The 59,693-nt window shown below is 30.1% G+C and overlaps 6 protein-coding genes across 7 annotated transcripts; 2 read left to right on the forward strand and 4 right to left on the reverse strand.

The window, feature by feature from the left end:
• Window positions 1-15,117: 15,117 nt before the first annotated feature.
• Window positions 15,118-16,116, reverse strand: LOC100781117 (ethylene-responsive transcription factor ERF096). The gene has a single exon (XM_006574451.4). The coding sequence runs from the start codon at window positions 15,973-15,975 to the stop codon at window positions 15,469-15,471; it is 507 nt and encodes a 168-aa protein (XP_006574514.1). The 5' UTR covers window positions 15,976-16,116; the 3' UTR covers window positions 15,118-15,468.
• Window positions 16,117-18,352: 2,236 nt separating this feature from the next.
• LOC100798791 (protein COP1 SUPPRESSOR 2) lies at window positions 18,353-20,901 on the reverse strand. 2 transcript variants are annotated; one of them, XM_003518053.5, is made up of 6 exons: window positions 20,435-20,652; window positions 20,132-20,347; window positions 19,936-20,059; window positions 19,690-19,763; window positions 18,994-19,151; window positions 18,353-18,808 (listed from the first exon to the last, which is right to left on the reverse strand). In XM_003518053.5, the coding sequence occupies exons 1-6, from the start codon at window positions 20,554-20,556 to the stop codon at window positions 18,639-18,641; spliced, it is 864 nt and encodes a 287-aa protein (XP_003518101.1). In that variant the 5' UTR covers window positions 20,557-20,652; the 3' UTR covers window positions 18,353-18,638. The 2 variants fall into 2 exon arrangements, with proteins under 2 accessions (XP_003518101.1, XP_014619551.1); XM_014764065.3 differs by having other exon boundaries at window positions 19,936-20,347; window positions 20,435-20,901.
• Window positions 20,902-20,932: 31 nt separating this feature from the next.
• LOC100781663 (protein ABC transporter 1, mitochondrial) lies at window positions 20,933-27,785 on the forward strand. The gene is made up of 8 exons (XM_003519673.5): window positions 20,933-21,468; window positions 21,603-21,828; window positions 23,039-23,191; window positions 23,755-23,913; window positions 24,385-24,544; window positions 25,275-25,384; window positions 26,196-26,312; window positions 27,157-27,785. The coding sequence occupies exons 1-8, from the start codon at window positions 20,933-20,935 to the stop codon at window positions 27,550-27,552; spliced, it is 1,857 nt and encodes a 618-aa protein (XP_003519721.1). The 3' UTR covers window positions 27,553-27,785.
• Window positions 27,786-29,478: 1,693 nt separating this feature from the next.
• On the forward strand, window positions 29,479-34,058 carry LOC100786972 (pectin acetylesterase 6). The gene is made up of 12 exons (XM_003518078.5): window positions 29,479-29,866; window positions 30,497-30,579; window positions 30,756-30,885; window positions 31,029-31,102; window positions 31,682-31,768; window positions 31,851-31,975; window positions 32,067-32,127; window positions 32,388-32,441; window positions 32,528-32,605; window positions 32,955-33,060; window positions 33,237-33,382; window positions 33,842-34,058. Exons 1-12 carry the CDS (start codon window positions 29,665-29,667, stop codon window positions 33,953-33,955), a joined length of 1,260 nt encoding a protein of 419 aa, XP_003518126.1. The 5' UTR covers window positions 29,479-29,664; the 3' UTR covers window positions 33,956-34,058.
• Window positions 34,059-34,718: 660 nt separating this feature from the next.
• Window positions 34,719-35,996, reverse strand: LOC102669807 (uncharacterized). The gene is made up of 2 exons (XM_006574453.4): window positions 35,725-35,996; window positions 34,719-35,424 (listed from the first exon to the last, which is right to left on the reverse strand). The coding sequence occupies exons 1-2, from the start codon at window positions 35,975-35,977 to the stop codon at window positions 35,342-35,344; spliced, it is 336 nt and encodes a 111-aa protein (XP_006574516.1). The 5' UTR covers window positions 35,978-35,996; the 3' UTR covers window positions 34,719-35,341.
• Window positions 35,997-41,739: 5,743 nt separating this feature from the next.
• Window positions 41,740-43,789, reverse strand: LOC100782199 (transcription factor MYB61). Its single transcript, XM_003519674.4, has 3 exons — window positions 43,478-43,789; window positions 43,248-43,377; window positions 41,740-43,105 (listed from the first exon to the last, which is right to left on the reverse strand). The coding sequence occupies exons 1-3, from the start codon at window positions 43,608-43,610 to the stop codon at window positions 42,064-42,066; spliced, it is 1,305 nt and encodes a 434-aa protein (XP_003519722.1). The 5' UTR covers window positions 43,611-43,789; the 3' UTR covers window positions 41,740-42,063.
• Between the last annotated feature and the right edge of the window lie 15,904 nt (window positions 43,790-59,693).

Consider the following 59,693-nt stretch of genomic DNA (forward strand, 5'->3'; position numbering starts at 1 on the left):
AATAATTTTTTTTCTTTATATATGAGTTCAGTAAGAATATTAGTTATTTAAATTCGAATTAACATGTTGGGTTGAGTAATATGAATTACAAATCTCTTTAATAAGCTCTTGAATTTTAATTTTATAGATAAGCTCTTTAATAAGCGTTTTATCCGAAGGCAACCAAATCGGATCGCTTTATACTCTCCCAGGATGTCAGGATTATACTCTCCCAGGATTATTATAAATGTCAAAACTCTTTCTCTGTGAATTTATAACATTTTTTAATTCTCATCCTCACCAGCAGCTTGACACGCATCACAGAAGCAAAAAATTGTTGCTTTTGAGTACTTTTTGACGCAATTATGCTTCATAAGTGGATCAAAGAGGCTTAAACAAAAACGCAATTATTATCGTTATACATGATACAAATTCAAGACCATTAATTAAAATAAAACAATCTCTCGTAGGGATTGATTCACGTGTTTAATGATTAAGCATCAGTTTATTTAAATTTATTTATTGAAAAAGAATATATTTATTTTAATAAGATAAATAACTTTTTTTTTCTTATAACGTTTTTGTCTAAACTATTTTTACTTAAGAAAAAATAATTTTCTACTTATTTTAAGAAGCAAATCTTATCTGCTTATTAAAAAATTACTTTTTAAAAAACATTTATTTTAAAATTATTTTATTTAAGTTTAAACAAAATGATCCTAAGTGTATATAAATAATCACTTATTATATTCAGCCATAATAGAATAAGCACATTTTTTTATGAGCCAATGTGTTAGTTTTATTAGTGTAAAGAATTCGAATCGGTAGCTTCTCTCTCCTTTCTTATCTATTCAGCTACTTAATCAATCTTATAACTGTGGAATAAGCATATATTATGTTCATATATCTTATCTAGCTTTCTTATTTTAACATTCTTCACCTGTATATCATATAGTATCAGTCAAGCATGCATAAAGGTTTACGTTGTATTACTTTGATAATGATACATGAGTTTTCAATTCACTTTATATACATTTGCTTGATGCCCAGGGGTCTGCAGTTGCTATTAAAGCTGACTTGACCAAGATTGATTGTAATGCCACTGTACAGGCATTCACTCAATTGCAGTTGAGGAATTTGTTACCGTGAGGACTCCCACTAAGAAGATTCAAAAGAGTCAATCTCTTGAGGTAAGCCAATGATCCTCAGCTTGTGTCTTTCAATAATATCTTGTGTTGAAAATCTTGCATTCTAGTCAACAACAAAATGAATACTTTGATCATTTAAGCAGTCTTTCATGCATGCAAAGTCTTTGATTAAAAAGGAAAACAATTCCAAATTTTCATTTTTGATTTCTATCTTTCAATTTAAATTTGCTTTTCATCCCCTTGAGAAATACTAGTAAGTTATCCTTTGAACCATATTTATTAATGTCTTCTTTATATTAGTTTATTATCTAAATGTCAACATTCTTTAAAACATAATTTATTTATGAATAATGGATTTTTTTTAAAATAAACTAATCATAATATATTAAAAGTCATATTAAAATGATTTTATACCTTGTTTGGATAATCAAAAGGAAATTAAGCTTTGAACTCAAGTAAGGCACATGGAGCACAGGGAAAGGCATTGTTCTAAGACTAGTCTGCACAATTTGTTTCCCCTTCTCAAAGGGTATAAAGTCCCAGCTTCGTGGCCCAAGAGCAGGGAAAAGGTAAGATTGATAAAAAATGAATAATTTGTAGTACTCTTTAGTCGATTACATTTTTGCATGTTACTAATTTTAATTTCGTAATTTCTTAGAACCCCAGTTTTATGCTGAAGTTCTTATAATTTATATTAATTCTTATATGATCTAAATTGTAATGATTTTTGTTACGAATAATGGAGAGGGGTTGCAGGTAGTAAATGGACAGCAGCGTGAAGAAAGGCCCAAGAGGAAAACGAAAGCTCCAACGTACGTGGAGGATTACGTGGGAATCGGGTAGAGCTATGCATGCAAGTGGGAAGCACATAACAACTTCTGCTGTTAGAGAGTTTAGAATATTCTAGAATCAGTTGGAATATGCTTGTACTCTACTAATTCCGTTAGATCTCAATCTCAGGAGATATAAAAGTTTGTAAAGAATCATACATGAAATAATAAGCAAATATAATTTTCTCTTTTTCTCTCCTTCTTCTCTATGTTAGAGAGGTTTCTTGGTCCTCGAAGTTCAAATTATAATAGTTTTAAAGAACATTATGAATAAGATCTTTTGTGAAGGATAACTAGATATAATTTATTAATATCTTTATGTGTGTCATTATATTTTATAGGACAAATTTCCCAATTTACTTACTATATTTGGTGCACCATTGAAGCCTTTTTGGAGTATTTTGCCTCCCTGTGACATTTTCTTTTTGGCAACTAAAGAAAAACATATTAATGAAGGAAAATAGGGTTAATTAAGAAAAATAGACTAATTAAGAAAGCGGGTTAATTTAGGAAAACAAGACTAATTAAGAAAAGCAAGCTAATTCACAAGCCCACTTAACTAAGCTAATCTGTACCTACAAAAGAAGAATAGAGAAGAAAAAGACATGCAGAAATTTCAAGAAAATATAATTCCTTATAGAAAGCAAAGGTTAGAAGAAGGAGAAACAAACATTCACACTCATTCATCCCCTCAATTCCCTTTCCTATCTTCTTCCTCTTTACTAAATATTTCTCTCTTGCAATTGTAAAGCCTCCATGACAATGAGAGACTAATCCCCCTTTGTTGGAAACTTGACAGTCAACTACTCTTGATGTAATTTATCTTCCTATCTATGTAATAATATTACATTTGCATTATCCTTTCTTGTGCTTAATATTATTGTTTAAGACTTGATCACCCATTTGTATAGTAAGTTTTACAGGTAACATTGGAAAATGTTATTTTCTAATAGAACTGAGAAAGAATATTTAAATAAAGTCATCACTAGGAATATGTTTATTTTTGTTTAGCCCGTTATAAAATAGATAAATTAGGCTCTTTCATGCAGGAGACCAAAGTTAGAGTATATTAGTATATGCAGATGTAAATTGGAATATTTATAAATAGAGAAAAACCCTTAACATTACATCAAAGGGTAACTTTGGTAGGTTAAGTTTCTAGCATTCTCATCTTTTGAATTTACTTCTACAATATTATTGGATTCTCTAATTTTTATGTCTTCAATTAATCAATTTAATTTCTTATTTAATTTCTCATTTTGTTTGATTTAATTTTCTGTCAATTTTAATTTTTTTTTTCATAACCTTTTCAAATCAATTTTCTTTAACCTCTATTATTAATAAAATTCATCTACCTAAGTACAAACAAAATTTATGTGGATTCGACACTCGAACTTTCATTTTAACTTTATTATTTGGGACAAATTGATGCACTTTCCAATTCATCAACAATGACCAAATGCCTTTATCTTTTTTGTAAGAGTTAAAATTGTGAATTATGTAAAATAGGAGACCAAAATATATTTTAACAAAAAAATAATATTAAAATGAGTTCACTTAAAATTTTGTAAATGTAAAATTATACATTGGACATAAAAATACAAAATCATAAAATTGACCTTTTTTGGGTGAACATGTTATCAATGCAAACTATCCACTATTTTGTAGATAATTAATATTTATTGAAAAATTTGTTTAATTCTTTTTTATCGGATATTTTCTTCTAATCATATTTTTTATTCATAATACTTGAATTCAAAATCTTATTTAAATATTTTAAATTCAGTTTTATTCGGACCAACAATATGTTTTAATGATCTTTTAAAATTACTTAAATAAATAATAGTGTGTTGCTTTTTTTCCCCTAAAGTACGTTAGAGTTTGGTCTAAACTTATAATAATTAAAACAAAAATATAACATATTATATTTTAAAAAAAATAATGTATATGTACCTAAAAGGAATTTAGGTAATTTTTGGCAATTGTAGGTAAAATCTGAAAATTTGTGCTAACTAATAATTTTTTTGTTTTTATTTGTCTCTCACTTTCAAAATTAAATATAATATTAATTATTTTTTTATTTATAGTTTAATTTGTATAGTTAATGATAATAAAAATAGAAAAATAATAATATATAAATTATTAAAATTGTAAGTATTTTAATGAAAAATATTAATTATTATAATATTAAATAAAAATATAAAAAAAATGAAAAGAAAGAACACACGGGTCAAGATCACCAGTTCAGAAACGTAGTCCTTGTCAAGCTAAGGACATTCTAGGTGACCTCAATTTATTACGTCATTTACATTTATAAATATATTGTTATGTTTCTGTCAGTGTAAATTCTCAGTTATGATGAACCCTATTAACGCCAAAAATAAAATAGCATCAAACTGGATCCTTCCACGTCGATGCGTTAAAAGATATCTTTCATTTATTTTTTATTTATAAAAAAAATAGTCATTTATGTTCCCAACAGTCTCTAAAAAATGTCATAATCTTACCCAGTATCTATTACTCTGTCAAGTCACAGCGTTCTGTCAAAAAAATAAAAATAAATTGTCACTCCCTCTTGTTAAAAATTTGCTGAAAAAGTGACACATAAATGTTAAATGATTTGCTAGTAAAATTAATCCATCATCGAGTGTATAAAAACTTAAAGATAAAATATGTTAAATTAATTTGTTGGAAATAAATTTTGTTAAAAAATAAAAAATTGAAAGTAAGAAGTGTAATTAAGTATTTATATAAAATATGTAAGTCAACAGATTTTGATATTTTTGTAAAGTAGGTTAAGAAAGAAAAATGAAAGAAATTAAAATAATGTATATCAACAATCCTTTTCAGGAAGAAAATTACGTTAATTAAGTCAATTTTATGTCACTTCACTCTCATTAATGGTTTATTGTAACTTGTAAGGATGATATTATGGTAAGTCATGTATATATGTTAGTTTAATAGTTTTCGTTGCAATTGTTTGAAAGCAGCGTGTCTTTAGCTGTGTTTAGATTTTGGTGGAAAAAATGGTTGAAAAAGCTCAGGCAATGACATCTTGGTGGGTCTGCGGCTTTCTTTTAACAGCCGGAAAGATTTAACTTTATCTAACCAACTTTAAAATATCATGACGTGTGTTATAATCTTTTTTCATTTAAATAAAATCTAATGATTAGTATTTATATTTTTAGAGTTTAATATGTATGCATTCAATAAAATAATTTTACACTATTATTTAATCAAAAAATCATTTAAATAATAACTATTTATTTACATTATTATAATAATTATAATAATCATTAAGGTTAATTAGTACTACAAAATTAGTTGTATTTGTTATTATTATTGTAATGATTAAGATGATAATTAAAATAAAATTATATAAAATTAATTATGTGTTTATTGTTTTATGATAACAGTTAATGTTATTATCATTTAAGATAAAAATTAATTTTAATTTTATGTGTAAAAATAATAAATATTTTATTAAAAAATTATAAGTTAGTAAAAGTGAGATATTTTAATAATTAAAATGAAGATTTTTTTTTAATATCCCTGATCTTGACTCTCATGAATGATTATATGATTCATATTTATTTTTCTCATATAAAAATGATTATCTAAATAGATGTGTGCAAACATATATAAGGAGTGACTCCTATTAGTATATTTGGTCATTGTGAGAACAGTTTTTTGGTCCATTGTTAGAATACTAGAACAAATAATAACAATCCTTATGATGATTAAAAATATTAAATTATCAAAATTAAAACTAAATTATAAATAACATTTTGGGAGACAATCAATGTTATTGCTATGATTTTTATCTCTGTTATTATTATCATCTTTATCATTATTGATATGACATTAATGATGGTAGGAACAATAATAATAAAAGTAACCACATTAGAGACAATAATATTAATAATTTCATAAATGTTTATAATTAGATTTTAATTTTAATTTCTTATTTTTTTATGTGAAAGAAATAAATATCAAATATAGATAGAATGAAGGTGGTTATTTGATATGGCATGAAGGTGGTTATTTGATGTTTAAATTTTGTATTTGGCAAAAAACTAACAGAAGACGTTTGACTACAACAATTGTTGCATCACTATAGGTCGTCGGCATATAGATGTACAATGCTACTTCATGAATTTGTAACTCACTTTCTGATTCCCATCAGCAAAATTAACAGATTTCATCAATAAAATTGTTTAAATTCTTAGGTTCAATGAGAACTGTGGCAAAAGTGAGGTCATGATTAAATGAGAATATGTCAACAACTGTAGGTGTTCAAATCAATTTGAACTTCTATAAACATTGCATAATTCCAGAATTAGATTATAGGGGACCTGATCACAAATTTCTACAATCTTCGAAGGTGTTATCTGCTTGACTTGTTTTCAGTTTACTTCAGGTCGAAAACTTGTCATCAAGAATGATAGCTACCTACACTCCTAGCATCTTGCGCTATTCGTCTAATTGACGCTTGACTTTACTTAAATCTATATGCCTAATCTTCTAAACGATCTGCATTTGTAATGTAGATATGTTGACAAAAAGGTATAATGTGATATATAAATCCTCTTGAAACTATTTTTTTACTAATCATTATAATATTTTTATTAAATGAAATTTGAATGTATTTAAGATTTTATAAATCTAAAATACATTTTTTTCTGTATTTAGTAAGTGAGAAAATTTATAAGAAAATTAGATTTTTTTTTTTCTAGCTGAACCCAGATGATGTAGAGACCCACTGAGAATGTATTTTTCTTTGAGATGAGAATGGGATTTTTTACGAGGGTAAAGGTAGGGGTTTGAAGTAGAAGTACAAGTCAATGTTTAAATGAATAAAGTAAATGGTATATGCAAATGTATATTTATGTCTCATTAATTTAGAGGCAGTAAAATGGATTGGATTAATTTAGGGGTAATGTTTAGTTTTGTAATTTGGACTTAGTCCGATTAATTTTGTTTTTTCTAACATTAGGTTTAGTTTATCCATTGTTCCTTTTTTTTTCTATTACAAAAGAAATTGAGAAAAATTATTGACAAAATTATTCTTTGTTTTGTATGTCCCAGCTGAGATTAGGAAGTAGTGAAGTACGTACCCTTTAGTAGAAGGAAAAAAAGAAGCAAACAAAATGAGAAAAATATAGCATTGAAAATAACTTTTTATCCACATTTTCAAAGCTTTCTGTTTATTATCTTTTCGTTTTAAATCATTTTTCTTCTACCTATACATTTGATAATTAATTTGATCCTTTTAGCCAATTCAATGACAAAATGCACTAAATGCTTACTGAATATGTAAAATTTAAAAGGGGTAATCTTGTGCTTTTGATTTGAATTACGGAAATGCAAATAATATGTACTATATATCTTATATTTATTTTCTTTTTGGTTGTATATGTTTCTTGAACTTATAGTTATTTACATACTTACCCGTAAGTGAATTTCTGGATCTTCTTAGTTTTGGCTGCAAAGGGTTAATGTGAAAGGTTTAATTATAGATCATGCATGGCTACAAATGTAAAGCCAAAATGAAAATGACCCTTTATCTTGGCCCTTATAGGCATGAATGAATTGTCTACCAAATTGTTGTTTGTTTTAGTCTCTGATGAGGAATCATTATCCGTAGAACATAGTAGCATACATAGCTTTCAATAATCACAATTGGAACTGGGTACATTGAATGATCAAGATGCACTCCCCCATTGTCCCAATGTCACCAAACTAAGATTTTAGCTAATCTTTTAATAGTCCTCCGAATAGTATGGATATATACTTTTATTTGATGGATCTTTCAACATCCAACATTAGCCCACCAATCAATTGGCATCTTTGAAATTTAAGACTTTCACATATGCATGCAGCTACGGAGAAAGCCCATTCTGCTATCTTAGTTTCATTAAAAAAATATTAACAAAACAGTTAACAATAAATTAGAGTATTTACTCTTAAAAATAATATATTTTTTATTTTTCAGATAAATATATAATTTCTTTAATATTTTTTATCACTAAATTAACGCAAATTCCTTCACTAAAAACGTGCTTTCTTTTCTGTTTTGAAGTTTCTTTTACATTTAAATTCTCAATTCACTATCGACTCATTTCTAATTCTTTTAGAGTTATAAATAATTTTTTCTTATATAATTATCATATTTTCTTAATTTATATCATATCAAGTCCTTACTAATTTGTTTCATGTTTATGTACTTATCGATTTTTCTCTCATAAAACTTTGTAAATATTAGCTGTATTAAATGTCAGATATTCAATATCAAACAATTTATTTCTCTCTATTAAATTTTTTTATTAATATATATATATATATATATATATATATATATATATATATATATATATATATATATGCAGTTTTTAAAGTGGCTTATAGTATGTTAGGCCTAGCTTTTTTCAACTTTATTTTCTCCTTAAAAGAAGAAGTTGCGCCAAATATTTGGGGGAAAAAACTCTTAAAAAAATAGGCAACTTATTTTTATAAACCATTAATTATAGTTTAGTAAAGAGAGTGTTTTTCTAGCTTAAAATAGGAGTATAAGCAGGTTTTGATTGACCGGCAAACTCCACAAATCCAACCGGACTATATTATAGCGAGTTGAATTGAATCATTAGATTAATTTAGATTTATTTTAACTGACCTAATTATAGTTGAGTTTGGTATGAGTTAATGAGATTCAAAACCAATTAACTTGATCCAATTTGATATACATATAATATTAATAATAAAATAAGAGAAAAGATTAAGTTACTCTAACATCTTAATCATTAATTAATTTTCTTAAAATCTAATAATTTGGATTAATTGTTTATTACAATCATTAGATTTTAAGATAATAAAAAATAGAAATAAAGCGTAATTTTAAAAGAATATATTATTATTCTTAGAATAAATTCACCCTTTCTCATAAAATAATAATTATTCTAATTTTATCAATATGAGGTATGCATTTTTCTTATGATAGTTGGACTTGTAGTTTAGGCATGCATTTGAGTATTTGATAACATGACTAATTTCTGACTGATTAAGTTGAAGTCGTTTACTTGTGAGTCATTTTAAACTTCTTGCATAATATACAGAGTCATTTTGATTGTGGTTAGATTGTCTATGATTATTGTTTAGCTACTTTTCACATATTTAAATGTCTTAATTTTGAATGAGTTAAACTATTTAGGCACGCCATTCTTTTCATTTATTATTATATTTTTGTTTCTAAAATATATTATATTTATTTTAATAAATTAACCCAAACTACCCAACTAGAATCAACATTTTTTTTAAGAGAACTAGAATCAACTTGATTATAGTCGGGTTTACTCGGATTAGATTGCTTAATTAATAAATATCAACAAATTAGTCCAATTATATGTCATTGGCTTCATTATTAAATAAGACTGAATTTGACCTGTTCTACTAGAAATCAATAATCTCTTTGGTTCGGTTAAATTATAAATCATAACGAAAATATAGTTCACCTTAATCAATTTATTGAAATGAGTAAATAATATAATTAAATAAAATTTTGATATTTCAGAATATTTATAATTCTATTTGTTAAATTTAATTTTGGATGTCGTTTTTTAATTCTTAATTACAATGATATATTTACTAAAACTATTTCGATTATTTATAAAATAATTTTTAATATACATTGTCATTATTGAATTTTATTTGGATAAATTATTTTTATATTTTAAAAATGTCATTGAACAATAATATAGGAGCTTTTAAGTATTTAAATTATATAACTAACACTTAAATTTATTTAAATAATATTGTATATAATAAAATATTTATAAAAATTATTTTTATTAATTAAATTATTTTTTATACTCTTAAAGTTAAATTTTTTAACCATATTCACTACATGGAATAAAAGAACATTCCAGAAAAGCAAAGAGTAAATAATATAGTTAAATAATTTTTAATATTTTAAATTATCTATATTTTTTACTCTTTAAATTTAATTTAGATATCATATTTTTAAATTTATAGATATGATTTTTTAATTTAAAATTACAACAACATATTTATACAATACTTTTTTTATTATTATTAAATAATATTTCATATAAACATACATTATCGAAGTATTTAAATATATTATTTTTTGTCTTCTGAAAATACTATTGAAAAATATATAGAATTTTTTAAATATTTTATATTTTATGATTAATAATTAAAAATCCGTTAATTAATAATGAATATTTTTAAGACATGTTTAGCATTACTTACATTTATTAAAATTGTTGTTGACATTTTAAAAAATTTATATATATATATATATATATATATATATATATATAGTAACACTTTTTATATTTTCTTTCATCAAAATAAATTATCTTGATTAAATTAATTTTACATTATTGTAACAAAAAATTAATTTCATTTAAGTATTTTTAATATGTTATTCTATTGTGTGAAATAATTAGTGTTAAATATGTTTTTTAACAAATAAATTTTAACTTGAAAGAAACTTTAAAACTAAAAAGTATAGAAATTGCTAAAAAAATTCCACTTTATTTTCAAAACTCTTATTTGTGCTTTAACTTTAAATTATCTTTTAAGAAAAAATGGAAAAAAATATAACCTTAATATATTTTTTTTCACATATTTCATCCTCAACTTAAATTTAAATTTTTAAATTATAAGTTTTTAAAAATGAACTATACGTGTCTTTTTTACATATATATATTCTAAATTATTTCATATTTTAATATATATTTAAGTTAATTAATTATATATATCTTTTAATAATTTTATTATATCAAATATTTATATATTTAAAAATCAATAATTTAAAATTATATTCCCGTCCAATACTTGACTAGTTTTTGTAGTTTCTTTCAAATTTAGGTTTATCACGCCACTAGCTTTTCTTTTTTTTGGCAACATCATCCATGATACTAGCGCTAATATTTTTATTTCTAGGTTTAACACTCAATTTTACCTTGTTACAACGGTGGCCTTGAGGGTGGTTGCTGAGTCCCTTTTTTAGAAGGACACCATTTTTTTGTCTATACCCTATATAAATATTAAAATAAAAAGTTTATAAAAGTTAAATTATATAAAAATGAAATAATTATCTATAATTTGTTTCAGGGAAACAATGATCAGAAATTAGACAACTAATGAGTGATATTTCAACTTCTCCACAAAAGATCAATTTTAAGAAAATGAATTGATAAATTATGAACAAAACATTGAACAAAAATGATATTTTAAATAATCTTAATTATAAATAAATTATTAATAATTTTACACAAAAAATAAAAAATAATTTTTACATGATTACGAGACATAATTTATTAAATTTACCCAAAACACTAAAAATCTCAGGGCCGAGTTGCCTTGTTATATTCTTTTTCTTTATTTGCATTTCTTCAAGCCAGTGATGGCTTATATGGTAATATATATCATGTAAAGGCAAAGGGTTTTCATAGCCAATGATGTTTGCATAATGTGAAGGAAAATGGAAGGAAGACGCCTTAATTCCCTCTTGCATGGGGACAAGGGTGCAGGTTCCTTTTTCTGTACAATTTCCAAATGACTAACTGAACATTTTGACTATGATCACTGTCGTTTCTGGGTGTTTGATTCTATGGCTAAAGTAATGGCTGTTGATTGATTCCAAAATAACATTTTTGGCACCTATTTTACAAATAATCTCTCACGGATTTATTGGCACTGCGCTTTTTTTCTTGGCAGGAACTAAGTTTGTTGATTTGGAATCACAAAATGAGTAGATGTAACATGTGATGAATTTATTTCTAAATTATATCATTCAATTAAGATTAATTATTTGTTGATATAGATCTAAATGAATAGAATAGAGTGAAACACTAAAAATTTAAGTTTGATTTATGAAAAAAATGAATGACCTAAGTTTAAGTCATTTATTTAAATGCTAATTAAAAGTTTAGATTTGACTTATTTTAAAAAAATTGTCTTGTTTACTTAATTTATAACCTAATATTTTTTAATTTGTAAAAAGAGTTCTTAAATTATTTTTTAATTTTATCAATTTAATATTTATACCCCGATATGTTGTATTCAGAAAATGTTTAATATATGCTATCAGTCCTTATTTTTTAACACTCATAAATTTCAAACATCTAATTAACATACTTATTGGATGTCAAAAAATCCTTTTTTATGTAACTTATGCATATTATTTTTTGGCCAATGATATTTTTTTTGCATACAATGTTTGAAATAAAAAGAAAAATAAAAGAAGAAAAAAATGAAAGATTTAATAGATGTTATAAAAAAATAACAGTCAAATATAAAAAAAACTTAAATATAATTTTCATTATCATATAAGGATAAATGCAAGGACATCAAGGAATTCCATATAGAGTGTTCCCGCGAATGCAAATAGTATAAGGTTAAATACAAGAGGAATACAATTCAGCAATATACACATGTATCCATTGCATTACAATTTTGTTATATTTTTCAAACACACATGTGTGGTTTAACACCTATTTTTTGATTTGGTATGACCGTTAATTAATGTTTTAGGTTCTTCTATGTCTAAAAGTATTCTTATTCTTACAAGTTTTAATTGTTTTGATCAATTATGATACTAATTTTTGGTTGAAATATTAATCACATTTAAAATTTATCACCCTTCCCAAGTACATATTTTGCGAAGATTTAGATTCTCTTCCCCAAACTCATGGTGTGAACTAGACACTTATAAGGCCATGTTAAAATACGGGAGACATTCTCTTCATTCCAATTCACAAGTATATTCAAATAGTTAATATGACACTTGAACAGAGTTACAATTAGACACCTCTAAGATATATTGAAACGAGGGAACCACATTGAACCTCAAATGCACCCAAACAAAATCGATAGTACATGTTATCCTGCCCCTTGACACATTGAACCTGTCCCACAAATAAATTCACCAAATATTCTTGAAATGTAAGGGTTTAAAAGATGACATTTATAACTATAAGAATGTAAAAGGGCTTGGCCTATTTCAAAAGGTAGATTTAAAACGAATTATTTGAAAATAAGACAATTGTTGTCCAAAATTCAGCAACTAGTGCAACAGTTCAATTCTTCATGCTCTATCTATCTTCCTTCAATTCATGTTTCATCTATCTTACTTCTTTAAAATAGACTGTATTTCAATTCTTTAATGCTTTAACTAGTAGATGGAACAAGAGTTTAAAACCTCCATTCACCATGCACTCAAACCCCAAAAATATTTCATGACTCAAGCATCATATCCAACAGTATATATTTAAATTCAATTCCTAACGTTGATCTCACAACCACTTATCCTTTCCAGTAACTAACGCATTGAGAGTTCAATTATGCCATTGAACAACTCAACAATCAGCAACATTGCATTTTCATTTAATGAAAACAATTTTGCACCTGCTTATACAACACATAACCCGAAATCAACTCACAACACAAGTCGCATTTCCATCTCACCATCACAACAATGATGGAACATTACTGTCATAACTAAATATTGACCCGCGCATCGCGCGGGTATACACCATTAAGAGATAGATAAATTGAAATGAACCAAGATATTTAAAACTTGTTTAATTTGTCTAGTTTTTATAGTTTGTGAATTAAGCTATGTATAAGCTAAATCACATGTTAATTAGAATGAAATTCTTCTTTGTTTAGTAAACTCCCTTTGAAGAAAAAGCATGTATAATTATATACAACGAAAAGGAAGATGATTCATGAGAGAGGATAGTAAAGGATTTTGAATTAGTCTATTAATATCAATCTCATGAATAATTCATGGAAGCATCCATTAATTCATGAATATCAATTTTATCATGGAAAACTCCATTTCTTTTTCTGCAGCATGCACGAAAATTTGAACAATCGATCTTATGAGTTTTAATTTCAGCTTTCACACTAATCAATCAAAAAGAATATCAAGAAGTTGAGTCTTGGTGAACTTACAAGTTTAAACTTCCTACTTATTACTTCAATAGCTTAGTGGCAGATTGAAAACACAGAAAAGAAAACTTAACTATAAAATTCGCCTAAGCAGGGACGGAACCAAACAAATTTATTAGGGGGAGAAAATTTGACACATAATAAAGAAAATCAATAATGGCTAATTTTAATTTTTATAATTATTTGAAATTTAGTTTAATAAAAAATAAATCATATATTTTATGAAAGTAAATATAACAAGAAAAATCAAAATTATTGACTTCTTTCTCTTTTCTTAAAAAAAATAAAGAACTCTTTAAATTGTGATGCTTCAACTACATTATAAGAATTAATTTATCATTGTTAAAGTTAATTTATCAACCAAATTTTAAATATTATAAATTCTTAATTAACAATAAATAAAATCATTTATAAAACAGATTAAAAGAAATTCAAAACAAAATGATTGCCTGACGTATATTTCTAATGAGAGAAGGCAATTAAAATCAAATAATCAATCCAAATTCTATAATATATATCTTTGAAAAGCAATTAAAAACAATGCAAATTAAGAGTAAAACTACTGCAGTGTTACCTCGAGAACATTTGGTAAACTAGGGAGGCGACTGCCCCCCTTTCAAAGTTACTAGACACGGCACTGGCCCATTGGTAGATGCAATATATGCGTGGTTTAATTTTGTGAACAGATTTGCATTTGTGAAAGTTACTTTTACTCTTAGCCTTAATTACTAGTTTATGTAGACAAACAAATTATCAATGTTTTTAAGGAAAAATCTTTATCATGTTAATTGTCTAACGTAAGGAACTGAATCTAGCTTAATTTATTGAATTGCTGTAAATCTAACTATTGAGCTGATGCATATTAACTAGTATTTAGCTGTATCACAAGTAATTTGTTCGTGCTATTTAATTAGTTAGAGCAATAGTACGGGTTTGAGTAAAACAGTATGAAAGGAATATACGAGTTAAAGTAAAATCCACTATAGCAGTGTAAGCAAGCTCAAAAAAGACATTTTCTCAGCAGCTTAAGTAGCTTAATTTATTTTGAATAACCTACCATTATATAACTAGCTATCAAACATCTAACATTTCAATGGTACATATTTGAAGCACAAAAAAATTTAAGAAATGGAGCTTTGGAGAAAAAGCAAGAGTCCAACGTAACTCAATTGTTTTGTTGGTCCAAAACATATATCATTGCCCTGTAAATAAAAGAAACTTTCTTAGAAAAGGAGAGGGACAACAAACAAAAAGCATTGAAAATTCTTATTTGATCACTCCTGAATGCTAAAATTTGGAGATGACAGTTTATATAATTAACCAGAAGAAAGCCACCTAGCTCAAGACATGCATGGTTTCATCCACAAAAAAGAAGTGACACATGCATTCTCTCTAGTCATATTAGGGAGAAATTATTGTTGACCGAATCCCGGTCAATCTTTACCTGATATGTTTTTAATTTTCTTGAAAATATGATCACTGTCACGTGGAGATTGACATATTAGGAGTACATTTGCAAACAACATGTTTCACTTGTCAGGTTTATTTTTGTCTTCGTAACCAAGAAGCTCCTCCAACAACTTGTCATCAAAGTACTCAAACTCAATCACTTGGTTTGCTTGCTCACTCCTTCCACTTCCTTCCACATGACTTGAAGAGGGTGAAGCCAAAGCCGAAGCCGAAGAAGCATTGGAGGAAGAAGAAGAAGAAGAAGAAGAAGAAGAAGAAGAAGAAGAAGAAGAAGAAGAAGAAGAAGAAGAAGAAGAGGAAGCACCAATTGCTAAAGGGGGGTATTCATTAGGGAAATTGAGGACTGCAAAGGGACCTCTCATGGCATACGCAGCTCTATCATAGGCTCTAGCTGCTTCCTCTGCAGTGTTGAATGTTCCAAGCCACAACCTTTGACCTTGTCTCATTGAGTCACGAATCTCTGCTGCAAATTTTCCCCATGGCCTCCTACGTACCCCTCTGTACTTAACATGCTCTTGATCTTCATCCTTATTGGCTTTTACTCTTGAACCACCCTCTTCGTCCATGCTAATAATGTTCTCTTTGCTTCTATTGCACGTTTGCTAGATACTCACTTTGAAGTGTATATAATCTCACATAAAAGAGTTTCAAATCATAAGTTAAAGTAACGTGTGCAGAGGAATTGGGGTAGGCCCTGCCTCCCATGGGCCCTCAATTTCTTTAGAGAAGTATGTGGTTCTATATATGTATTTTTTTTTTATATAATTTAACATGAAAACAATAGTATATTTACTGTATAAAAAGTTTTTACATGGTTAATCAATTAATAAAAAAATATCATGAATTATAAATTTATTTATTTTTATAATATATTTTTTAATTCCAACAATTACTACTTAAAATGTTATACCTAACATAATTTCTAATTGGTTGACCTACTTGTAAAAATATGTATACTGACACCTTCTCAAACATTATTTTATTTATTATTGGATGATATTTATATCGGACTTTTTAAATGTTGGACTAACATTGTTGGATGAAATTATCTGAAGTTTCCTTAGTATTTTTGTATGTTCTATAAGTAGATGGTTGAAGAAAATTTCAACTTTTCCACTTCCGAATGTAGCGGTTTTTTTTTTTGTTTACATGAATTTAACTATTACACGTTTCTTTTGACATAAGGGAGGGACAAAAGAATTTTCGTTTTTTTTTTTCATAAAATATATAGTTATAAAAAAAGGCATAAAAATTCAAGTACAAGAATACAGTTGTTAGATGTTGAAAAATTGGGCACAAAAGTGTTTGGCACATGATGGATGAAGGGAGCTTGGCACTTATGCTCCAGGTTGAAAAGTAGAGCGTCCATTGTATCTAGATGGTCAAGGAGGTGGCTCTTGCACGTTTGGACACTCTTTTACTCTTCTCACTTTAATCCTCTTTTTTCCCTTTTGTTGTTTCTGAATTCCATATACAGTTATGAACTCACAAAGAAACAAAGTACTTCATGACCCAGAAAAAAGGAAATGAAAAAAAGATAGAAAATAAAACATTTTTTTGTGTGAAAATGTCAAACACGTGGTGATCTATAGTAGCATTGCCTTCTTGGTATAAGCCATTATTTTTTTAATAATGAAAAGTTTAGATGAATTAGGTTTCCGAAACTCATAAACATCAAAGTTCAACATTGAATAATTACATAAATCCTTATAAATCATTCACTAACAAGGTTTTCACATCACAGTAGCAACAATAGATGCTCAAATCCCCTTATCACTGAATCAACTCTTGTCAATTTACAAAACAAATGCTCAAGTATCATGTAACTAATGATAGTATTCAACCAGAGATTCAATCTATATGATATGAGTTGTAAAAAAAAAAATTAACCTCCTAACTACATCCCCTGACCTTATTCCAATATATACAACAGGCACAAACAAACATTCCACCCAAACTCGGTGCACATCCCTTCCCAAACTCAATAAAAGATCGTTATATGTTTATGCTATTACAGAAATTCCTTAGGAAAAAAAATAAAAAAACACTCACCCAATACATAAGTTAACTGCACTAAAACTATGTCTTGTATACCATATTTCTATTGTAATGCTGCGCCATTGAAGCCACAATTTTCCTTCCTACCCAAATGCACTTCTTTTCTTTCATCTCTTTCTTTTGTTCTATTGTCTGCTTAATTTCTGGGGTGTATATATAATAAAAATACAACCAATACGTGTAATTATTAATTAAAGTATGGAGCTGATATGATTTTTATCAGTTATTATCGCCTTCATATGATTGCAAAGGTTACGGTCTAAAGCACCCATATAAACGTAAATTTAGCAAGACATGGATTCGATTGTTGTACATGATTGAACACCAATGCACCAATAAAAATGTATAAATAAATCAATTGAAATTTATAAATTGATTTGCTTTCAATTTCGTAAATCAGGTAAATGCATAATATTAATGATTGAATTTTTAATGTCCTAAGTTTATCATAATTGACCGCATTTAAGGATTTATAATTGTTTTACTTATAATTTTGTATATCTATTATATTAATGATTCATTTTTTGACTCGGAAAATTTAAAATCAATTGAAATAATTGAAATCAATTAAAATTTTGATTTCCCCAAAAAAAAATTGATTTTCAAATTTTGAACTGATTTACTTATAAATGATTTAATTTTAATTTCGAAATTAATAAAAACCAATTTAGGATTACATAATGGAACAAATATGTTACTTAATGTCATCCAAACCTGTTATGTTTCATCACCATGTGTTATTCAAACCTAATTTTGGATTATCAAGTTGTATATTATAGATTAGTGAAAAATATTTTTATTCAAATTAATTACGAGAATCCAAAATCAAAAACAAACCACAACTAAGTTACTTTACAAAGTGATTTTGGTGGATTCAAATGGCGGTTTATCGTAAACTGTCAGTAAAATATTTTGAATGTCAGTAAAATACATAGAGATCCTGTTACAAGGAACCTGGTGCCGTCAGCGTCACAATTCTTTTGCTGCCTTTTGATTAAAATAAAATATTCTTGATAAATCTTATCAGTTGTTCTTGAAAAAAGTATGAACCAACAAAAATTAACGCTCAAGCAGCCCAATGATCTTCTTGCTAAGTTTGAATAAGCAAGCATATGCACTTGCACCAATCTTTTGATGTCTGGTAAAGTATGCCATATATAGAGCATTCATGTCATCTTCGCATTACACGGTGACGTTCTCGTTTCCTGAAGCGCTCTAACATGAATTCATCAGTTGCAGCCTGCCTCTGTACTGCTCCAGCTGCATCAGTGCTGGAATCATTTTGTTTGGATCCAGAACTATCATCCTGGTGACTTCTATCTTTGTACAACTCTGGATGTTCTGCAAATTGGGGGGGTTTTCCAGTCAGTAATCAGAAATCAGAATGCTTTAAAGTGTCAACCTCTATCTATAATGGCAAATGCCACAAAATTAATTCATTGACAACTAAATCAAGGCTGACAATGACACAGCAAACAAGCAACATACATATGTACTCTGAAATTACAGAATCAAGGAAATGCAACCTCTTCTAAGTTTTTCAGCATAATCCCTGCCACGCTGGAAATAATCAGCACTGTAACTTGATGGAATGCTGAAATCTGATTTTGTTCGACCCATAAGCCTCTTTTCCTGTAGAAGCTTTTTGGCGGCCTCTGTTTCTTCAATATTTTTTAATTTATATCTGCAAACATTGAATCAAACCCCATTAAGACACATCACCATTTTTCTTCCTCAATAAATAGACTCATAAAAGTAAAATTAGACAAAGACAAGCAGGTAATTGCAACTTATAAGAGAAACTATTACAGTTAAAAAGCAAAGAACCAAGGACAAGATGAACCATCTTAAATATAAAAATTGGAAAAAAATATAAGCTTCAGTTGAAAACCCAATATCCTTAAAATCTGGTTGTTTCTTTCCAACTATAGGCACTGAGTTAGAATTTGTTGTGAATTAAAAACTATACCAATCTGTAACTCCATGTCCCACTATGATTTATTTTAAAAATGCACCAAACAGAGAATAAAATTTATATGTTTTGTTCAGTTTAAACCTGTCTACAAAAGGCTACCATAGTAATCATAAAATAAAGATCAATTTATCACCCAGATGAATAACAGATAGCCAAGGATTGACTTGAAAGAAAATGCTGGATTATTAAATGCTTCTCCAACAGATAATTCAATACAGCCCATCACAACAAATATGAGAACGCTTACTCGATTGGAAGCTGAACCTCAGCAATACCAGTAGTCCATTGAGTAGAGCTTTCTTCTGAATTTCGCCTTTTTACCTGACAGGACACCATATATTTAAAAGAAAGATGATATGAATCCAAGAAAAGGGCAATGCGCATTGGAAGAGTAAGATGTATCAGGCACTAACTATAATAAACATAATTCATATCCTTAATAGTAACTATAAACTAGAAAGTAAAGAAAGAACAATAAAGAGGAGACACTCACTTTAAGATGCTCAGGGATCTTATATAGTTCATCTTCAGCACGTTTCAGCTCGTTCTCAACTTGATCTGCTGCATCAATTTTCCTTCCCCTCTTCTTCGCTAACTCGTGCTCAATATATTTCACCCTGTTCAACAAACAAGTTGCAACAACATCAACAACCACAGCCACAAACACAATATTAATATAATTTACACACATATTGGGGTCTTCATCCATAACAGCGGTCTCTTGAGCGAAGGTGTCTTGAAGAACGAGCTCGTCCTTCTCACCGCCATCGCCGTCGTTCTTTTCGGCGGCTTTAGCAGCTAAACCGCCGCCGGTTCCACTCTGCACCTGCAAACTAGGGTTTGCTGGAATTCCAGATTTCCTTTCCCTCTGCTTCTGGAGGAGCTTAATTTCCTCCAATGCCATTCTGTTCAATGTAATTGGCTCAGTGAAATCGGAACCCTGATATAAAATTTTCCCTATTAGAATTGTGGAATTGAAATGAGAGAGAAACCTTCTTTCTCGTTCGTCGTCGGATTCATTGTTGCTTTGAGATTGAGGAAGTTCATCTTTGTCTGTTGGAGCGCTTCTCTTACGGTAGTTTTTCTTTCGTTGCTGCTGTTTTGAATCGTCCATCAGGATCAAATGCCAATGCAGTGCAGAGGTTTAAACGTAACGTTTTACACTTCATGGCTTCAACATTCGTTTTAATGTTAATTATAAACAACTTTTGTCTAAAAATTAGTGAAATTCTTAAGAATAAAGATAAAAAAAAAAGTATATTAGAAACGATAAATGATTAAAAAAGTAATTTGTATAGATAAAGATACAAGATAATAGTTTAAAATGATTTTTGAGATAGTAAATCAAATTAAAATTAAGAAATGTATTTGAAAAAAATAGATTAAAATTTTGTAATTAAGAAGTAAAAGGCATAAAATTTTAAAATGATAATGAATCCTCTTCCCTAGTTTGATGAATTCAAAACGAGCATTGGCTTCTGAAGAAAGCAATGGCCTCCTTCAGGGACCTCACAAGGCTCTTGAACGGCCTCTCCCTAATCGCCAACGAATTCGCGAAACGCTCTTTGCCTGCCACAACCTCTGATTTCGAAACCCTAATCAAGAAAACTCTCGTCTCCGCCACCGACCTCTCCGGCATCACCAGGGGAAAGGTTCGCCACTTCCCCGATACTCCTCCCTCCTCTAACACCACACAACACGACCACGCTGCTGCGTCTAGTTCCGTTGTTTTTTTCGCCGACGACAATCCTTCTTCTCAATCTCATTCCACTCCGGCAACAACAACTGTAACAAACATTGATGATGTTGCCTATTCTTCTTCCGACGCAAATCACCGGCAAGCTTCCGATGCAAATGTTTGTGCTGCGGAGGAGGAGAAAAGTGAGGTTGTGACCTCTGCTGAAACGGTTAATCAAGGTGCGAGTAGGGAATTGGCACCGGCACCGGAACCTCCGCCGTCGCCGTTGAGGAAACGAAGGCCGAGGGAGAGGAAGGTTCCTGCAACTCCTTTTTCTAGGGCTCTTGGGTCAGTGTTATTTATTTTCATTGAAATTTCATCACTGTGATATGTTGCATTGCGTTTGGCTGTTTTGAATTGTGATGAATCTGCATTAACTACTTGTAACTCAATTGCTTGTTGTTGTTATTATGAAATTGTAGGTTTGCTGGGCTAGGAGCAGGTCTTGCGTGGGGGACACTTCAGGAATCTGCCAAGAGGCTTGCCTTTGGTACGCCTACTACGCAAGGCAATCAATCTGCGCTTTCACCGTTTTTGTCCGAAAAAAATGCCGAACGTTTGGCTCTTGCACTATGTAGAATGCGTGGAGCAGCACTTAAAATTGGGCAGATGTTGAGCATACAAGATGAATCTCTTGTTCCTGCTCCGGTAATATGACATGTCTCTTATTCTTGCAGCTTAATTGGTATCAAAATGGCTCCTCTAAAGTGGGATTGTCTCTAGAGTGATTAGTAAGGGTGTGTTTATGAGTTTATCCTTGTAATTTATTTAGTATGTTAAGATTACAATTCACTTTAAATTAAATGAAGGTTGGACACACCATTGCTTGCTTTGATGACAAACATACTTTAGAGGAGCCTTATCCAGTTGGTATGATGCGCACATATTTATCGTTAATATGTATCTTCTTTATGTAGAGGCATGTTGAATGTTACATATATTGTTCTATTATTGTGAATCATGTTCATAGACACCATTGATCTCTAAATCCTTAATGATTTTGCCTGTGTTTTTTGTTGGTCTCTCTCTACCTCAGTACTTCCAGTGATAGAGCTACCTTACATTTTATCTACTCTCTTAGCTTGGACTTTCACTGGTCTTCTCTACATATGCCCAGACAAACCTCCTAAGGTAGAAAAACAGAAATTTAAATGCTGAAAATGTATTAAAGTAAGCTATTTCTGATTATATGGTCAAGGCTATTGTATAGGTCCTATAGAATATTGTTTTCTTTCAACTATTTCAGCAAGAAAAGAATTGCTGCTGAATGCAATGATCTCTCACAATCTCCCATGTTTAGTTTTTAGTTCCCTGGTTAAAATTAATTTTTGGAATGTATCAAACATACTGCTCTAACATTTACAGCACAGAATTGAATTTTAAATAGGCTCTAAGTCTTTGTTTCAGTAAGTGTAATTATATATGATGTACTTGAACATGGATTAGATGTCATCACCAGTCAGGCATGCATCCTTCCTTCAAATGGTCAAGGTTGGACATAGAGTAAAAGTGCAAATTTTGAAAACATATTACTAAAGGCTGCATAATGGATACAGATCCTCTTACTGGACACTTTGCCATGATCATGTGTTCCGTGATTAGAGCTGCTTGTCATCTCCAACTCACTGATTAGGCTGTAAAATCTATATTTTTTTTTTTGTGGTTATAATTTCATATTAGCTGCTAGTATCTGTTGTATTTTTACAAATACTGGGAAGAAAAATTATTCTGTCCTAAAAGGGATATATTTGCTCTTATTGAAAGGTCATGCGTTCAGTTCCATGGAGGAATCTGTAAATTATTTTTGTTTATATTTTTATGTGACTTTAAATGTAAACTCTTAATCCTTTATATGTAGATCCTGGCTGCATTAGAAATTGTTCGTCAAGGTGCAGATGTGATGCCAAAGAGCCAGCTTAATCAAGTTTTAAATGCTGAATTAGGTCCTGGCTGGTCATCAAAATTAATTAGTTTTGATTATGAACCTATAGCTGCTGCAAGTATTGGCCAGGTATGTATGCTTTTTTCTTTTTCTTTTTTTTTGGGGGGGGACATTGCATTTGAAAAAGTATGAGCCTGTGCATTGTCCACACTTCAAATTTGAAATCTTGTGTGTGTGTTAGAAATATATAAAAACTATTATTTAGCCTTCACCTTACAACATAAGCTTTTAGGGAAGTCGGTCTTAGATATTACAATTTTTTTATATCTTAAAAGATTTACAAGAGTTATATATAGTTCTTCAATCTGTGGTAGTCACGTCGATATCAGTCACAAATAAACATATGTTAATGCTTTGAAAACTCAGTCCCACTATCCATACTTTTCATAAAGCCAGACTGAGGTGGCTTTGGACTGTGTAATTCACTTTGGATTCATCCTACGATAAAAGTCATTCTTATAAGAATGCCAAATTTTGCCATAGTTCCTTTCCTCATGTATGAAATCTTATGTTCAATAATTCTTAGCAAGACAATTTTTTTACATGTGTCCTAACAGCAATATCATGCAACTTTATATCAGGAAATTCTTAGTATAATAGTATTGCCTAATTAGGTTCCTCATGGAATTTAGGTGCACAAAGCTGTCATGAAGGATGGCATGCAAGTTGCAATGAAAATTCAGTACCCTGGTGTGGGAGATAGCATCAATAGTGACATTGAGAATGTGAAGCTTCTTTTAAACTACACAAATTTAATTCCTAAAGGACTTTATCTTGACAGAGCTATAAAGGTGCGTATTTATTAATATAATTCAATCATTTCATGCATGCTTTCAGTTGTGTGTTTAGATCAATGTTCTCATTTTTTAGTCTTTAAACCTGCAAATTTTGTATCTTGTCTGTAGGGGTTTGGATCCCTTAGCCCCTCTCTTCTTTTCACTGAGTGATATGCCTTCAAATTTATCAGTGAGATCCTAAACCATATTCAATCTGTAATAGTTTAATGTGTGTATATATTTGTGCAACTCTTTTATTACTACCTCTTTGTTTTTGCTTCTTCACCTTTCAACCCATCCATCTAATGTTGCATGTACTCTGCCCTAAATTGGATTATGCAGTATGATATATATCTATGGTGGATATTGATCTGGAGTCTCTTACCTATCATATATAAAACAAATGTCTCCATAATTTGACGAATATATGTCTAATTGTCTATATGTTAAAACCTTGCTTGTTTACGTTCTTCCTGTATTTTCTAGGTGGCCAAAGAAGAATTATCTCGCGAGTGTGATTACAAGTTGGAGGCAGCAAATCAGAAGCGGTTCCGAGATCTTCTTACTGGCACAGACGGATTTTATGTTCCAATAGTTGTGGATAATATTTCAAGCAAAAGAGTATTAACTACTGAGCTTGTTCGTGGTAATTATAACAAATTTCAGCAGTTCTTGTAATGCATTCTTTTGATACATCCTTACTCAAACAGAGCTTTCTAGGACCATAACTTGCATAGCTATTATACACTTAAGTGTATCAAAAGATTTAAAACTTATGTGGTGTTTGATGCAGCTGCAGCTGCATTTGACATCCTGTTTAGATGGCAATGCTCTCAATATGTAGTATTATTTGCATGGAAGATATAGTTTTCCAAATTGGATAGAAATTTTTTTCTGTAGATGTTCCTATTTATCTTACATAATCTCATTTGTTAGTCATTTACTCAATTATCTCATCTTTGCATTTTTTTTACTCATTAAAAGTGATAAGAAAGATGGCCTAACAATAAGAAACATTATCTATTTCATTGTATAATTATGTTTTGAGAAATTCTGTTACCTTTAATTAATCAGATAGTTTTATGAACAAACATTTGTGCATGATGCTTTTATTCATTATTTGCTCAACTATTTCTTAACTATTGGTGAAAATGATGCTATTTATCCTGTTCATTAAACAAGGGATGCTTTTCTTTTCATTACAATTTTCTAATTATTCCATTCAGGGAAAAAGAATATGTAGCAAACAATTCTGGACTTCTTCAGTTTAATGATCAATCTGCTTACATTATTTAGATTAAATAAATAGAATGATATTCTTGGGAATTGAATTTTTAGCTTGTCTTTGAATGTGGGGTGGTTTTCTCTTGCTACAGGAATTACAATTGACAAAGTGGCTTTACTGGACCAGGAAACTCGTAATTATATCGGGAAAAAGTTATTAGAGCTCACGTTGATGGAGTTATTTGTATTCCGGTTTATGCAGGCATGTTATTCTGCCCTGGGTTTATATATGTGCATGTGTAATATATTAAAGGCTATTGTTGACTTACTGACTGTAGTATCAGCCATCAGAGAATTATGGTCCAAGCATATGAAATTTGAAGTGTATCTGATGAATTTTAGTTTAGTTATGTAGCTCAGGTGTTGTTTAAGTCAAGTAAACATATGCTACTGTTAAAAGACTCGAGTGAAATTTTACAAAGGATTAGGTCTGAATGAAATTATCATCCTCACTGACATAGTATCTATAAAAAAATATTCCATGTTAAATGCTTGCAGAGTGGTTAAGATTTAAGAGGAAAAACTTCACTCTATTTTTGCACATAGTTTACTTCCTATACACTGTAAAAGCAAAGCTGATATGATATAGGGATGTTATAAGTGACTAGGGCTGCTATAGAGTTACCAATACCAATAATACTATAGCCTAGGCTATACCATTTTGCAGGGACTGGTTGAATCAGTTGACAAGGCATTATTCAACTTCCGGTCTTCACTTGGTAGCTACACAGTACACTATTAGACTACTGGAGCCTAACACATATTATCACCTTTTTTCTCTCTCCAAATACCAAGTATCTAAAAAATAGATACAACGAAATCATGTGTGTGTGTACACACACGCACAGAGAGAGAGAGAGAGAGATTTTATGTTAATGAATTTCACTTTCTATTGTGTTTTGTTGCTTCATGTCTTTCAATGTTAAGTGTTAACATAAAGTTTTTCTTTAAATCACAATTTCAAATCTTATTTTCTGGTCTCTTCTAACCTTTGAAGGTGTTGTTTAATGCAGACTGATCCTAATTGGGGTAATTTCTTATTTGATGAAGTTACAAAGACAATCAATCTGATTGATTTTGGAGCAGCACGGGATTACCCTAAAAGATTTGTTGATGATTATTTAAGAATGGTTGGTTCTCTTCCTTTCTAATTTATCTCTTTATATCAATAACTAAGCTGAGGTTTGAAATCTTAATTTATAACATCGTGTCAGTTCTTGACTGCTTCCAATTTTTTCTTACAATATTAAAATAAAAACTGACATTAAGCTGACTCTAAACTGGAAGTGACTAGATTCTCAATTGAAAATTGTTAACGTAAGGTAAATTATTGGTTTAATTGAAGTTAATGATAAATAAATATATGGAAGTTGAACACCAAGTTAAAGGTTATGTTTGTCTGATTCTATATGGAATGATCAAAATTTTAAAGAATATACAAAAAGAGAATTGAAATGCCATTACTCATTAGTCATGTCATTGTAATATGATAGAATTTGGTGGTTTTCTTACAATTCATACGATACAGTTAAGGGTTGTTGGCCCAGAGTCTAATGATTCCTAAAGAGATTATTCTGTCAAAACTGACAGAATTACGACACACATAACTCCTGCTTATAACATACTACACATATTTTATAATACATAACTGGTCCTAACTTATATCCAAAACTGCCTACATAGCAGTATATTGCACTTATATATATAATCGTTATTTAGGGTTCCCAATCCCATCTTAGTAACTAAAGTGATCATTAGGCTGTTTCATTTAATATGATTAACAGACTCATTTGGTACCGTTTTCTAATTCAACTTTCTCCTGTATGTTTTCATCTTATGGTTTAATAACACTTGATTGCTTGAACTTTCTACTTCAACTTGGTGGGAGGGTTAGAGCTAGTTGACTATTATACCCTTTTCTTAAGCTGAGCAGCAAATTCTTCGGGATTCTTATTATTGTTCATAATTGATTAGGTTCTAGCATGTGCAAATGGTGATAGTGATGGGGTCATTGAGATGTCCAGAAGACTGGGGTTCCTCACTGGAATGGAATCAGATGTGATGCTAGATGCCCACGTCCAAGCTGGGTTTATTGTGGGCTTGCCATTCTCAAGACCTGGTGGATTTGATTTCCAATCAACCAACATTACTCAAAGCATTTCTCATCTTGGGGCAACAATGCTCAAGCACAGGCTCACTCCTCCACCTGATGAAGCCTATAGTCTACACAGAAAGCTTTCCGGTGCTTTTTTGGCATGCATTAAGATTGGGGCCGTTGTCCCATGTAGGGAACTGCTGCTTGAAGTATACAAGCATCATAAGTTTGGTGAAGAAAATGAGATATTATCCACTGGTTCAGTGTCTGCATAGGTTAATTATTTTTTCTCCAATTAATTTTTGTCAATTATAATAATCTGTGAGAAGCTAATTTTGGTCCAAGCTCCTTAACAGGAATATTTCAATTTGCTCCACAAATGGAGTGTTTTCGGGGGACAATTTGCTCCCTCCCCATTTGTAACTTTAGTTGCCTATAGAGTTTTATTCGGATAGATTATTTGAAAGGTGATTGATTCCTTAAAAGAATGTATTTGGAATTGGATGTGTATTGTAGTGTATTGCGTCGAATTTTTACATCATCATTGTGAATTTTGGCAGTGCTGCTAATAAAAAGTTAAAACCAACTTACTCATGGAAGATTTATCAAATTTTTTAAACGTCATCCTTTTGAAAACAAGGTATCAAGCATACCATTGGGTAGAGTGTCTCATTATAAGTATAAAAGTTGAGCATAGTAAAATGTTGAGCAAAACTTGTGTGATAAATATTACTTAGATATAAATAATTTCTAACGTATATTTATAAACCGTTAATTAATAGTTTAAGCTTGTTAAGCCGTTTAGTCAAAAAATAAATAAATAAAAAAGCTGTAAAGCCGGTTGAATGAATGTTTTTTTTTTTACAAACGGTTGAGTGAATAATTTAAGCTGTTCCGAGTCGTAATGTTGATTAATGTGCCTTATGGTAGAATGCAATCCACTTTTGCGAAGAATCAATTCCCGCAATAAGTGGTGGTGGACTCAGCAAACTTTTGGGGCATTACATTGCTTTTACCCCCGGGTCCACTGAATTCAACACAGAAAAATACAAAGCTAATTATTTTACGCATCACTTGCGCTTGTAGTTATTGATATTGATGTAGGTTATATTTGAGAAAATTAACTTAAGTTAAAAAATTAGTTGTTATTTGAGAGTGTTTAAATTAATTTATTAAATTATAAGTGTCTAATAAAATTAACTATTAAAATAATTAAAAAATATAAAATAATATATTTAAAAAAGATAATAAAAAAGATTGAATAAATATTTTAAAGATAAAAAAGAATAAAATATAAAAAAATTAGAAGCTAAGTAAGTTTAAAAAAATGTTAGATACTACTTAAAAAATTTTGTTTATAAAACAATCAAACAAGTTTTTCATTAAAAAAAAAAGTTAAAAACTAACTAAGAGGATTTGTAAAATATAAGTATAGCTCCATTAAAATAGATGTCAATTGAACAACTTGTGACAAGTAAATTCAAGCAGTGCCTTCCTAATAATTTTAGAAATAAAAGTACTTCATAGGGTTAAAGGTTAAAAGGTATTTATTTACTTTTCAAAAAAATTATATATATTGTAGCGATATTTGATTAATAGAATTGCAAACGAGTATCCATCTGCATGTTTTCGGACAACATAATGAAATATCTAGGATCTTTCCTTTGGGTAACTGAAAACAGGAAGGGGGGAGTGACAGAGGAGGTTCTATATATTTATTTAATTAATATAATGAAGCATGTTTTGTAAAATAAAGCAGAGCAAACCTCAAAGTGAAATGTAATTTATATATCTTATAATAGCCAACAGGAAAGTTTTGATACCCTTTCATAATGGATAAAATTTAACGTGATTAGTGATAACAATCATAGTGTTGTACCTCTTCAGAAAGAGTAGTTAATGGGATCAAAACAACTATCACTATTCCTCTTAGTAACAAGAAGCTAAGAATATTGCTATCCATAGCTCACCAGTTAACAAAAAAAGGAGCTGAAAAGAGAAAGAATTGATTTATTTGATGGCTACGTGGCTATGGGTGTACTCCTTAATAACTAGTAAATGGAAAGCAAGAGGAATCGGTTCATAATGAAGATCTTGCGTAGTTTTGACTTTTGAAGACATCATAGATTAAACTTTAATAATTAATATCGTGAATGGTGATTGTTTGAAGAAGAACATCATAATGAAAAAAAGAAAATTACGACATGGGTCTAGCAGTACCATCTTTGTGTGTTACTTAGTAGCGGTAAGAAAGGCTTTGATTCCTCCACATGAGAAGAGAAACGACCAACGGTTCTTATTTAAAGCAAATAATAAATACTGAAAGACAAGACAAGAGATAAATAATAACTAGTTGTAGCTGCTGGGGAGAGTGGAACATAATAAACATGACAATGAAGCTGCTGCTTTTGGTAGCCGTTGTTGAAGTTGCATGCTTAGTTTCTGGGATCTTGTCCTTTGGATCTGAGACACTCTCTGAGCTTTCTTTCTTAGAAAACGATGTCGTCTCAACAGCAAGACCTTCCTCTTCATCTCAACCTCTTATGGTCGACCTCACTCTCATTCAAGGAGCTGATTCTAAAGGAGCTGGTCTCTCTCTCTCTCTCTCACACACTCTATTTATTTTTGAGTTGCTTCTTTGTGTGGTGTGTCTCTTTCTCAAAACTACATTTTGAGCTTCATTGTTGTTAGTACTCAATACTACTACACATTGTATTCTGTCTATCTTTGATTTGTTGGTTATTGATGGTTGTAAGCATCAATAATATACCTTTGGGATATTACATGAAATTCCACATTTTGTAGCTAACCCCCATTTCTTGTTTCTCCTTTAAAATTAAAAATTATTTGCTAGAGTTGCATTTCTTTGCTTTTCTCCTCCCAATTCTGTTACCTCTAAACTTTGGTTACTTCCTAATCAGAATTCTTAGTATATGAGATACCTTAGTGGGGGGATTCGAGATGGAGATAGACTTGTTATAGCCCCACACAAACATCCCCTGTTTGTCTCATTTTGCTTGCAATGCATATTATTTTGATTGATTACTGTCTGAATATGCCTCATATTTGTGTGTGTGCTTGTTTGAATTGGTTGAGTTTTTCCATAATTGATGGCAAAACCTATTTTGTTGAAAAGAGTAAAGATGGTCTGATGCATAAATTTGTTACTTGCTTTGAAATCTGGCAAATAAGTTTTGTACTTTTCTCCTATAATGCCAGTCTGTTTGGATGGAACGGTGCCTGGATACCATTTGGATCGTGGATTTGGATCTGGTGCAGATAGTTGGCTAATTCATTTGGAGGTAAAGAATGTTCTAGGTTTAATAACAATGTTTTCAAGGTTCCATAGTTTCTAAAAATTTCGTCATTGGCCTATATTGACAGGGTAGATTAGAAAGAAAAATTAATATTTGAAGTATTTATTTAACCATGCTAACTTCTACTCATGCTATTACTGATACTTTTTGAATATCTGCAGGGAGGAGGATGGTGTAATACCATCAGAAACTGTGTCTATAGAAAAAATACTCGTCGTGGATCCTCGAAATACATGGAAAATCAAATACCATTCACGGGAATATTGAGCAACAAACCTGAAGAAAACCCTGGTTTTTCCCTTTATCTTAAACATGCGTGCATTTTTTTACCTGTAGTTCAATTAAACTCTCTCCTCCTGTAGGCTGCAATTACGTATACTCTATACTCAAGTCTGTGTTCTGTCATTTTTTTGTATGTAATCTTCCATGTACAGATTTCTTTAACTGGAATAGAGTTAAATTACGGTACTGTGATGGGGCGTCTTTCAGTGGAGATAGTGAAGATGAGGTCAGTGAGAGAAACATACCACCTTTTTTTTTCTTAATTTTATTTATACAATTGCTATTAACAGCCCTCATATTTCCGTGGAAAGCTGAGTTATTGCTGATACATCCAATCAATTCCGCTACACTATAAAATCACTTATTTCTAATAGAAAAGCTAGTACCAGAACTTAGGGCCACACCAAAGTATAGCACTAGCATTACCCCATCGCTAAGGTGATAAATAGGATTCTCCTACTCATATATATATATATTGTTGTAACAATTCTAAAATATATATATATATATATATATATATCATGTTTTGCACCTCATGCAGGAACCTTTTGCAATATAATTTCTCCCAGTAGTGGCACATGAATTCTCAAAATTCCAATATGTTATCCTATAAAACTATTTAAAATGCAAAACTAACAAACCTATTTGTTTTTTCTGAATATTTGCTGGTGAGGAGAACATATCTTTTCTAATGAACAAGTTTCTCTTATATACCCTTTAGTGCTGATGAGTTAATTGTCAAGGAAAGATCCTTTGTTTTGGAATTTGAATCTGCCTTGATATGTGAATTTGGTTCTTTTTTCAGTCTGCACAGCTTCAATTTCGAGGACAAAAAATATGGCTAGCTGCAATGGAGGAATTAATGTCCAAAGGAATGCAGAAAGCCGATCAGGTTTCCTTATGTCTCTTTATATTGTTTTTCAGTCTTTCATATGCATGAATCATGAATGCTAATCAACAAATGAATATATCAGGCACTTCTCTCTGGATGCTCTGCGGGTGGTCTGGCATCGATAATACACTGTGATGAGTTCCGGAGCTTGTTTCCAAAATCTTCCAAAGTCAAATGTTTGAGTGATGGAGGTTTTTTTCTTGACGTGTAAGTTTTATATTTTCATGATATTACATCCTCTAGCCTGTTCCCTTGCCTAGAAACTTAGGTATAATTAATGATCTATCCAATCATGTAGAATGGATGTATCTGGGGGACGCACACTGAGGACTCTTTTTGGAGGTGTGGTTCAGTTGCAGGTAAAATTTAATTTAGTTATGTAATAAAATATTTTTGAATAGAAGTTAATAATCAATGATGGGATTAGTTGATTTATGTGGTTATGCTTATATTTAGATAAAATACAATTTAATCATCAATGATGGGATCATAAAAGCTTTTAAATGAAGATACATATGATTGCCTAACTCAACTGTATCAATATATTCTTTCATTATTTTTTATGTAAGGTTAAGAAAACCTGTACAAATGTCATGTGTATGATGTTTTGAAATTGTAGGAGTTACAAAAAAATCTGCCAAAAAGTTGTCTTGACCAACTAGACCCAACTTCGGTAATTCTTATTCTGGATGTCACGCTATTCTTAACTTGAAATTGCTTTATACATTCATATTTTAATCATGCCGGTCTCGTCCACAGTGCTTCTTTCCTCAGAATATGATCGAACATGTTGAGACCCCATTGTTTCTACTCAACGCTGCTTATGATGTGTGGCAGGTAACATGAATCAGCACATTGTTTATCCTGTATTATGTTAATGATTTTAGTACCTGATTATATGCTAATTACACGGAACACATATCTTCGTTTGTCCTTTAAGTTCTATCCCATGGACACTTTATATGTTCTAGCTTGACTAATTTATTGTCTGAGATTGCCCTTGGCCTCAAATGGTTCCCATGGTCATTTTTTTCATTTGTACAGTAAGGTATACAAATTTGGATTTAACATTTCACAAACCTAGGACTTCTTTTACCATCCCCCAATTAAAAAACCTGGGCCCAACAGTCAAACCAGGAATAACAATTACTATGATCATTGATGTTGACACCTTTATTTTTATCAGGTCCAAGCTAGTTTAGCCCCACCTTCAGCTGACCGCCTTGGCTCTTGGAATGAATGCAAATCGAACCATGCAAATTGTAGCTCATCTCAAATGCAGTTCCTCCAAGGTGTTTTCAATCTCCTATTGTGAATTATGCACAGAAATTTATGTACATATACGAAACTTTCTAATTTTCTTGTAATAAATGGTATGTCTACTAACGTGAATAATTCACATCAATTAAGGTACATCTGCAATTATCTGATTTTTTTTGTAACATGTCATCTCTTTTCTTTGAAGCAGACTTCAGAAATCAAATGCTTAGTGACATTAAAGACTTCTCGAGCTCATCTCAAACTGGGCTATTCATAAATTCTTGTTTTGCTCATTGTCAGTCTGAGAGACAGGAGACATGGTTTGCTGATGACTCTCCCCTTATCGAGGACAAGGTATATGCTCAATTTAGATTTCCGTTGTCTTGAGATAGAGAAATTATTAGGTAGTCTGGATCCACTCCCTGTCTATGATCTTGAATAATCTTAATGTGACATGTACTCAATTTTGTCAATTTACGAGAAAAAAAATTAATAATACTTAATTAGGTGTCATGTGGAGATTAATAGAGACCATAATGGTCCAGACCAACTAATGGAGATTAAGACAAAACATTGTTGGTTTAAGAAAGTATACGGGGATTAAGGGGTAACACTCCATTATACTCTGTTCAGACTTATAGCTCTTTCAAAAAACTAATTTGTTTTCTTTTGACTGCAGACCCAAGTTTGATTAATCCAATACGACAAACTTTAATGCCTTGGATGAAATATTCATAATTCATTACTAAGTTTCATGTCTTTCCCATTTCTCTGTTTATTGGCCTCAGAAAATAATACCCTTTTATGATGCAGCCAATTGCAGTTGCTATTGGAGACTGGTATTTTGATCGAGAAGTTGTCAAAGCTATTGACTGTGCTTACCCGTGTGACAACAGCTGCCATAATCTGGTGTTTAACTTTAAGTGAACAAAATTTGTTGTCTCCTCGTTCCACTTTAATCCTTGTAACTGCAATGAGTATTCCACAATTACCATTCATTGATTATTATGGAAAGACCATTCTTAGTTTATCAGCATTTTCATTAGTAGTCATTTATCTACTTTTGGTTAGAATATAAAAAAATGGACAGTGATTTTAATTTGATCTGGTGTGGGCACTCACCTGGGATAGAAGTCATGAAGTTACACAATCATTGCTACCGTAATTTGTGAACAATTTTGCTATAGTCATAGGATGATGACTTAAGGTGCGCGCAAACAAGTCTAAACATTTACTTTGTTGAAAATGTCTTTATGCTATTAACTTATCATTGATTTCTAATTCCAAAATAAAAATGACTGGACATTCAGCTATGTTAAATGTTGGGAAGAATTGTCTCCCGTGGAGGATAACTTAAGTTTAAACAAAAATAAAAATAATTTGTCATTTTAATGTTATTTTTAAATTTTTTCTAAGAATATGAGGCCGGCTTTCCATGATACTTAACCAAAATCTCCAACAAATTTTCTATTGTACACATCAAAGGAGGGACCGAGACTGAGGTGAGGATCTCCTTGTCAATTTGTTAAGTACACAAAGTAGTAGCAGTAGTGACCACTGATTGACTTTATATGCATTAAAACTTCCACCCAACCCACCCACTTCTACCGCATTGATGTCAACAATGTTCTCATCATGGCTTCATTTTCAAACACTACTATACAGATAAAACGTGACCAAACTAACGATCCATCACAAAAAAAAAGGGACATAAATTTTAAAAACCAATTAAGACTCCCCAAGGATTTGGGAATTTGACAAAAAGAAAATTATACCACCCTTTCCTCCATGTTTGGATAAATGGAATAGAATGGAGTAAAATGAAACATATTGAAATAAAATAATTCATTTCCTTGTTTAGATATACTATAGAACAAGATTCTTATTGCATCTCTCATTCGTTACAAATTAGGGGAAATAGAAAAAAAATTGACGGTTAATAGAATAGAATGAAATAGGTTCCACTAGTTTCTATTGAGTATTACACTATCGTTTTACTAATCTAAATAATGAAGCATAATACATTTATGAGGAATGATATATGAATGTACGAATACTTCATTAATATTAATAATGTTCTTTTTATTTCTTCATCCTAACATATCTATATTTTTTTCTTTTTCTTTTACTAGCTAGGTGGCAAATAGATAAGAAATTAATGGCCATGCATGAAACATTTCTGATATCATGTTCTTCTCCATTCCATCGTCTTCACCAATCCAACATAGCTATAGTTAGATATTATATGTAGTAAATGTGTTTATAGCCTCCATAGAGAAAGGGGTTGGGTTTAGTTAGGAGAATAATAGCATGTTAAGTGCCGTATCTGGATGCAGATGCTGCTACTGCCTGTGCCCACAGCTTGAGCCGAGCCTTTACATCTTTTGGATCATCACCTAAATTACAAAGTTTGGACAAAAACATAAAATAAAAGGAACTTGATTAGAGAGATCGATTAGTTCGTTCTTATAGCGTACGTACTATTCAGATAAATCCTAAATCATAAATTTAATTAATCAACATGCACAAAAAAGACGAGACTTAATGTTCTCCAATGTAAACGGGTAGATGTACATATTGCACATCATCTTGGAAGACTAGACTTTACGGAAATTAAAGGAGTATGTTAATTAATTAGTGTTGTAATTTGGAAGAGTGTATATAGTTTAGTAATATAGAAGATTAAATTAACGTACCGGGACTAGAGATGCAGCAAATTGGTGAAGTAACACCACTACTAGTGTCAAGTGTGGAATTGGAGAAAGAGGAGAGGGTATCTCTACAAGCCTTCACTTCCTCCAAGTCCATGCACAGTGACCTTCTTCCACCTTTTGGCCTTGTTATCACCCTCAACCTACTTTCATCACTTACAACCATCACGTTTTCCTTGTCTTTTTTCTCACTCTTTCTCATTCTCCTACACCTTTTCCTTTGTGTTTCGAGCCTCATTGCCACGTGGGGGTGTAGCTGGCAAAGGATAAGGTCTACTCAACTCCTTTTCATCAGAGGAATACAAGAACTCTTTGCCATCGGAAAATTCATCATCTCCTTCGATGGATAAGCCTTACATGTACATAGCCATGCCATCATCGGTATCGTTTTTAACGTCTTCATCTTGCAAGGAAGAGTGAAACTGAAAGGTCATGGTGTCATTATTATATTAAGCCATGGTGTGATCATTTATAGTATAGTATCATATATTATTACTAGAAGATATAGAGGAGTGACTGAGGCAGTGTTGTGTTGTGTGTGTAAGAAATAAGAATTAAGAAGGAAGGGAATGGAGCGGCAATGTATTTGTATGATGTGATTTACGGATTATAATCAGCAAATTCTGATTTGGTCTAACAAAAAAAAAACTAATTTTACTTCTATTTGAATCATGGTTAATTTGAAACCCAAAATTAGTTAAGAAAAAAAATAGATAGGTCGCTACATAAACCCAAACTTATATATTATTAAGGAAAAGCTTATTAATAAGAATGAAAATAGATAAGTTGCTATATAATACAATAGTCTAATTATATCAAGCTTATAGTTTACTCATATCTTTTTACTAAATTAGTTAGTTCAAATTTTTTAAAACCTACTAAGAAAACATTTTAAACTTAATATGTTTTTAAATTATTGTTATTATTACTATTAAAAGTTTATCATAATATTTTGAGATTGTATTTATTGATCTATTTAAATGCCTAGACATATTAGCTTCCATAAAGTCTTGCACCTATTAACCTATTTAGTAGAAGTTTTATTAGCTTGGTTAAAAGACGTACGTTAAGATACATTATACCATTAAATATACTTTAAAGTTGAGTTAATTATAAGTTTATGGTTAGATCAAACTCTTGCATGTTGCAACTGATACTTTAGGGGTATATAATTAACTGAGCACTCCACGCATTTATAATGGTTTATAATCACTCCCACCACAACCTTTGATGCTTTTTTTTTTCAACTTATTAACTGGCATATTAATCTTGTCTATATTCCACGTTCACGCGAGTTAGGTCAATTCGATTGTATTAATATGATTAAGCACCAAAACATAGGAAAAACTAATTGTGAGAAAAGAGCCTGGCACGAACCTTCCTTCTCCCCCGTTAGTGGAAGATAGTGTTAATTAATTATAACATCCATCCAATTACAAGAACCCCCATGTTTGAGGCTTTTTGACCTTTTGATCAAAATGCTTATAATCAGACTACGTGCATTATCTTCGAGATATAATCAAAGGGCTTTACCACATTACTCTTAACATTTCTTAATAATCTCGTGTTCCCTTTTGGGAAGAAAAAATGAATTCACAAAATCCAACTTTCTGTGCTAATTTTTGTCTTAGTTGCACCATTCTGTGAAGCAAATCAATTACTTTATATGAAATGTAAAGCGAAATGTCACGAGAAGAACTTCTTTTCAAGTAAAAAATAATCAATAAAGTTTAGTGGCTTTGTTCTTTTTGCATATGCGGAACGGATAATTTTATATAAACATACCTAGGTGACAGTGACTACTGACTAGATCGGTAGATCCATTAATCCTTACTCCCAAGACAAGAGTATGATGGATATGCATGGTGAAATCAGAAATAAGCGAGAACTTATGCTTTAATAATGTTCTTGGTGTTATAGATAATTTTTTCAATAAGAATACGAATTATTACGGAATCTAGAAGCAACAAATTCTTACCAATGATGCGACATTTATTTTCAGGAGATTATTCATTGAAAATACCCGATAACATTAACAAAATAATCACGCGTACCGAAAGCTATTTAGCTCAACATCAACAAAAAGGCCTTACTTCTGTGTGAATAAAATCACATCAATATGTGTTATGTATTGTTTATATAATATTATATAAGATTATTAAATTTAATTTTTAATTTTTATAATTAAAGTTTAAGGATCTTTTTGTAATTTTTTATTTTTAATTTAATGTGTTTTAAAAAATACTTTAACTTCTAATCTAATGATGAGACATTTTTTTTTAAACAAGGATAACATATTTAAGTCACCTAAACCTAACTTATTCATTGTAGTTTAGTGAATAAGGGGAGGGAAAGTGAATAGAATATAATGGCACTTGCTATTTACTTCCTATTTTTGCTAAGTACACCCCCAATCTCCCTTTTTATATTTTAATTAGCCATTATATCTATTATTATATACCTTAATTGTCTCCAGAAGAAATAAGGGTGTAAATAACAAGTGCCGAATATAAATCTAGAGCAGTTGGACTAGCCCATTTTGAAGGCTATACCCATTTTTCTTAATCCCATTGAACGGTCCAACCACTGAAAGTGCCCCAAATGGACTGCTCTACGTAGGACAGGTACAGTCCAACTTTTAAGTACATGTTTATTTTATTGTACCGATCAGACTTTTGGGATAAAATAAGATTTCTAAAAGGATTCAGACCCTCCTTTTTATATAATTGAGTTTGTGGACCATTAAAATTTTCTTGGACATCGTGCATCATATTTTGAAAGAACATTCAAACATATAGTATTTTGAAAGTAGTGCATCCCAATAAATACTTACAATTTATTTATATATTTTATGTTATTATATCAAAAGAGTAATGCCAAAAACTTAAAATCTATTATTATTGAAAAAATAAAGTTTTTATTTATTGTTCCCTGGATTTTATAGGATCTCCACTGCAAGATACTGACATACTCCCGAATTTTATAATATTTTTACTCTTCAAAATATTATATAAATGAAGTTTATAATGAACAATATTTATGAACATATAAATTATATTTTACTAAAAATTAATAAATAAATATTTTCTGAACATATAAGTTATATTTTAGATTTACAATAAATAATTTATATTATGATACAATGTTCTTTTAAAAATTATTGAAATTTAATCTAGAAATAAGAAAAATGGTCTAATTAAAGAGATAAACAGTTAATAAAATCAAGTATGTTGACAAAAAAATAATAAGTAGCTTGAGACGGTTGAAAATTATTTTTTTGGACAAGTTGTTAAATCAAAATGAAATTAAAATAAATAAATAAATATATTTAAAAATAATAAAAAATGCTTGGTTTATAGAATTAGGATAAGACATGTGGTCCAATTAATGAGTGAAAATAACTTTTAAAAGTGTTCACATTCAATAATTCAATAATAACATAAAAACACACTCATCTCAATATAGGAATAGATTTAAATTGTGATATTATTTTTAAGTATCAATGCTTTCTTTTTAAAAAAATATTGAGATTCAATTTAGAGGTAAAGATAAAAGGTAATTAAGTAGATTAAATAGTGAGATGATTGAGAGAAGAAATTTTAGCTGGTTACATGGATAGTGTTTGAAATACACATTTAAAGAGAAAGAAAAAAGAGCGAGAAAAATATTAACAATACACTGTTTGACACTTTTTTTTAACACAAACTTTATTATTGACTGAAATTTATTAGAAATAAAAAAAATATGGATCTCACTTATTATTTAATAACTCTCTTTTTATTTGTAATTTTTAATTTGTAATTTTTAATAAATTTTAATCAATATGAATATGTATACAAAGTTATAACAACTTTAACAAAAGCAATTCATGAGAGTTGCTAAGAATAATTTTATATTATTTCTCACATTTCCACATAATGCTACATCATTTTTATTATTTCAAACAACCCAATTAATTTTCTCTGATGCAATAACTAAAAAAAAATCTTATATGGATCCCAATGCTTACTAAATGTTTCGTAAAGAATTGTGCTTCTCTTCCCAGCAACTGTTGCTCTTAATTGCCAAAAATGAGATGCACTCCAACAATGGCGTTGTGTTGCTCATAAAATTACTTTAAGAGTTGTTAAACTCTTATCGAGAACAAGAGTTGCTTAAAAAATGTGTTGTTAGTATTTTAAAAAAATGAAAATATTTAAATGAGAGAATGTAGATTTTATATATTCTATTTTATAATATAGGAACAAAATATTAAATCAGTAATTTGTTGAGTTACATTAGTTGACTAATTTACTAACATTATTACTTCATGTTAGTTATAGTTTTTTTTGTTTAACTAGAGATATTTAAGATTTTTTATTTCACATTTAATTAATTCTCTCATACAGGTCAATTTTATTTTGAGGTAAAGTGAGTTGTGACTTTATGTCAAAACCAGTAATTGAATATCAGATTTTGAATAAGAGACCAAAATGTCAAACAGCTCGTGTGAACATTTTGATCAGTTAGATGCATTGTCTACAAAGTAACTCTAAGTTTGTATATATACATACATACATGTAATTCACTTTTGCAATAATACAATTCATGCTTCGCATGTCTCTCTCCAGTCACTATCATGTATGTATTTCTCTTTGCTCTTCCATTTATCGTGCAGTGTTGATTATTAAATTATTTTTAAAAAAAAAACAAAGACCCCACCAAGAACGTAGTTATGTTTTCATCTATTCTGACTGAGTGCATACACTTGTATTTAATTAAGCTGTCTTCTATGTTAAATATTACAGTAGAATGGGTGGTAGTTTTTTATTTAGTTTCTAATTCATGTCCATTGTCCAAGCACTCTGAAAGAAAAGTAAGGTACTTGTTAATTTCAGTCTCTCAAGTATATCTTCCTATAACTTTCAAACTAAATGATCATGTCAATGTTAAAATTAATCGAGGTCGATCTGAACATGCACTCTGATCACAAAAAATTGTTTTCAGTTTCGCTACGAGATATTGCCTTTTCTAACAAGGTAAGTTAAGAAGGTAGGTAATCAGAATTCAAAATTGTTAAATAATGACACATTTGGAGACTGTAGGAAAATTTCGTTATGGGATTTAGTTGCTCCACCTCTTGAAATTGGAGGGTCTCTTAATAACTCTAGCTAGCAATGCGTTGTTTAGGATAATGTTTAGGCTTTGAAGTGTCTTAAAGGAACTAGAAGACATGGAGCATACTTAATGTGGCCCTTGTTAGCTTGGAAGTCCTTGTCTCATTGCACGGAAATAAGCGATTTTCAATTTATCGATGGCTTTGCCCTGGTGGCACTTAACTTTGCCCCCTATTCTGACCTTGCTACTCTTTTGTGCGTGTTCAAATGTCAAAGAATATCCAGAGGCATCTATCTTAACATTAATAATTATTCAGGGGGAAAACGGTCCCTCTTTTTATTTTTTTAAATTGGAAAAAATATCTCTTTTGCTTTTAAAATTAAGCTTCATTTTTTGGTCATGTCTTTTTCTTGGTGAGGAAAGCAAAAATCATTATTCACTTGTAATTTCTCAAAGTAAAAACTAACGGTCTCGTTGTGCTTGCTAGTGATGAAAGTAAAACTCACGTTAATAGATTCTCTCATAATTAAATTTCAAACGACAAAATGATGTGTAGGTTGTGTCAATCTCTTTCTTGATATACAGTAAATTAAGAAGAAAAAATGTAAATACACATGACATGACTTGTCATGTTGCATGAGAGGATCCACTCCCAAAACTTGCATAGAGGGAAAGTGTCAAGGCTAGTATGGAAGTGAATATATATTATTCTACTGTCTAGAAAACGATGGACAACCATTAGAACCTTGGATTGGTAAAAGTGCTGGTTACACTAGTTTGGTGTCATTTTCAGTAGTATGAAAGTGGGAAAAGAAGATCATATCGGGAACCGGGTAAAAGTGATTCTGAAAATTGTTTGCAGGTAAAGTAACTCTGTCCCTGGCATCAAAATGGAAATGAAACTTTGCATGGACCAATTAAAATCTGTGATGGCTTTGAACTTGGACATGCAAAATGCACCATTGCGGTTACAGTGTAGCAAAGAAAGAGTAGAAAGAAGACAGAATAGCAACCCTTATTCTTCTTCAATTCTACCCCACACCCGAAAGAAGAAAGTAAAAGACAAATGGTTTTTGGCTCACAAATGTTAAACAAAGTGAAGGAAAAACAAAAGGTGAAAATAAATGTTTTGTATTAGACCTACATACAAGAGCAAAAAATCTGTGGTTTCACACACCTGTACTAAGAATAGCAATCCCTTGAATTGGAACCCTTTCTAAAATCCTTTTACATGTGTCCAAAGGCTGCCCTGAGCTTCTGGATGTCCTTGGAAAAGAAACTAGAAGTTTGAGACTGTTCTTGCTGCTTGGTATGGTTATGAGGTAGCATAGCCCCTAAAGTATCAGGTACCAAATGCATGGATGTTTTTATATCATTGCATAGAGACTCAGGAGCTTGGTTTTGTACAGAAGAAGCCAGCATTGAGATAGGGTTATGAAGGTACTCATCCCACTTAGCTTCTTCTGTATTATGATTCTCCATCATATGAATTTGTGCCTCTTTAGTAGTAGAGGTGCCACAATCTGCCAATCCCCAAGAAGAAAAGATGTTCAAGGGGCTGCTACTTCTCAATTCTGTGCTACTATTGCTGTTGTTGGAGGCACTGGCTTCCCAGTAATGGGATCCATAGGGTATGGAAACATTGTCAGAGGGAACAGCAAGTGAAGGCTTGTAGCAAAAAGAATTATTAGGAAGAAACAAGTTGGTTGTAGGTGTAGGATTGATAGAAGTGACAGCGGCATTGAAAGGAAACTCAGTGTTCATATCAAAAGACCTTCCAGTTTGGCTGAACCAATGACTAGAGTTTGAATCATTAGGGAGACACTGATCATTGGTTGCATAACTCATCTGAATTGGAAAATTCCCCATCAAATCTGAGGGCTGGCAACTAGTGGTGTAACTCTCTTGGCGGCTACTACTCATAAACCTGTCTAGGAACAAGTCTTTGTTGTAACAGTTGTTGTTGGTTACAAAATTGATTTCAATCTTGGAGCTGCAGGAACCATCCATCTCAGGTGCATAGGCTTTTGGAGAAATTGATGTTCTCTGCTCATAGGATGCTGAATCAGACTTGGAGCTCTCTGATTTCAGGAGGTTCAGTTCATTAGACACTTCTGCTGCTTTCTCTCCATTCTCAACCTCAGACAGTGGTTTATGTGTGACAGGGTCTATTCCCTTTTGCCTCAGTTTCTTCTTCAAGCAAGAGTTCCACAGATTCTTTATTTCATTGTCTGTTCTCCCCGGCAACTGTGCCGCAATTTGAGACCACCTGAGACAGCACAGGATAATAATATGCATGTCAAGCAAATGAAAAAGAAAAATAAATGTTAACCACAGTAGAAAAGAAAAAGGGAGAGAATTCATTAATTCAATCATGAGAGAGACTGAATTAAAATTACAATTACAATTACCTGTTCCCTAATACTGCATGAAGTTCAATGATAAGGTTTTCTTCTTCTTGTGAGAATGTTCCTCTTTTTAAATCAGGCCTTAAATAATTGATCCACCTAAGCCTGCAGCTCTTACCACACCTTTGCAGACCTGCCAATACATGCCATTCACAAAGAGATGAATAACAATTTTCTCTATGCTAAAGGAGATTAAAGGAGGCTGAGTTGGATAATTGGATCAATTTAATTACCTGCTTGCTTAGGCACAGAACTCCAACATCCATGACCATACTTAGTAATATGCCTCAGAAGTTTTTCATCCTCCTCAGGAGACCAAAGACCCTTCCTAAGCTTCTGCTTGTAACAACAAGAGTGCCTTCCCATTTTGTAGTTTTTCTTTTTCCCTTAAACCTTTTAAGTTAACACAAAGTTTGTTTATTCCAACGAGAAAAATGTCAGCAGGGGTGGCAGTGAACCAAAGCTATTGGAGTGGCTGGGATAGATAGAGAGCATGTGACAGTGAGAGAGATGATATGAAGAAGGAAAATGAACTGGCAGCTGAGAAAAGAAGTTGAACTAATATAAGAGCGAGGCCCCATGAGAAGGGTCGTAGTCAACAAAGGTTCCTTGTATTTTCTTTAACTTTTTTTGGAAAAAAAAAATGTATATAAGGGTCGAATTACAATTATATGGTTGATCTATCTGATAGAGATTCAACAATATGAAATAGGACTTCTTGTTGTATATAGTTCAGAGTTTTTTTAATCCGTAAAAATAAAAATGAAAGATAGTGTAAAAAAAATCATAATATTTATACGTACTATTTAACTGAATCCGAATTGAAAAGAAGAAAGGTTTTTTTTGGCTAGGTGAAAAAATGGGATTGAAACTTGAAACAGTGTACCATGTCTTTTCGAAGGTGTGAGCATTGATGTCTCTTGCAGGAATGATGGGACACCGTTGCTGATATTATAATCAAGCGAAAACATTGTAAGGAGAAAAAAAAATGCTTGTAACTGAAGATAAAAAATTGATAATTAGAAAAATTAATGGCAGAAATGGTTTTACTATATGCTGACAAAGTTGCCTGATCAGAAATTACTACTATCTTACTAACTTGAGTCCTTATTATTCAAAAACCTGAATTAATTGGTTTATAGTCTCCTGAAGAAAAAGAAAGCATACAGAAACAACCATAGCAAAATTTCCTTGTCACATGCTACAGTTTCGGCCAGTCTATGTCTGTGAAAAGCGAAATGTGAAATATACCCATTTAGCTAGTAGTGGTGGAAAATTGTGTCTGAAAAAAAATTAAATAAAATAGGACCTATCTATTCTTTACTCCTTGAGCTTTATGTGCGATTCATCCATGTCATGATTTCTTTGAAAAGTTCCATCATTACGTGGAAAGAACAATTTTTCTTTATTTTTGTTTTTTTATATCAGAAATAATGCATGTTATTCCTGTATCTGTTAAAAATCCACCGGGTGCTGCAAATTACTCTTCTGATCATAGTTTCCATTTTGGAAGATTGAATTCTCTCGGTTCTCCTTTTGTCTGCAGTCTGCATGCACATATTTAAAATATTGATTCTTACTCTAAGAAGTAATAACAAAACTAATAAAACTATGTTATATATAGCGATGTTGATCACGTAGACGCATAGATAATAGCTTATACCTACGGAGTTTGGAAAATATTCCTATTAATACGTTGGTGCTAACTGTTTTGAATACTACAGGGTTGTATCTGTATTTTACAAAACATCTTTTTCTCAATAATTAACCTACCACTTTTAAGCAAAACTTTTATTATAGACAACTAACTATTGGGCGCATTAGTGATTTCACTTAATATTAATTTTTTGTAATGGTTTTATTAAAATTTCATTAACTCCACAACCATCCCACCGGCATGTATGGTCTTCACATGTGCAATAGTTCTTTGCACAAATGAAATTAAAGTTCCTCGCTTTTATTTTATTTTATTTTTTTCTTTAATTAATTAGACAGAAACTTATTCGAACCGTTAAATAAACGCTCTTTTGTTGATCATGAGTACGATATCATCGAGTAGCTGATTTTGTCGGTTGAAAATTTAGCACAATTATATATTGACCAAAGTTCCATTCATCCAATATATAATTAAACAACTTAATTATATTGATTTGTCCATACGTTGAGAAATTTTGCTTGATTAATTTGATTTTGTATCATTATTTCTTACAAGAAATAATATGTTTATGTGAAAAAAAGGGAAGAAATCAAAGGAATACTAATATTTACATATTAATAATAAAATCTTGCTAGAAAATCTATTCATATTATCTACCCATATCATATGCCTCTGCCAAGTGACAACTAATTATATGATAAATGCTGTGAATATAGAGGATGTTTCATGTTTAATCACGTCAAAATATTTTGACACTAAATATTCAATATTGAACTTTCATCAATTATAACTAATAACTAAAGATTGAATTTTAATTTTAATCAGAAAAAAAAAATTGTAATTTATAAATTATTTAACATAAATAATAATTAAATAAATTGTAAAAAAAAATCATTCCATAATCTAAGTAATCATAGTTGCAGTTTTGGAAATATTAGTGATTTTCATGCATTAAATATTAAATATTATTTATTTGTAAATGTTAAATAAAAAAGAAGAAAAATAGTAATATTTATTCATTTACATATTCTACACATGTAATGTATACATACAAAAATGCACAAAGCACAAGTTTATATTTTATGAAGCTAAAGCACAAATTAAGGGTTGTGGTGCAGCTTTCTTCCTCTTTCTGTTGTATTATGTTTTTCTTTACAGCTTAGTTACCTCCTTATGGTTGCTTTCTGCATCTTTTCTATTACTTTTCTTAAAAACCCAGGACAAGATAAGAATTAAGTAGACATCTATATATAAAATTGGAAAGAATATTCTCTTCAATTTGGCATAAAACTCAGACAGGGAAAGAACATTATCCTAATCAGGGAAACTGAGAAAAAAATCATCAATCTGACATACTTTAAAGTAAAAAAACAACTCAATAGAAAAACATTAGAAAACAGGGAGGGCTAACTCTGAATTATTGCATATCATTAGCTGTCGAGGCCCCGACCCGCATGAATTGTAAAACAAACCTTTTATATATATATATATATATATATATATATATATATATATATATATATATATATATATATATACACACACGCACGTGGATATTTTCGCAACCTATTCTACGATGGGACGGCGAAAGTCAGTCAAAGCATTCGTCTCCAAAGGAAAAAACGCATAGAGTCGCCACTAACATTTATTCGAGGAAAATGTTAGAAAAACCAAAAAGGGGTATGTGAATTTTGAAAAGAAAGGCTTAGGAGTTGTTTACGCATGTAGAAGTTATTAGCACTCCACATGCTCACCACAAGAAGCGACAACCTTTAATCGAGTGTGCATAGCGTGACTTCAAAATTAGGCTTTTGAAAGATTCATTTTTAACTAACAAGAACCAAAAGAGGTCGTTAAGGGGTTGGACCTTGAATGATCTCAAGTGACTTTAATGGAGAGAAATTCAGTTATATGTTGATTTTATCTTGGTTTTATTCATTAACTTTCAATCTCTTTAAAAGGATGATTTACAGCATTAATGATTGGTTGAAATTTACTTTACAAAAAAAAAAAATACTGATGATAGAAGAAGAAGATGAAGATGCACAAAACAACAAAGAGAACCTCTAAGGGTGGATAGATCGCATCAAAATCCTTAAAACAAAAACTAACTAGATGACAAACGAAGAACACTGAACAAAGAACGATTTAGACGTTGATTATAATCGTAATTTGGTAGCACATCGGTCTCGTTTTTCTCTTCTTTCTTCTTCTTCTTTCTAATTTCTCTCAAAAACCTCTTAATGTCGAATGCCCAACCCCTTCCTCATTCTCTCTCATGCCTATTTAGAGGAAATGAGGGTATTTGTGACTATGGTAGCTCGCCCAGGCGAGCTGGAGCTTGCCCAGGTGAGCTGATGCTTAGTCCTGAAGAAACTGGCTCGCCCAGGTGAACTGAGCTCTTCAGTCCTAAGCAATTTGGGGGTCAGGCGACTCAGAATCCAAAAAATAGCTTGAAATGACCTTTTTATTGCTTTTCTTGGATATTTTTTGTATCCTTAATCAAAACGTCGAACGTTCTCACATTTTGTGCAGAAATTAGTGTCAGAACAACACATTTTGGTTAACGAGAATCAAAACATCAACGAATGATAATTTCTAAACGAAATTAGGATCTGACAGATATCATAAACTTAACATTTGTTATAAACGTACAGTTTCCATATATATGAAACTTAACTATTCCGCTTTTATTCTCGAATCAAATATTATTAATAGAGACTTGGATAATCTCGTTAATTTGTTTTCCGCATGCAGCTTCCTCACCTGGAATACTTTTCCAAGAGAAATTCTTATATCATATGTTGCGGAGAATATGCTATTACTTATCTAAAAAAAAAATGTTGCGGAGGATATGCTATTACTTATCTAATGTAATGTAGTGCTGCAGTTCTTTCGGTTTTGGGGGATTTGCCCCACATTTATTTTTTTTGAAAAAAAATCATAAGAAAGTAATAGTTTAAAATTAACGGTGTATGCTCTTGATTTACTCATTAGGCTACTTCCTTCCACTTCACGGCATCGTTAATCTCTCAAAATAATATAATCAATATAAAATAAAAACTGCTGATCTGTACCAAAAGAATTAAGTGAAAGTTAAGGGAATTAATATGATATGTTAAATTAAATGTACGTGATGAGTGCGTTTAGTAGTTAAAAAAATAGATAAAGTATTTCTCAAATAAGAAAACCTATCAAATACATTAATGAGATTGTACTTTGAAAAGTTGATCAAATTTATGTTAACAATATAATGCAATTTAATTGATATGTACACTTTCAAGATTCAAGATTATATATATAGAGAGAAAAATATGTTATAAAGTAATAATTTAAAATAATTTTATATCGTCGTTTAATCACAATTTATTATATATATAAGTTTATTAATTTTTTAAAAATTATTTTAAGAGTCATATCAATGATAATTTATTATATATACAAGTTTATTAATTTTTTAAAAATTATTTTAAGAGTCATATCAATGATAATTTGTGATTGAATTATTATATAAAAATATTTTATATTCTCAACGTATCATCATTAAATTTATATATATATAAACACTAATGAAGTTTAAACTTAAAATTTCACACGTATATCATTCAAATTTCTTTAATGCAAGATCGATTCTAATAAGTTATAACCATTTAAGGTTTGAGGTTTAATAGAGATATATAACTTTAGTTTTATTATCACTCTCAAAGGAAGTTTTAAAAATTAGACTCATTGTTTATATGATCAACGTATTAAATTGATGGATCACTAGGACAATAGTTAAATTACATAAATTGATATAAGTATATGTATAAATTGTATCAAAGTTTAATAATTAATTATGATTATTTGGTGATAAGTCGATCCACTAAATAATTTTTAAGTCCTTAGTTAAATTTTTGAGTGTGCCATTTAATTTTTTGTATTTTTTCTAAATTTTACATATTAAAAAAATATTTAATAAGTAATTAATCAAACTAATTCATTAATTCAACCCTAAAATGGATCGACGGAATCAAATCAAATCAATCTGACTCACTACCATGCCAATCCAACAAGAGGCTTGGACTTGCCTAAAACTATGCTCTCAAATTAAAAACCAGTACTCTTTATTGCGGCTGCTACTTCAAATTAAATATCAATTTAAATTAGAGATTCTCCAATTTTTTAAGCTAAACTGAAAATAATATCTATGAAACTCGATAATATGAGAAACTCTTTTAAGTTGGTCAAGAGGGAAAAATAATGAACAATGTATGCGTTTGTGCCATGGTGTGATAAGCAAATATTCTTCAGCACCGGCCGGATGGATGCATGCATACTTACAGACAGCCAAAAGCATATCTCGATCTTATTTCTTTCTTTCTCCTAAATGAAAAAGAAAAATGTTCAATGTTATAAAAGTGGCATAAACGAAAAATATGCCTAAGAGCATTTGAAAGAAACCTCCAAATGAAGGAGAATATGGAAGTATTTTCCTTTAATTTATATTATAATAATAGTATATATGTTGTCTGTTTATAACACTATTGCAGTAGCCTCTTTTACCCTATAGCAATGCCCTATTAAATTTGGCATATTTAATAATATATGGAGTATTATTCAATCATAAATGAATCAAGGAACTACATAATTCAAGAAAAATGAAAAGAAAAAAAAAGGAAAAGATACTAGAAACTGTCACTCCGGCTTATCGTGATCGTCATATTATAATGTATACTCTGGCGAGCTTATCATATTCATGCACATGAGCTGTTTCCCTAGTCGACTATTGTCTTTACTGTTTTAGATTTATTCATAAAAAAATCTGTTACTTAGTAACTGACGTTTCTTTCTTATAAAAAATAATAGTCTTTGTTTTAAAATATAAGAAATAATAGTCTAAGACATCATACCGGCACCACCTCAGGGTAACAAACACAACAAAGTAAAAACCATTTTCATAAATAATACGGTATACTATTAATTGGTCTTTTTGAAAAAAAGTTGATAACATACTTTTTTAATATTTTTTATTATTGGATGAACTGTACATGATCCCCTTAAACAAATTTATGACTTAATTTATTTAATTAAATTACCTAAATATAATTTTTCCTCCTATATTTTTTATTTGGATTCTTATAAAAAAAATATCATGTAATATTTTTGTTGTCGTTAATCTTTGCCATTAAAAGTTGCTAATGGTTAATGATATTAACATATGTCATGTACACAAATAAAATGTCTATGTCAACAAATGATACCATCAAATGCATGCCATCAAAAAGTATTATGTAAGTAATATCACAATATTAAAGGTCAAACCATCATTTAGGGATAATTTTTTTTCTAAATTATTAAATGAAAGTAAATACTCAAAAATGAATAAGTCATAGTATAATTTACGACTTCTGAGTTCAAAGTGGTAAACCATTTTTTATTTTTGCTTCTTTTTTTCTGCTGAAGTCGTAAAAAAGTTTGCGACTTCTTAATTTTTTTAAATATGATTTCAAAGTCGTAAATTTAATATATATATATATATATATATATATATGATACTCGATCTTACCATTTTAAATTACTACTTGGACGAATTACATCACTTGTCAATTAGTTAACAATATGTACAAAAATTTAAATGATGTTAATTTAACAATAATTTACTCAAAACAAAAAAATTAGAAGAAAAAAAATTATAAATTCCTTTATAATTTAACCCCTAAAATATACTCATAATTAACACTTGTCACTTAACCTAAAAACCTATTTATGTGACTTAACTTATTTGAATGTTGATGGTGACACTATTTTTTTTATTTATTAGATTCCCATTGTAGTCCATAAAATTGTCTCATGTTGTCATCCTTAAACCATCCTCCCCTATGACTATCATTCAAATAATCATAGCACCAGTACCTAATTAGACTTCATTGTGCCATTCTTTAGTATCAAAGATCATCATTTATGCTTACACTATAACAATCAACAAACATGACAGGATCACCCATGATAGTCATTAGTGAGACCCAAACACCACTCATCAGGACATGTTTTACAAAACTAAAATGTTAAGTCACACTTGCGACAGCAAGAAGAAACTACTTTGAAATTTTGTTGGGTATTTGTTCCTTATTCATATAAAGTTGTGTATGGTAGTGCGATCAAATAAACGTTGGCATTGTTTTCTTAAATAGATTTAACTTGATTAAAGAAATTGAACCTAGCTTGGTGTGACCTACTTAAAGGCCTATAGTGGCGGTAATATGATAGGCAACCTATTAGGGATCAAGCCAAACCAAAATCTAACTTGCTGACCTATGATTTACCTTCAAATGCTTATTTCATATTAATTTTTTAAAATATATAAGTTTATTTCATTTAAGTATTTATTTATATTAATATTTAATTTAAGTCTTAAATATATTTTTCATCCTTGTAAATATAATTTTTTTAGTCCCTTAATTTTATTTTTTATGTTTTTTTAGTCTTTGTAAATCATATTTTTTTATTCCTCACCGATGTACACTTTCTTGTATGAAGTAACATTTTGTGACATTAGCATTTGTTTATATGATACTTGTTGATGTCAACAACTTCTAATGCCAAGGATTAATGAAAAAAATGTTTCAATAACATTTTAAAAGAATTTTTTTACGGAAACCAAAAATAAAATGTGTTTAACTCATTTTAATTAACGTAAAGAAAATGTGTTAATAATTAGATAATGATGCATTCATATTTTTTTTTTATTAAAAGAGACTTGCAATAGCATCACATTAGGAACACAATTCCAACTAGCTAGGAACATTCACATTTGATATGAATTAAAGTGTTTAACTCATTTTAAATCAAATTAAGGTAAATATACTCTCATTATCTCACCTTAAATTAAAAGAACTAAATTTGTTTGAAAAAATTAATTGAGTTTTTAATCATTATTCTTGTGGTCTTAAATATAAGAAGAAGAAAAATAAGTTTTGTATCTTAAATATAAAAAAAATTTAACTAATTTTATCTCATTTATTATCAAATTATTGTGCAACTGAGGAGATAAATATTAAGGAGATTTTCACCAATAGATTATAAACAAATCATAAAAATGAACTTGACAGCATACTTTAACTTAAAACCTCAAGGTTTAAGTTTGGATCTTCTTCTTACTTATAAGGTACTCAACTTTCACATTTCTACCTAATGTGTAATTTCACCTCATATTTGTACTCCAACAATCACTCCCTTAAATGTGAGTCTCTTATATATGATAATTTCTTCCTTGGACCGAAGTCATTTTCAATCCACAAGTATTCAATGGTAGCCCTTAGAGCTTAACAGTGGTTGTCCCAACTTGTCTAGCCATTGTCATTGACATGCTCCAATACCTTATACCGCCACAATACTTGCAGGACCAATGTGGACCTCAAAGAATTGACTTATTCGCTAGGAAGACTTTCGATATAAGAATCCCATGGATCCTCCACTAACTTTATTATACTCGTATGAGCTAGTTACTAAGTGGAATCAGACTCTGATACTAATTATTGTATAACTGAATGAGTAAACACCGATGAGATTTAACCAATGAGTCATGAGCAAATCATATGAATGAACTCGACACCACATTTTAACTTAAAATCATAAAGTTGAGGTTTATAGATTTTTTTTTCTCAACTTTTCCACTTCCACTCAATATAAAACTTCGCTTCACTTATAATTCAATAGTTAATTTTTGTTAGCATGAAATTGAACCTGTGACCTTTTTTCTCATCCTTTCTCCCTTAAACATCTAACCCACTTATATCTAATTATGGACATTTATTGATCAAACACCAAACACAATGGAGACCCGTCGGTGCATTCAAGAGAACACTACAGTTAAAAGAGGGTATATGTTGCATAAGAGTTGCAGAAAAAACACAGAAAATTAAGAGCGGTGGGAACAAAAGCGATTGATTATAAAATGGAAAAGCAGTGTTAGAACCTATTCTCCCTAGCTAGGCAACGAGGGAACTCGAGTTAATTAATTAACAGCTGTGGCCTCTGCAAGAAATTGCCAACTGCGGAAGATTACACCATGGCCTACCAAGATGGGGCTTGGTTTAGACGTATATTGATGTGGCTGCGTAGCCTTTCAATAATATATGCATGCATTGGTTAAACCAGGTGAATAATCATATATATCGCACGAGTGTGCTTGTGATCCCGTCCTATCAGTTTCAGATTTAGGTATATTAATTGGTACTCCTTCATGACCTTTATCCCCAAGGCCAAGCTGGCTTCAATGAATAACCCAAAAAAAGAATGCACGCATAAAAATTAAAAATAAGGAGGTAATATATATTTATTATGCTTATGCACATTAATCAAATCACCGGCGGAACTACATGAAGTTTAATGGGTAATTATTCTCACTAAATTTTTTTACTAAATATTTTTTTGTCCCATAAAAAAATAGATCTTGCCTCCACAAGATAATTTTTTTAATAAAATGAATATAAATAATTGTAAAAGATAAAAAAAAGAATATATTAATACTAGTTTTATCCATTTTATCTTTTTAAATTTTACTTTTTTAATTTTTTATTACCACTTTTGATAAAATTTATAAAAATTTTCGTTTGAGAAAATATTAAACTATTTTTTATCCTCGCTGACAAAATTTCTGAATCCACCACTTATCAAACCATACAAATGATCAAACAAATCAAACCATACATGTAGCTTTCCCTTGCCCACTTGATGTTTAACTCCACCGACTTCTCTAAGAATTCAAAACTTACAAATAACATATATTGTATTGGACAAAGATATTAGATGCTTAATGTTATTGAATTAATTTATCTCCTTTAAAGTGAGGAAATGTGTAAAATGAAAGAAGAAAAAAAAAGAACTTATTTAACGTCCCATTGAATCAAAGCGTTTTGTAAATAAAACTCATTTTAAATTAACAATTATTCTCACAAGAATTATATCTAATGTTATTAGTCCAACATTAGTGTGCCAGGTAAAAGAGTACTCCCTTAAATTTGACCCTATCGTGCATATGCACATGTACAGCCGCTAACTTCCCTTAAATCATGGGGGTTCCCAAAAGATTAAATGGTCCTCTACCAAGCGCCAGTGTTGCCAAATTAAAAGGGAAAAGGACACTAGTCTTTGATAGAAAAAGAACTATTGATGAACTTGGATCCTAGAAAAACTAGGTAACTACCAGCCAGGCCAATTCAACAATAGGCATTGAATTAATTTAAGAGAGACAATCTCATGATCCGTTACCTTTTACAGTTCAAACAGAACGCTTTTGTTTGTCAAGCATCACTTCACTATCATGTTTATCATGTGTCACGCTCTCCAAATTTTTTTTTCAAGAGGTTTTATTTTTGTTTTAAAATGTTGTGTATAATATTCTCTGCATTCCTTTTTAAGTGTGGCATTTATAGAAATATTATTTTTATTTATTTTTCATTTTCAAAATTCAAGATGATATTTTTTTTTGTCAATTATACTCTTAATTACTTATTATATAATTTTTTTTACTTACTTTACATATTTATCATGAAAACAAATCTATTATCAGTCATTCTGCTAATTAAGGATATAAACCAACAGGAAACTTGATAACTATTTTATTATAAATAAAATTTATTATATTTATTGGTTCCCGTATAAAAACCTAAAAAAATGAAAGGAAAATTCAATAGTCAAAGAATCATTAGAAAAAGTCATGTAGCAACTGTTTAACATTTAATTAACTTAGTTTTGGTTTATTTCTAATTGAAAATAAGGTTTCTTAGTATAAATAATTATCATGGATATGATATATTATATTAATAAATAATTTATTACTGTATAAAAAATTAACATATACTACTAATATACTAAATATTAATATAGTATATTATAAATTAATATAAAAGCACAAATATCTATACTAAAACAATATAATTTCCATTACATAAAAGGCTATACTAACCGAGACAATTCCAATGTTTAATTTTTACTATATATTTGTATATGATTTTTTAGCAAATATTTTATACAATACACTTTTTGGATTTCCACATACATGAGACCGAAAAAAAAAAACTTAAGGTGTTGTTTTGGGGTGATTGTAGATTTCCAACTTTATGTTTTCAAACTTAAATTTGAAAATAAATTAGTTTGGGTAAAGTGAGATTAAAGTGAATTTTAAATCCACTTTAGTTCACTTTTGAAAAAAACAATAGTTTTTTTTTCTAATTTAGAAGTTGTTTCATCTCTTTTAATACTTTTATATATTTTTTCTACCTTTGGCTTCCATTCAATCTTTGTTAGAGGTTAGCATGAAGTAAATATAGGTCATTTAGCCCAATTTGACCCTAGCTAACAAAAGCTCAAACAAATCAAACTTGAGTTTCATTTAAAGATTGATTTTTTTTCTTAATCCAGTCATAACTTGTATTAAGTTTGTGGTCAGTTCGACCTAAACTCACTCAATAAAATATATGATATGAAATTTAAATTTTGAGCATAAATTAGATTTGGGACCTTTATAATCATATCTAATCGTGTCATAATGTAGTATAAATTTAATTAGCCTTAAAAGCTGGCACAAACTAGGATTGGACCTTGTCTTAGAAACTCAAATTAAATCCTTTCCTTTTGACTTGCTTTAGACTACAACTCACATTAAACTCATCTAAACACACTCAATAAAATGTTCGGCTGAAGCTTTAAAATTTAAGCACAATTTTAACCTGATTTAAACATAACCAGCAAAAGGCCTATATAAACTAATTTTTACCAGGCGTTGACGTTATTTTAAAAGCTTGAATTGAATTTGGGTTTGTTTTACTCAAGATACTAGACAACTCATATCAAACTTGTAATCGACTTGACTTAAGCTCGCTCTGTAAAATATAGGTGCCAAATTTTAAATTTCGAACATAAATTAAATTTAGCCAGCTTAGTTTTTATTGCAAACCAAGCTACACTGGACTTAGACATAACTTAGAAGCGTGAATTGAATCTAGTATTATTATTTTTACTAACTCGCATCAAGCTCATGACCTATCTGACTCAATCTCTCCCTATAAAATGTCTCGATTTTGACTCAACCTGCAAAAGTCCATAAAAAACTTCACAATTTTTTTTCTTTTTTATCCTGCTCTCACCTCAAATTTCTCAACATAGCTGAGCATCGCATTCATTTAGTAAATCTTACAAAGAAATTATAAAAATGACAATTAAATTTTAAAAACTGGAAAAGAAACCTAAAAATTGGAAAATCTTTATTTTATTTTATTTTATTTTTTTAAAAAAAAGAAAAAGCGAGACGGCCTTGAGGATTTTCTTTTCTTTTCAAGTTTACGATTTAATATGCTACTTAGCAAATTTAAACAATAACCTTTCTTGAAAGAAAAATGTTAATATAGGCCTAAATTTACATACACACATTTCACGTATTTTCATATAAATTACGTGTTTTCATTATAACTTTTCCTAAATGATTTAAATTGTGCATTTATCTTACATAGTTAATGCAAATGTCTCTTTCCTTCCCTCAAATCTTTCACAATTAGCTAAGCAGCAGGGTGGTGAGCAGTCCTCCATTAGGAAGGTTTTCGGGCCCCATTCCCCAAGTTTTATATTTTTATAGACACACATGCAATTATTTTATTTTATCTTATTTTATTTTATTTTCCAATACCCTACCTCAGTACGTGTACCTCTGCCTCTATTATAATTATTATTATCCTCTACGTACACGTATATCTCTATTCGACCACAAAATGATCAATTTGAGAGTGAAGACACAACTCAGTTCCAATTTACTCGAAGCTACTTTCTTCACTTGCATATGCCTTATGAAAAGACTCACTAGTACTTTGTCTAAATTTTTCTTCAGAGACAAAGAGAGAGAGAGAGAGAACAAATGAACAATGTCTTTTTTTTTAATAGATTGAGATTAAAAAAATTCAAAATAAATTAATTTTAAAATGAACAGAAATAAGAGTATATTTATCATTAGATATTTAATAGTTTAATTAGATTATTATATATTTTATTAAAATGCTAATAAAATAATTATATGTATTTTATTCACTTTAAAAACAAATTTATTATAAAATATAATTTTTTAAAGTCATGATATATATTTTGTAATTAAAAAGTCAATAATTGGTTACAATTTGATTTCCTCATTTAGAAAAAGAAGAACTTTAATTATCCTGAGTTGCGTGAATAGTGGTATAGCATTAATTAATTAATTCTGAGTTTGCAAATCAGTTATTACATCCCTTTCCATAAGGAGGCTCAAAAGTGGTACAATATATAGCATGGTCAGAGAGAGAGAGAGAAGGCCGAGATAGGTAATCCAAGGTTATGTCACGATCTTCAGGTCGAGTACACACACATGTGCAAGCAAGACGATATCTTTCATTGTCAAAAGAAAAGAGAGGATAAGTTGCATTGTCATATGGAAAAACTAAGAAATTGTTAATATATAAGTACTCATATGATATTAAGAAACTAAAAAAAAAATATATTATAAAAATCATAAAAAAAACTATAAATAGTATAATTTTATATATCCTAATAAAAATATTTTTCTTTTTAATTCTTTAATTAAGTCCTAAGAATACTAGCTATCATTTATTTAGAAATTAAAAGAAAGCAAATTAATGGCAACTGAATTAAGCCTTTCCTTTGGATTCAATTATTGGACACAGGGAGGGGAAGTAGAAAGGGACGGGCACTGGAACATGGCTTATAGTTCACAGAGGACCCAATGCAATTAAATACACACGATCTCAACCATGGCCCCATTAATATGGGTCCAAACTCAATGAGTAAGTACTGATGTGATACAAGGTTGGATTATAGACCGTACAACTAATTATACCATACCCATCATCACCATTCGCCATGCATTGCATTATATCTTAATTCCAACAATACCCCATTTTCATCTATCATTGTTATTAGTTCATGCATTGCATTGCACACTTCCAATCTAATCTAATCCAATCCACAGGATTTATCTGCCTCTCAGGGGACACTTTCTAGCCCTCAAGAGAAGGGAGAGGTAATATTATTATTAACGTAAAATGTAATAAAGTCAAAGTCGTGGATACGATAATTGAGTATTGTTTTACAATTTTCTTTTCTTTTTTAATTAGATGATGATGTGAATGAGGTTAACTTGCCATGGATGTTTTGCCACGTGTTCACCATACAGTGGTTGTCGGCAAATCCCTCTTTAACCTGTCTGTTAATGGTTAATTTATTTATTCATTGATCAAGTGATGTGATGAGAGTGAGATAGTACTAATAATAATAATAATAATATGCTTGGCGAAGAATATTGATGGATTTGCATTCTTCAAGGCATGTCGAGCATTACCACATCACAACAACTTTCGACACAACAGTTAGCGTATTGCTACACACTGTTCTCCGCGAAAAGTGCAAAACGGTGAAGTAATTATTGCCGCCAATCTATCAAGTTTGTGATTGTGCTACAATTGCTATTTTTCTTTTTATCATGTGGATAATTTTTTTATTTGTGAGCTACAACTGTTTTATCAACTCAATACGTAAAGCATCATATCCTTGTAAATTAGGTGTGCGGGTTTATTCCCATTTACAAAAGACGCATTTAATTTCATGAAAAAATAGATAGGGTATCTTTATATATCATTAATTAAAACGTAGCCCAGCAAAAATAAATCATTAATTAAAACGTATTGAAATTTATCTCTGTAAATCAATTTAATTGATTAAATTTGTGGGATAAATTTTGTGAGCGTGATTCGATTTACTCACATTATGTTATGTTCCTTTTCCATAATAGGAGGACTTAGATTCTCTACCGCCCTATATATACCTCATACGGCCCCTTCAACAGCGTATTAGTCTTTCATAATTAAACATATAAATGTATTTTTTATATTCTTATTTTTAATAACCATTAGATTTAAATCTAATGGCCAAAATCACTGTTGCAGACTATCCATACTCATCATAAGGAACTACTATGAGCATTTTCTTAAACCAATATATATATATATATATATATATATATATATATATATATATATATATATATATTCACTTGATTTACTCAAGATTGTGCTACTCACATTTCTCTCATCTTAAATTCTAAACAAGACTATATGGGATTAATCAAGCATCAGTATTTGAACTTTGATTTGTTAAACATGGACATATCATTCAACAAGAATTCAAATATTAGTTTGTTGTATTGTGAGAGGCTGATCCATCTCGCTAAACACAACACTATGGAATATGGATAAATTTGATTGTATATATTTTAAAATAAGTAAATTTTTAAAAAAAAAACTAAAAGAGTTTCCCCGTGAGGGGTTAAAAAAGTTGGAGGAAGTACTAGTGTTCTGTTTTTGGGCCCAGCGGCCCACGTTAGAGACAGACCAAGTCATAAGTAGAGTGGACGCTTAAAGGCAATGGGATCTATGTCGTAAGGAAAAACATCATTACTTCATGTAACATCATATATTCGTGTCAACGCCCCAATCCAAATGAGTTCATGTGTTCTGTTCTGTTCTGCAACTAATTTCTCGAAAAGGGAGGTAAGAGAGGTTAATAAAATTTTTAAGATTAACTTGTACCATGATCCGTGAAATTGTATAGGTCACGTTGATATTTACTTTTGTATTAAAACAATTTTTAATGTAGATAAAATGGTCATTAAATTTTGTTCTAAGAAAGAGAAAGTTAGTGTAAAATAAAAATAATAAGTTAAATCCGAAGAGATATTATTGTAATTTATTTGCTAAATAACGTGTTAAAACGAC

The sequence above is a fragment of the Glycine max genome, chromosome 2 (genome assembly GCF_000004515.6).
Source record: "Glycine max cultivar Williams 82 chromosome 2, Glycine_max_v4.0, whole genome shotgun sequence".
NCBI classification, from domain to species: Eukaryota; Viridiplantae; Streptophyta; class Magnoliopsida; order Fabales; family Fabaceae; genus Glycine; species Glycine max.

Bases quoted from the DNA above. Each gene is read 5' to 3' on its own strand.
- LOC100781117 (XM_006574451.4), bottom strand. From the start codon at position 15,975: ATGGACGAAGAGGGTGGTTCAAGAGTAAAAGCCAATAAGGATGAAGAT.
- LOC100798791 (XM_014764065.3), bottom strand. From the start codon at position 20,556: ATGGACGATTCAAAACAGCAGCAACGAAAGAAAAACTACCGTAAGAGA. The intron at 20,348-20,434 runs GTTTCTCTCTCA...TACATTGAACAG, and splicing joins GACGACGAACGAGAAAGAAG to AATGGCATTGGAGGAAATTA. The intron at 18,809-18,993 runs GTTGCATTTCCT...CCCAATTTGCAG, and splicing joins TGCTGAAAAACTTAGAAGAG to AACATCCAGAGTTGTACAAA.
- LOC100781663 (XM_003519673.5), top strand. From the start codon at position 20,933: ATGGCCTCCTTCAGGGACCTCACAAGGCTCTTGAACGGCCTCTCCCTA. The intron at 21,829-23,038 runs GTAATATGACAT...CTTTATATGTAG, and splicing joins AATCTCTTGTTCCTGCTCCG to ATCCTGGCTGCATTAGAAAT. The intron at 23,914-24,384 runs GTGCGTATTTAT...TGTATTTTCTAG, and splicing joins ATCTTGACAGAGCTATAAAG to GTGGCCAAAGAAGAATTATC.
- LOC100786972 (XM_003518078.5), top strand. From the start codon at position 29,665: ATGACAATGAAGCTGCTGCTTTTGGTAGCCGTTGTTGAAGTTGCATGC. The intron at 29,867-30,496 runs GTCTCTCTCTCT...CTATAATGCCAG, and splicing joins AGCTGATTCTAAAGGAGCTG to TCTGTTTGGATGGAACGGTG. The intron at 32,606-32,954 runs GTAACATGAATC...TATTTTTATCAG, and splicing joins CTGCTTATGATGTGTGGCAG to GTCCAAGCTAGTTTAGCCCC.
- LOC102669807 (XM_006574453.4), bottom strand. From the start codon at position 35,977: ATGAGGCTCGAAACACAAAGGAAAAGGTGTAGGAGAATGAGAAAGAGT. The intron at 35,425-35,724 runs GTACGTTAATTT...TTTGTAATTTAG, and splicing joins TTGCTGCATCTCTAGTCCCG to GTGATGATCCAAAAGATGTA.
- LOC100782199 (XM_003519674.4), bottom strand. From the start codon at position 43,610: ATGGGAAGGCACTCTTGTTGTTACAAGCAGAAGCTTAGGAAGGGTCTT. The intron at 43,378-43,477 runs GTAATTAAATTG...ATGTATTGGCAG, and splicing joins TTCTGTGCCTAAGCAAGCAG to GTCTGCAAAGGTGTGGTAAG. The intron at 43,106-43,247 runs GTAATTGTAATT...GTGCTGTCTCAG, and splicing joins CATGCAGTATTAGGGAACAG to GTGGTCTCAAATTGCGGCAC.